This window comes from Carettochelys insculpta, chromosome 4 (assembly GCF_033958435.1).
Source record: "Carettochelys insculpta isolate YL-2023 chromosome 4, ASM3395843v1, whole genome shotgun sequence".
Lineage (NCBI taxonomy): Eukaryota > Metazoa > Chordata > Testudines > Carettochelyidae > Carettochelys > Carettochelys insculpta.
The window spans coordinates 4,370,808-4,442,119 of NC_134140.1; the positions used below are offsets into that span (position 1 = coordinate 4,370,808).

The window sequence follows — 71,312 nt, forward strand, 5'->3', positions numbered from 1 at the left end:
ATATATATACATACATACATACATATATATATATATATATATATATATATATATATATATATATATATATATGTATTCAATTATCCAAACTTATAATACTGAACGGGCGTAAAAAGCTGATCCAGCTTCCAATAAACGCCAGAAAAAGAGTAACACTGACTTTACAGGAAGCTGGATCAGGCTCTGAAACAGCAGCAAAGCTGGGAGTATCATGGTGCTCCTTTGGATGCTCGACTTCGAGAATGGCCTGCGTGACTGAACTGAATGTTCAGGTTGGTGTCAGAATTAGTTATATAACCTTGGCTCGTAGAGGCCCTTAACGTTTGTGGGATTCTTTATGGACATGGTCAATGTTATCTTTTTTGAACGTTGAAAGTAGCTAAAATGTCTTAGATAATCATGTATAATTCAAGTGAAGCTTGTGAGAGCTTAGTACTCCGTCAACATATGGTCCCGGCCCCAAGAAGTCTGCAGTCTTACTCCAACAGCCCATGCAGGCTACTGTGAGTTATGCCCATGCCAGACCACAGTACCTCTTTGTGCTCCAGACTTGTGACTTTTTACTGAAAAGCCAGTGGCCGCATCACATTCGATCAATGGCAATCCTTTCCATTTTTAAATAAATTTAGTCCTGGGGAAAGGTACCAGGGTAACAGTCCTGGCGACCAAAGTTCTCCTTTTATCCTCAGAGCAGGCTTTTGGAGTTAGGATGAAAATAAGAAGTCTCTCCCACTGAAGATCAGAAATAGAAATCAGTTCTGACAAATATAAAGAGCATTTTTAATTGATGCTGCTTGGACAGAGCCTATGTTATTGTACTCCAGCTCTCAGAATGACTATCACAATCTATGCTGCCTAGTGCCACATAAGAGCTCTTTGTCACTTGAGCTAGATTAAGCCATAACGGAAGAGACTGCTCAAAATGAAGCCTGGGTCCATATCTAAATCTCCCCAGAGTCTAGGTTTGTCCAGATCAGAGTTATGCTTTAATCAATCTCTACAATGATCATATTAAGAACAAAGCATCAGAGAATTTCCCTCTCCTCCCCATTCCCTGTTTTTACTCCCCAATATCTCCCAGTAGTTCTGCACAGAGATCATATCTATTCCTTACATCGAGCCCCACCGCTGTAGAAGTCACCTCCGATATCTCAAAGTGTGCTAATTTATGGATGGTTGGTGGCAGGAGGATCAAATGAGCAAGAGAAATAAAACCAGGAAGGTGGGACACATCACACAGAGTATCTTAAGCTTAGTCCAAAAAGTGACTCAAAATGGGGCCCATTCAGCACAGCAAAGGGAAATTTAAAAATATTTTTCTAATGCTGTAACTGTGGAACAATCTCCCCAGAGAAGTGATAGAAGATCTGTCAGTTGGGTCATTTAAAATAGAACTGGACACAGCAGTAGAGAGCTGATGCAAGGAGCTATTCTGCAGTTTGCCAAATAAAGGAGGAGTTGGAACAGATGAGATGTGATTTCACAGGTCTCTTCCTCCTCTAATAGCTTCAACTCTGTATCTGTGCTCAATCTGCCTTCCAGTCATAACAAATATCTCTGCAGGGACAATACACCTACGAGAGGATCTGGCCTTGTGCATCTTTAATAGAATCATTAGAATAGTTCTGACTGCAAAAATGTTATTACTGATGTCATCAGTTGCTTCTCCATACTTCAGTCAAGGATCTATTAGAAATGTAGCTCAGATCACAGCTGAAGTAAATTCTTCAGGGCAGCATTTGTCCATCTCTTTGCTCTATTGTGGTACACTGTGTGGGGCTGGGGCCTCTATAGCAGCACAGATAATGAATAGCAAATTTCAGATCTCCAGTGCATTTGCAGGACTGTCAGAAAAAAATCATCCTTTGAATTTGTTAAATTTGGTAATCTTGCTGAGAAATCATGGAAAGAAAATAAGAATGCAACCTCATTAGGACATTATTTTTTAAAATTACTCTTCTGCAGAGGTGGGAAAAGTACCCAAAAAGTTACTTGAGAAAAAGTACAACTGCTTGGGAGAAGGGGGGTGGGAATGTATGTAAGTACAAATCGCTGGTGTCCCACTAGAAAATTACTTGAGTAAAAGTACACACGCAAACACCTATACATCATATCTTTATTACACAAGTGAAAGCAGCTGCACTTTTCCTCAAGTCACTTTTTGGGTACTTTTTCCACCTCTGCTATTCAGATTATAATTATAGTTTGAAAACACTAAAATACACATTAATTGCTTTTAAAAAGGAATCAAAAACAAGCTCCTCCAACCACATTCCTTTTCAGAGCCATTCAAAAGTTTATCGATTTTAGGCCATATCAAACCTGCAACGCATAGCTTTCCAATAAGCATGAAAGGTGCCATAAATGAAAATTTGACATGTCAGATTCTGACCAATCATCTAACATAGATGTACATTTTCTTTTCCGGCTTGAATCAATAGGAACATCTATATTTTTGAAAGTGGGAGGGAAGAACCTCCAAAGAAATCAAAATTTTAGCATAAATCCATTTGCTACTCAATTGGTGTTCCTTATTTTTTTCTGCCTTGTTTGGCAATTCTCAGAATCGGGGACTGGACATTTATATGGGTATCAGAAATATTCAGTGTGGCAGGGTGGGGCCGGGGGCGTGGGGAATACAAGAGTCAAAACAGGGTAGGTTTGGTGCTGGCAATTAGCTAGAATGGGAGCAGCTGAGGTGTAGTTTGCCCTAAATCAATTAGGGCCAGCTGATCCCGTTCAAGGCTACCTTTATAAACCCTTTCCCTAGGAGGCCAAGTAGAGAGTGTGAGAGGTGATTGTGGAGAGTGTTGGAGTAGAGATTGATTTGGAGGAACAGCGGAGGCAGAAAAGCCTCAACAACAAGGGACTGGGCTGCCCCCAGTCCAGGGTACTCTGCGACTCTGCTAGAGACTGAGGAGAACTGACTGGGGAGAACTGGTCGGCTGGTGGAGCTGATCAAGGAAGGGGACTCGTTGCTGCTGCTGCTGCTGCTGCTGCTACCTGAAGGAGGCGCCAGGGAGGATTGTCCAGGGAAGTGGCCCAGGAAGAAGAGCTGCAGGGACAAGGGTTAAGGGAGTCAGAAGCCACACAGAACCCCTGGGGTGGACCCTGGAATGAGTGGGTGGGGACTAGGTTCTCCACAGACCACCCTCTGCCCCAGTGAGGGTAATGGGGTTCCTATGGTGGGGCCAGTAGACTGAACAGAGGGCCTGCGGCCTAGGAACCAGACTGACCATATCACATCCGTCGTAATTAATTATAACAAAACAGTAGAAGGGATAGCAGGCTCATTGAATAGTGGGTTACACAAGATGAAGAATAAGCACTCCACGCTTCATAGGACTATGCAGGGGGTTGTGCCTGAGTCCAAACAAAAATAATCCAAAATTGACTGCTGAGATTTTTTTAAAATAATTCATGGGAAAAAATTGTAAGTTCAATAAAACTTACCTAAAACTTTGAACCTAACTGACCCATCATTGTCCCTTTAAATTTACTCAGTGCAATCACCCCTTATTAGGAATGTTGTGAATAGGACCAAAACCTAACGTCTACTCTTGACTTGTAAATTGAAGCCATACCTCCGCCAGAACAAGGGGAAGCAAACCTGCTCCTGCAGCCCATTTCATTTCATAAGCCAGGTCTCTCTAGGGACCGTGTTCGGAAAATACCCCTTCTACATTCACGCACACACAAAAAACCTTTAAAAAGAAACTTTCCAGGAGTTCAGCTAAAGTTAAATCAAAGTGAGTAATGTGAAACTCGGCGCTGGAGCAGAATGGAAAGTACACTTAGTATGAATGCCCTGCCCTGCCGTAAGGAACTCCCCATGAGGCCAACCTATAAAGCTTTGTGCTTCTGTTGAAGTGAGGTTAGCCACATCATCTCTCTCTAGGGGTGGTGCAGCTTTTCAATAAAGCCATAAATAAAGAATAAATAAAATGAAGAGGGGGGAAAGAAATCCCCGGGAGAAAAGACCGAAAAGAAATGACCTTCCCCTCTATTAAGTAGGTGACAGACGGGTATTATAAACACATCATGGGTTGGAAGGGAAAAAGTGCAAGGAGGTGACACACTGGCCCCTTCAACTTGGGTAGAGTCAGGGAGTTGGCTCTAGCTATGAGAGAGCAAAAGCCTAGGATGGTTTTCTTGGCAACCGGCATCGTAGACGTGTCAGGTTCCCCACTGGCAGGATGCTTCCCTCATAAGACTCCTTTGCTTAGAAAATCAGTGGGGACTCACAGCACCAAAGGAAGGGAATAGAACCTTGGATTATCTGGCCAAACTTAAGGGGCACAGTCTTGGGACACATGGTCATATTTTCCAGTGAACCATAAATGGCTGTATTAATTCTTCAGTGCTCTTTCCCTTGAATGAGCTTGTAGCAAAGGGTTTTCAGACCAGCCTTTGTCTAGAGGTCTCTTCATAGGCAAAAGCAAGGTCAAAATCCCTTCTGGGGAAGCAATTTATTTTAATAAAATAGTCGCTCTCTCTCTCTCTCTCACACTCACACACACACTTTCTATTGCATCCAACATCTAGGCTCAAGATGTCATTGATACTTACCACGAGCCATTCCACCACTGGACTTCGCTGATGCTAAACACAATGCTCCAAGAGTAGGCGGCAATCTATGGAGGGTGCAAGACTGACCGCTTTGAAAACTTGACAGGGCTCCAATGCAGCCATTGAGAGACAAGTGGGAGCTGGTCATTGAGGGGACATTGAGGGCTGCTGTGTGATCATGCCCCTACTGCCTGAGCACGCAGTGCCTTGAGAGAGGACTGGCTAGGGCATGGGGTGAGGCAGGCGCATCCAAACAGAATTTTCAGGAGACTTATAAGGGCTTGTGATGCCAGAGCTGTGACTGAGCAAGGACCAGCAGCTGCCTGGAGCAGCCCAAGCCTAGAGCTTGGCCCTAACCCCAGAGAGTAGCAGAGGGCGCTTAAGGCCAGAGCAGATGAGGTACAGGGGAACTGGGAGAAAGGGATAGAAGCAAAAGGTGCAAACTATCAGCTAAGGGCTCCACATTGGCTGGGGCTTTGCAGGGTGGAGCCCCAGGAGGTTGGAGGGGGCCAGGGTGAAGAGAACAGGGGGCTGGGCTGTAGCTAAAAGCAGAGGAACTCTTCCCCCCACACCTGGGTTTATTATTGGTTTTCAATCCTGCTGGAAAAGTATAACTAGTGGGGTTCCTCAGGGGTCTGTTTTAGGACTGGTTCTGTTCAATATCTTCATTAACGATTTAGATATTGGCATAGAAAGTACACTTATTAAGTTTGCAGATGATACCAAGCTCAGAGGGGTTGCAACTTCTTTGGGGGATAGGGTCATAACTCAAAAGGATCTGGATAAACTGGAGAAATGGGCTGAGGTAAACAGGATGAAGTTTAATAAGGACAAATGCAAAGTGCTCCACTTAGGAAGGAACAATCAGTGTCACACACACAGAATGGGAAAGGACTGCCTGGCTACGTCTACACGTGCATGCTACATCGAAATAGCTAATTTCGAAGTAGCAACATCGAAATAGCCTATTTCGATGAATAACGTCTACACGTCCTCCAGGGCCGGCAACGTCGATGTTCAACTTCGACGTTGCTCAGCCCAACATCGAAATAGGCACAGCGAGGGAACGTCTACACGCCAAAGTAGCACACATCGAAATAAGGGAGCCAGGCACAGCTGCAGACAGGGTCACGGGGCGGACTCAACAGCAAGTCGCTCCCTTAAAGGGCCCCTCCCAGACACACTTTCATTAAACAGTGCAAGATACACAGAGCCAACAACTAGTTGCAGACCCTGTATATGCAGCACGGACCCCCAGCTGCAGCAGCAGCAGCCAGAAGCCCTGGGCTAAGGGCTGCTGCACACGGTGACCACAGAGCCCCGCAAGGGCTGGAGAGAGAGTATCTCTCAACCCCCCAGCTGATGGCCGCCATGGAGGACCCCGCTATTTCGATGTTGCGGGACGCAGATCGTCTAAACGTCCCTACTTTGATGTTGAACGTCGAAGTAGGGCGCTATTCCCATCCTCTCATGGGGTTAGCGACTTCGACGTCTCGCCGCCTAACGTCGATTTCAACTTCGAAATAGCGCCCAACACGTGTAGCCGCGACGGGCGCTATTTCGAAGTTACTGCCGCTACTTCGAAGTAGCGTGCACGTGTAGACGCAGCTCCTAGGAATGAGTACAGCAGAAAGGGATCTGGGGGTTACAGTGGACCACAAGCTAAATATGAGTCAACAGTGTGATGCTGTTGCAAAAAAAGCAAACATGATTCTAGGATGCATTAACAGGTGTGTTGTGAACAAAACACAAGAAATCATTCTCCCGCTGTACTCTGCGCTGGTTAGGCCTCAGCTGGAGTATTGTGTCCAGTTCTGGGCACCGCAGTTCAAGAAAGGTGTGGAGAAATTAGAGAGGGTCCAGAAAAGACCAGCAAGAACGATGAAAGGTCTAGAGAATGTGACCTATGAAGAAAGGCTGAAAGAATTGAGCTTGTTTAGTTTGGAAAAGAGAAGATTGAGGGGGGACATGATAGCAGTTTTCAAGTATCTAAAAGGGTGTCATAAGGCAGAGGGAGGGAACTTGTTCTTCCTTGCCTCTGAGGATAGAACAAGAGGCAATGGACTTAAATTGCAGCAGGGGAGGTTCAGGTTGGACATTAGGAAAAAGTTCCTAACTGTCAGGGTGATCGAACACTGGAAAGAATTGCCAAGGGAGGTGGTAGAATCTCCATCACTGGAGATATTTAAGAAGAGGTTAGATAGATGGCTTTCGGGGATGGTCTAGAAAGTGCTTGGTCCTGCCATTGGGGCAGGGGGCTGGACTCGATGGCCTCTCGAGGTCCCTTCCAGTCCTACTCTTCTATGATTCTATGATTCCCTCACAGCTTCCGCCTCCAACCTCTGGCTGAGACAGCAGCACCCTTCCTCCCACACTCACACCTGACTGGTGGCAGCAGCCTCAAGCACTCACCAAGCATCTCCTGTCTTTAGACAGGGCAGTGCTCGGGTGGAGCCCACCTGTCACTCAGCTCCCACTTATGGGGCGCTCTAGGCTGCAGCTCTGTGATCCTGGATGACCATTCATAGAATCCTAGGGCTGGAAGGGACCTCAGGAGGTCATCGAGTCCAGCCCCCTGCCCAAAGCAGGATCAACCCCCAACTAAGTCATCCCAGCCAGGACTATGTCAAGCCGGGACTTAAAAACCTCTAGGGATGGAGAATCCACCACCTCTCTAGGCACTCCAGTACTTCACCTCCAGGTGAAGCAGTTTTTCCTAATATCCAACCTACACCTCTCCCTCTATAACTGGCTCCTTGTTTTGCCATCTGTCACCACTGAGAACAGTTTCTCTCCATCCCTTTTAGAGCACCCCTTCAAGAAGCTGAAGGCTGCTATTCAATCACCCCTCACTCTTCTCTTCTGTAAACTAAATAAGCTGAAATCCCTCAGCCTCTCCTCAAAGGTCATGTGCTCCAGCCCTTTGATCATTTCTATTGCCCTCCGATGAACCTGCTCCAGCACAGCCACATCCTTTTTATACTGGGCAGGGGGTCCAAAACTGGACACAATATTCCAGATGTGGCCTCACCAGTGCCGAATAGAGGGGAAACAACAACTTCTCTAGATCTGCTCAAAATACTCTTCCTAATGTACACAATAAGCCATTACTCTTCTTGGCTACAAGGCCACACTGTTTACTCGTATCCAGCCTTTAACCACCTTAATCCCTAGGTCCCTTTCCACTGTACTGCTGTGTAGCCAGTTGGTCCCCAGCCTTTAAAAGTGCTTGGGATTCTTCTGTCCCAAGTGCAGAACTCTACACTTCTCCATGTTGAACATCATCAGGTTTCCTTTAGCCCAATCCTCAAATTTATCTAGGTCACTCTGGATCCTATCGCTCCCCTCCAACATATCTATCTCTCCCCATAGCTTAGTGTCAGCCGCAGACTTGCTGAGGGTGCAATCCAGGCCCTCAGCCAGGTCATTAATAAAGATGTTGAGCAACACCAGCCCCATCTGGGATCTCTCCTGATCTCCAAGATTCTTCAAAGATAGTGGCCAAAGGCTCAGCAATGACGTCTGCCAATTCCCTCAGTACCCTGGGGTGCATTAAATCCAGACCCACAGATTTGTGTACATCTAGTTTTTCTAGGTAGCTCTCAACTCATTCTTTCCCCTCAGAGGGCTGCCCTCCACCTTCCCATACTGCATTGTCTAGCACCGTAGTGTGAGAGCTGTCCTTGTCCATGAAGACTGAGGCAAAAAAGCATTGAATACTTCAGCTTTTCTTACATCATATGTCACTAGCTTACCTCCCTCATCCAATAACAGCCCCACACCTTCCCTCATAGCCCTCTTATTGTTAACATGCCTGTAGAAACCTTCCTTGTTATCCTCCACATCCCTTGCCAGCTGCAGCTCCAATTGTGCTTTTGCTTTCCTGGTAACTGCCCAGCATTCTCCAGCCATATATTTATACTCCTCCTAAGTCATCTGGCCATGTTTCCACTTCTTATATGCATTGTTCTGAGTTTAAGGTGACCAAGGATTTCCCTGTTAAGCCAAGCTGGTTACCTACCATATTTGCATTTCTTACTGTGCAGTGGGATGGTTTGTTCCTGTTCCTTCAGTAAGACTTCTTTAAAATACTGCCAGTTCTCCTGAACACTTTTCCCCTTCATCTTCATTTCCCAAGGGATCTTGCCAATCAGTTGTCTCAGGGAGTCAAAGTCTGCTCTTTTGAAATCAGGAGTCTGTATTTCACTGCTCACCTTTCTTTCATCAGGATCCTGAAATCTACTACCTCATTGTCACCGCAGCCCAGGTTGCCACCCCCTTCTATTTCTTCTCCTGGTTCTTTCCTGTTCATGAACAGCAAGTCAAGTTGTGCACAGAGCCAGGTCATTTCCATCAGCACTTGTACCAAGAAGTTATTTCCAACATTCTCCAGAAACTTCCTGGATTGGCTGTGTGCTGCCGTAGTGGTCTCCCAACAAATGTTCGGATGATTAAAATCTCCCATGACAACCAGGGCCTGAGATTTGGAAGCTTCTTTTTGCTGTCTAAAGAAATCCTCATCTACCTCACCTCCCTGATCTGGCAGTCTACAGCAGACGCCAACTACAACATCACCTCTGTTGCATCCGCCTCTAAGCTTAACCCAAAGACAGTCTACTGGCTTTTCTCCCTCCTTATACTGGAGCTCTGAGCTATCGTACTGCTCCTTCATACAGAGCACAACTCCTCCTCTTCTCCCCTGCCTGTCCTTCCTAAACAGTTTGTGCCCCTCCATGACCGTGCTCCAGTTGTGCAAATCATCCCACCAAGTCTCCATTATTCCAGCCACCTCGTACTATGACTGTGCCAGGGGCTCTAATTCTTCCTGTTTGTTTCCCAGGCTTCTTGCATTTGTGTACAAGCACCTTAGAGAAGTGGCTGATTGGCCCACTTCCACCTCTTCACCCAGGAATCCTACTTTGTTGCTCCCTACTCCTTCCCCAGGGCTTGTGTCACTGTCCCCTGACAAACATAGTTTAAAGCCCTCCTCACTAGACTTCTAAGCCTGCCTGCAAAGATGCTCTTTCCTCTCTTTGTTAGGTGGATTCCATCTCATTCTAGCAATTCTTGTTCATGAAACAGAATCCCATGATTGAAGAAGCCAAATCCTTCTCTGAGACACCACCTACAAAACCACGCATTTACCTTGGCGATTAAATGATCCCTACCTGGACCCTTTCCTTCCACACGGAGGATGGACGAGAATTCCACTTATGCTCCGTATTCCTTGATCTTTCTTCTGCAGTGATCTCGTCAAGGTCACCCTTGGCTGTATCATTAGTTCTTACATGGAGAAGTAGGAAGGAGCAATAGTCTGCAGGATTGGTGATTTTTGGAAGAGATTCTGCACCATCCCAGATTCTAGCTCCTGGCAAGCAGCAAACCTGCCAGGATTCTAGGTCTGGAGGGCAGATGGATGACTCCATCCCCCTTAGGAGAGAGTCCCCGACCACCACCATCCCTCTTCTTCTCTTAGGGGTGGTGGTCGTAGAACCCATATCCCTAGGGCTGCACATCCCATGCCTCACAATCCGTGGGGTCTTCTTCTGATCCATTTCCTGTGAGGTATCTGCCCCAGCTATCTCCACCATATCACCTGTGCAGAGTGGCTGAAAGCGGTTGCTTAACTCCACTGGAATTGAAGAGACCTGAACTGGTTTCCTTCTCCTGGAGGTAACACACGTCCAGTTCTCTTCCTTGTTTTGAGCAGCCTGCTGTTCATGCAGTACTAAATGGTGACCTCTATCCAGAAAGTCTTCATCTTCTCTGATGGACCTGAGGGTTGATCTTTGTGCCTCAAGTCCTCTGACCTTCTCTTCCAAAATGGCAACCAGCTTGCACTTGGGACATACAAAATTCTTTCTATCGTCCAGGAAGAAGACAAAGATAACACAACAGCAAACTTCTCAGTAGACGTGTCACCACCCATTTTTCCCCCTTTCCTCAGAGAGTTCCCCTAGATGTTTCTAGCGGCACCTTGAAGGTCACCAGAGAAACAAACCTATAAGAAAGGGACAACTGGTATCGGGCTCCCCACAAGGCGCACTCCCAGGCAAACTCCCTGTTTGCTGCTCACAGCGTTCACTGTGGCTGCCTTCTTATAAGGCTGCTGGCTGGCTAGCCCCAGCTCAAAGCCTTGTTTCCAATCTAATCAGCCCTTGAAGGCCCACCTAGAACAAAGCACTCCCAATTCACACCTTGCAAACTTATGAAACTGCCATACATGCTTTCAAACTGCCCCTCTTTGCAAAACAAATGCTCAGACACACAGACAGATATTCAGGCCACCAGCTCACAGTGCAGCCCCACAAAAGCCAGGCTCACCTGAGCTCTTCGTGGCTGTTTTCCCAGGCAAACTCCCCATTAGCTGCTCCGGTTCACTGCTGGTTCCAATCCTAGTGCCCAGCCTTCACCCAGGGCCTTCTGGGGAGTGCAGATTGGCACCATGGGGCATGCACACTGGCAGTATCTCTATGGATAAGGGTGGCGCAAGGATAGACAGTTGGAAGAAGGGTGAGAGAAAGCCAGCTAGAGAGGGAGAGGCAGACACTTGCGGGGGGAGAGCCAGGGGAGGGCAGGGGTTGGGGGGGGCGGGCTGAGGCAGATGGATGGGGGAAGGAGAGTCTGCCTCACAGTGCAGGATGTGGAAGTACCACGGTAAGTTCTAAAATTTCTGGACGTTGTGGAAGAAGTTGAGGTCAGTTTCAGTGTGGAGGGGAACATCCCTGTCATAAGCAAATACGCATTTCATTATATAAACTGTAAGACAATAAATGAAGGAACAAAACTGTAGTCCATACCTCCAGGATGGGGTACTTCATCTGGGAGTGTACTGAAAACACTTGGCGATCATGTTGGATAATCATGTGTAGAACTGCATGGGTATGAAATTTCTACCTGCATCCCCAAAAATGATCTGCCAATATCTGTATCCCCATCCGTAGATGGGGACACCAGCAAGGCATCTGCATTCACATCCGTGGCTGTGGCTACCCCTGGATATAAAATGTGTGTCTGCAAATGTGCAGAGCTCTAGATAAAAGTGTGTATCCGCGACTGTATCTACACCTATGGGCCATGGGTAGCTGCATTCAAATCCACAGAAGCGCACACCAGCGGATATAAAGATATCGCTGGATTTTCAGGGCTCTGTGAAGCTGAGCTCCCAGTAAGCAGGAGCGTCAAAAGAGCTACAGCAATCCTTGACTATATAAATGGAAATGTTGAGTAGAAATGGGAAAATTGTTACTTTTGTGTTGGTCAGTGGTATGACTGTGAGACTACTGTCTCAGATGATGGTGTCCACAGTTCAAGAGGAGTGTTGATAAATTCAAAGAAAACAAACCACAAGAACAATTAAAGGATTAGACAACCTGCTTTCTAATGGCAGATCTGATGCTCAATCTATTTAGTTTAACAAAGAGAAAGTTAAGGAGTGAGTTGCTATTAGTTCATAAGGACCAACCTAGGGTACAAAAATTGATATTTGAGGACTTCTCAAGCTGGCAGAGAAAGGTGTACCATTATCCCATGGCTGGTGGATGAAGCAAAACCAATGCTGACTGAAAAAGGTGTACATTTTTAACATTGAATGAATTTACATTTTTAACATTGGATGAATTCATGAAAGGTCACAGCGGAGCCCCATTACTGGAAGATTTTAAAACTAAGTTTGGATATTTTTTCTTGAAGATCTATTCTAGTTCAAACAGGAATTAAACCAGGTAAGATCTATGCCCTGTGTTGTGTAGATCAGCCTAGGAGACAACCATCACTTCTAAAGCTAGAAGGGGCTACTATGAAAATCTGGCAGAGATGCCAAAGGATGGGTCAGTGGAAACTGAATTGTTTTTTCCTCCCTAGCAGCACTCCCTCTAGGTAGCAGACTGAGACTTGGCATATAGCTACACTTAAAACTCATCTCAGCAGCATACCTGTACTTTAGTGTACACCCGACTACAGAGACAGGAGAATCATAGAACAACAAGAAATCTTGTGGCACCTTATAGACTAATACATATTTTGGAGCATAAGCTTTCGTGGGCAAAGACCCGCTTCATCAGATGCATGAGTTGAGGGGGTGGTTTCAGGGGGGTATTTAAAGAGTGGGGCCCCAGAAAAAGGGAGGGCCAGAGCTGACAAGGTCTATTCAGCAAGGCGGAAATGGCCCATTATCAATAGTAGGTATCAAAAGAGGAAAAAACAAGTCGGATCAGACAGGGAGATAGGAGCCATTGTCAGAGTCTACTTAGACCCCATTAGACTCTGACCATGGCTCATATCCCCCTGTCTGATCTGACTTGTTTTTTTCCTCTTTTGTTACCTATTATTGATACTGGGCCTTTTCCACCTTGCTGAATAGACCTTGTCAGCTCTGTTGCTCCCTCATACTGGGACCCCACTCTTTAAATACCCACTTGAAACCACCCCCCCGCAACTCATGCATCTGATGAAGCAAGTCTTTGCCCATGAAAGCTTATGCTCCAAAATATCTGTTAGTCTACAAGGTGCCACAAGACTTCTTGTTGTTCTCGAGGCTACAGACTAACACAGCGACCTCTCTGATACCTGTCGCCATGCAAGGAGAATCATAGTAAATCCACTTACCCAAGAAGCAGTAGCTAGGTCAAGAAAAAATTCTTCTGTCAACCTAGTATTGTCTATACCGGGGTTTGGAGCAGCTTGGCTATGTTACTCAGTGTGGATTTTTCACACCTCTGAGTGAGAGATGGATCCATCTAATTTTCTAATGCAGACTAGCCCTTAATGGTGAAGGGTGGGGATGGAAATATTTGCATGAGACAGAGCTTTGTGTGTGCAGTGTGCAGCGGCTTTCAGTAAAGCAAATAGGATGTTAGGAATTATTAAAAAAGTGATAGAAAATAAGATGAAGAATATCTTACTTCCCCTATATAAAACTATGGTACGCCCACATCTTGAGTACTGCGTGCACATGTGGTCTCCTCACCTCAAAAAAGATATATTGGCGTTAGAAAAAGTTCAGAAAAGGGCAACTAAAATGATTAAGGGTTTGGAACGGGTCCCATATGAGGAGAGGCTAGAGAGACTGGGACTTTTCAGTCTAGAAAAGAGGAGATTGAGGGGCGATATGATAGAGGTATATAAAATCATGAATGGTGTGGAGAAAGTGAATATTGAAAAGTTATTTATTTGTTCCCATAATATAAGAACTAGAGGACACCAAATGAAATTGATGGGTAGTAGGTTCAAAACTAATAAAAGAAAATTTTTCTTCACACAGCGCACAGTCAACCTGTGGAACTCCTTGCTGGAGGAGGCTGTGAAGGCCGGCACTCAAACAAAGTTTAAAATAGAGCTTGATAAATTTTTGGAGGTTAGGTCCATAACTGGCTATTAGCCAAGGGTAAAGTATGGTGCCCCTCGCCTTCAGTCAAGGGCTGGAGACAGATGGCAGGAGACAAATCGCTTGATCATTGTCTTCGGTTCACCTCCTCTGGGGCACCTGGCACTGGCCACTGTCAGCAGACGGGATACTGGGCTGGATGGACCTTTGGTCTGACCCAGTATGGCCGTTCTTATGTTATGTTCTTTGCCCTAGTGTGGAGCTCCACTGAGGCGCAGTGCTAGTACAAGGGGCTAATCACACGAATCTGTTAGTAACAGAGGTTGCTTCCCAGTGTAGTAATGCAGGAATTGAATTGACAGACTAGACCAGACCCATGAGTAGAGCCCTGCACAGGTACAAAATTTGCATCTGCACCTGCAAAAATGAGCCGGGGCTACCCACATTGACATGTCCGGGATGTGGATACCCATGAATATAAAGTGGATATCCCCATATTTGCAGGGTTCTGGATAAAAAAATTTGTAACCCCAGATATATCTGCAAAAATGAGCTGTGGATATTGGCAGATTTGCAGGGTTCTCCTCAAGAGCATGTAGTGTGATATCCAACCGTGCCTTGTGCTAGATGTATCACAAATGTACCAAAAAAAAAAGTTGGGGGGGACAATTTTGGGACAACCAAAATCCTAAATATTGAGGGCACGGTAAAGTCCCAGAATGACTCCCAGTCATTTTCTAAAACTTCCCAAAGAAGCATCTAGAAGAACTGCAATAAATAAAGAATGTCTGGAGATTCAACTCTTTTATTATGGAAGTCTATAAAATAACCACATTGATTATTTTTTAAGATCACAAAATGCACAACATCCATTTTAATATGTGACACATAATATTATATACACATTAAAAACCACGACTGAAACACATGTTCACACACGGCACCAATTTCATAACCAAAAAAACCCCCACAAGTGCTTTTTTAACGATTAAAAACAACTGCAATAAAACATATTAATATTTCTCCAAGTTTACAATAAAGAGAAAAAATTCATATCTTACTAAATAACAAATATTTAACAGCAAAACTTTTATACTAAATATCTATTTTGAATTATAACAAAAATAGTACTTATAATAGTTTATAAAGACAGACCAAAAAATTTGTGTATAAAATAATAATATAGTGAATTGGACTGTGCTAGGAAAAAAAATTCTGAGATTCAAAGTGCTTTATTCTGCAAACCCACTGCAGCAACTTTTTTTAGTCAAGTTATATTAGTTAGGAATGGTAAATCGAAAGCATTATCTATTTATGTCTAGATAAAATACACACACACGCACGCACACATATATATAATAGATAGATGTCTGCATCTTACATTGTCTCTCTCCGGTCATTTAGTCATTCAAAAGCATGTTTGGTTTTATTTTGTAATGAAATTTTAAAAATTAAACCCTTCATTGATCTCCTGTGTGCCCACTGCCCTTCTAAACATATCTCAGAAAACATTTTGCTAATGATTATTTGATGGGGTTTGACCTCAAGCCAGTTGAAGTCAATGCTAAAGCTTTCCCTCCCCACCTTGTTTCTCTCATTCTTCCTCTCACTTCTCCTCCTCCTTCCCTTGTCCTCTGTGTCCCCACCAAATAATGTTTTTCAGAAAGACTGTGGAGTTGCAGGTGGCTTTTAGACACAGCTTGAAAACAGAAATTATCCAGGCCTGAAAACTGGGTAAGACATATAAAAGGTCAGTGGTTCTCAAGCTTTCATTATCCTGTGGACCAGCTCCTTTCCCAGCTCCCTCTTCTCCATGATTCTCAAAATGTATAATTCTGTGGATCACCAAGAAATCATCGAAGATTAGGGTTGGAAGAGCCCTCAGGAGGTCATCTGGTCCTGAGGGTCAGGATGGAGATTCCACCACCTCCCTAAGCAGCCCATCCCCGTGCTTCACCACCCTCCTAGTGAAGTAGTTTTTCCTAATATCCAACTTAGACCTCCCCCACTGCAACTTGAGACCACTGAGAAATACGTGGAGACCCACAGATTGACATGTTTCTAGGTGGGACAGGGAATGCCAGAAATCTCACAAGAAAACCAGGTCTTGTGAATTTTCCATAGAAAGGTGGGCCTGGGGAATGTGAAGGTCCAAACTGGTATTAGAGACTTTCTGAGTATGGGTCAATGGCCTGAGCCACACAGAGCTAGAGAGGATGTAGATCTGTGTTTTGATTCACACAGCCACTGAGATAATGGGCCAGCTGCCAAATCCGAATCTGGATCTGAACTTCAGAGTTCAAAGGATACAGAGTCTTGGATCAAGCCAGTCACTGTTAAAACCTTCAGTGAGACAGGCACAGAAGAGATTATAGAGCAGCAAGCCTGAGAAACGACCACGTTAACCTAAATCTCCCGAGTCACATGCGCTCCCAGAAGCAGAGCTCATGTGTGTTTGCCAGTTTATGCACTTCTACGTGATTTTTGGCAGCAAGATTTAAAGTGAAGACTTCAGTGCCTCCTTCTCCAGGGAACTGCCAAAGTCTACTGATCCTGGAAGGATGAATGACTGGCAAGGCCCTTCCAGAGCTTTCACCCAACACTACCTTAGAGCCTACCACTGACTCATCCCAGTTTCAAAAGCCAAGCCTGCAAACCCGGCACAAGCCCGGTGGGAAGCTGCCACCCTTCCTTCCTTCAGATTTCATCTCCTCTTGATTTATCCTGACAAAAAGAGAGAAAAACAAGCTGCCTACCTACAACCCTTTCACTGACACTCAGGTAAAGAGAGTCCTCCACTCTGGTTCTTGTGTTTTCCCCTTACTGCCCGATGAACTGTATGAGATGCCCCTTTTACAGCAAATGTATCTGAGAGGGGTGAGCACACTGAAAGGTCTGTTTCGAGTCAGTGCTTGCAGCTCAGATGAACAGCATGCCTGTCTTGGACGATTGTGAGAGAGGTTTCTCTTCCCTGAGACTGCCAGTCATTGACCATGGCTGCCACAAAGTAGCAGCAGTACATGGGGGTTTGACTTGTGCCAGCTGCCAAACCTATGCCCTGTCACTAGTTAAGCAAAAGGAGATGCTGCTCCTGACTGAGGACAAAGGGCTTTCAGAAATGCTCATCACCCACCACCAGGGTTCCCTCTAATTTTTCCCATGCCTGTGCAGAATAAAATTTATGTGCACAAGGCATGGGGTGGATGTGCACCATCAGTAGAAACACATAACGCTGGCTTGTGGGCATTCTGGTCACCAGCTGGGCGGCATTTGAACCTCTCCTGGCTGGGTGGGTGGCTGGGTGTGGGAAATGGCCCAAGCACCCATCTTACAGGCAGCACTGCCCACCACACCAGCAGAAACAGAGTTTGGGCACGCTCAGCATCTCTGAAAAAAATCAGGCTGGTAACTTTTTAAATTCAAGATGGGTCTGAACCAAAACTCCAGATGCCCAAGTGCTGAGAATCCCAACGCTCCAATACCGACCTCAGTTTATTCCAGAGGAATACCCCCATTTCAAGTTTGACTAGGCAGCATGCATGGTTCCCAGTGTCTGTAATAAGGGGCTGCATTGAGGGCAGCTTACGTGCTGTGACAACGTTCGTGAAGAAGAGCTTCTAATTTCAGTTGGATGTCGCAGGGGGAAGAGTTAGCTCGGAGGGAGGCTTCCACTCTTCTCCAGCTCTTTAATGCAAGCACCTTGGTGGGCAGGGGAAAGTGGCAGCTGTGGATGTGACTACCCATTCATTTTTTTGGAGGGTCAGCTCTGCAGCTGTTTCACGAACAGAACGGCATGCTCTGAGACACATTACTTAGCAGCACCTCCCTACAGTTTATAAAGTATCTGTGGTTCAGTGTTCAGTGCACACACCGAGGGGCCTGAGAGATCCAGAGAGAAGGCAAAAACAACACAGCTCACTGCAAAACTCTGGGTTGGGAGGGACCAGACAGGGTGAGGGTGGAGGGAATGAACAGTTAAACAAATGCCATGTAGCAGCAGCAGGCAACAAATGTACACATTGGAAACTCCGGTTCTGCCCTCTGACGTGAGATCAGCCACCAGGGAAGCAAAGAGATTCCCATCAGAGGGCAGAATTTGTCCATTACTTTGTCCCACGGTAGGATCAAATGGCTTTGTTGTTCACAAAGCACCAGCAGAATAGAACGCCATGTCCAGCTGACCCTGCCACTTTTAGCGGCCCAGTGGTCTTTGCAGCAGCACCAGTGGCCATGCCGGAAGCCATACTGGTGCCAGGTTCAGTTTGTGTGCAGTTACCCAGAATGCACATCCCAGCATTTGCAGGCAGAGGATGCTGTCACCGGAACATGGAGTTCTTTTCCCCATATGCTGTGAGAGACAAATCAGAATTGCAAAGCGCTTAGAAGGGATCAGGAGCAGGGGGACTTGTTCATCGTTCTCTCCAAAAAAAAGCAAAAAAAACAAACACTTATCGCCAACTAATTTAACACTGTTCAAAAAGATCAAAGGCCACCAGAGGTAGCTGTCTGCCATCAGATCTTGCCATATGCCTCCTGGATTGATTCCAACAAGGTGCGTGGAGCAGCCAGACCTCTGATCGCTAGCTAATTTCAAAAGCCTTTTCCTGCAGCAGGAATCCTCTGCCCTCCTCCTTGCAGCAGAAAGTTTTATATGTGTGTATATATATATATATATATATACACACACACACACACACACACACATATATATATGTGTGTATATATATATACATATATATATATATATAATATTGACTGTATGTTCGGGCAGTCCCAGCTCTACTAGTGTTTGAAATTTTTCTTCTTTAAGACAAAAAGAAAAAGAAAAACAGCTAATCCCCTTGTACTTTCCCCACAGAAATAACAATCGTTTTGGCAGCTTAGCTGTGGGAGAAAGTCTCAAACAAGAGGTTCTGCAAGGTTAGTGTTGTGGAGAAGTTTCTTTTCCTGTTTTCTCCATTTCTTCTGCCCCTTTTCCCACCCCACTCCACCCCACCCACCACTGGCCCTCTCCTGGTGATGGAAAAGTCAGCTTACACCGTTGCCCCCAGCATGGCTTCTGTCTCCGTCAGGATCTCGTTTTGGTTGGAATCCAGTCCGAAGAATTTGACCTTGAGTCCATCAACAGGGTGGACCACAGGGACCAGAGTGATTCTAGGGAAAGTCCTGGTGGCTAGTTCGAACCGGCTCGTGCTGGCCAGCTCGATGGCTAGCGCCTTCAGGAAAAGCTTGGCCAGGTGCTTGCCAAGACAGGTCCGTACACCCCCACCAAAGGGGAGGTAGTGGAACCTGCCATCTTTGTCTTCGGTGCGGTCTTGCCCGAAGCGGTCAGGGTCAAAGACGTCCACGTCCTTGAATACGGGGGCAGTGTCGTGTGTATCCCGGATGCTGTACATGACGCTCCAGCCTTTGGGGATCTGAAAGCCCTGCAAAAAAAAAGGGCAAGGGGCGAAAGAAACGAGAATGTGTCAATGCTAACACGGCCGTCTACAGAATGAGACCACCTGATCTGGTTGAAACCACTGCACAGGTGAGCTGAGACATTGCTGACACTAACGATTGAGGCTTTTGCTTGAGATCGCTGATCATGGACAGAATACAGCAAAGGCTTAACAGGAAAACAACCTGCCACATGATTAGCATAGGACTGGCATGCTCTCGCTCTGGCCTGGCGAGTCAGCAGAAGAAACGAGAATTTCTGCTCTAAGCTGCCCTAAGCTGGTGGGGACAACAGATGAGGGGAAAGACCTGAGTGTATTAGTCAATCACAAGATGACTATGAGCCACAAACCAGATGCAGCTGTAAACAAAACACCTCTACCAAAGGTGATCCTAGGCTCTGTCAGGCCAGGTGTTTATGCCACTGTACGTGACTCTGACTCTGATAAAACACCACCTAAAACATGATGCACGGGTCTGGTCACCCATCTTCAAGAAAGAGGAGTTTGAACTGGAACAGACAAAGGAGCCAAAGGCATGGCCAGGCCCTTGGGCAAGGTAGAGCATAGGGGGCAGCTCCACACTCCCAGAAGGGGTGGGACCTCAGACAGGAGGGGTGGAGGTGGGGCGGCCAGCCCTCAGCACCGCTCAGAGGGCACTGCGTCACCTCCACCACCACCATCCGCTCTCAGAGCTGTCCAAAGCATGCTCTGCAGTGCTCCAACAGTGATTTAAAGGGCCCAGGGCTCCAGCCGGCGCTGCTTCCGCTAACAGTAGCGGTGGCACCCCGGAGCCCCTGGCCATTTCGAAATGCCAGACACCGTGTCTACTGCCCCTTTTGCCCCCGTAGGAGCAGGTGCAGAGAAGAATACTCGGGTGACCACGGAGAGGAAGCAAAAAGAGCCAGGCCTATTTAGCTTAGTGGAAAGGGAACTGGACAGCTCTGTACGGATATCATCAGGATAAACACCAGGGAGAGTGAGGAACTACTTCAAATAAAAGGACAAGGATGGCACAAGAGCAAATTAATATAAACTGGCCAGGAATAAACTGAGGCTGGCCATGCAAAGAAGGTTTCTAACAGCCAGGAGGGAGATTCTGGAACAGCCTCACAACCAGGACAGAATGAGAGGGGTGCAAAGAATTGAACTGGTTTTATGACGGAACTTGAGAAATTTACGAGCAGGGTGATGTGACAGGGTGATCTGCGATAGCAGGGACTGGACTCAGTAACCTGCCAGGTCCCTTCCGGTCAGTCCTACGTTTCTTCCGAGTCAGTGCTCAGCCAGTGCCCCTACTTGGAATGCTGTCCCACTGGAGGTGCAGTCTGGCATTTCTGCTGAAACGTAAATCCAAGCCCTATGGCTCGTGGTCATGCCCAGCGCTGGCCAAGCTCCAGTGCCCGAAGGATACTCAGGAAAAGTACCCTGCTCCCTAACTCCCAGCTACACACACGCGCACGCCCCTCATACACACACATGCACGTTTGAAAATGGATTTGGCACGGTTTGCCTGCTATGCTACACTTGTGTAACACAAGCCTGTGTGGTTACAAAGCTGCCAGGGTCCACCCCAGAGGGGACTATATTCCTGCAGGCAGTGCAAAGATTTCGACCTGCATTTCTAGAAGTACTCTGAGGCCCCTTTCTGGGGAGAGGATGCGAGATAAAGGTCGGGGCTTCTGGGCTGCTGTACTCACATCCAGTTCAAAGGTCTGCAGCACCGTCCTGTATCCTCCAGAGATGGGGGTGAAGAGACGTAGCACCTCCTTGATCACGCACTCCAGGTAGTGGAGGCTGCTGATGGTGTCCAGCCGGAGGGAGCCTTCACAGATGCAGCCATTATGGAGGATCCCCTTGCTGCGGAGCTCTTCGCGAAGCTTCTCCAGGACGCCGGGATGTTTCAGAAGCTGCATGATCAGTGAGGTGCTGGCGCTGGCTGTGGTAGCGTAAGCGGCAAAGATCAACTCCAAGGTGCCGTCCTGGAGGCCAAAAGGAACCCTGGGTTACAGACTGAGGTCACAGCCTCAGGTACCAGCCCCACACATCACGCTGCTGCATTCATGCAGGTGCACGGGCTAAAATGGGATAATGCCTCAGCCGTCCACTGGCAGAAGCTAGACTCGGGCGCCAAGTCACAGCTGGAAGGAGTTTAGTTCAGCCTCAGCCTGGGGCCCAAAAGATATTCACAACATAAAATTTGGCACAATAGGAAAGGTCTCCACACGGCCGCTATGCGGAAGCATGTCAACAGGGAAACCCCTTGGAACTGCAGGCAGATGCGGCAGAGCAAGACTGCATGGTGCTGGCAGCGCTGTGGGAGAACTGACCGGAGGACGCTCATAAGAACATAAGAACACAAGAATGGCCATACTGGGTCAGACCAAAGGTCCATCCAGCCCAGTATCCCGTCTGCCGACAGTGGCCAATGCCAGGTGCCCCAGAGAAGGAGAACAGAAGACAATGATCAAGTGATTTATCTCCTGCCATCCATCTCCTGCCCATGTACTGAAGGCTAGGGCACCATACTTTACCCCTGGCTAATAGCCATTTATGGACCTAACCTGCAAAAATTTATCGAGCTCTTTTTTAAACCCTAATAGAGTCCTGACCTTCACAGCCTCCTCGGGCAAGGAGTTCCACAGGTTGACTGTGCGCTGTGTGAAGAAAAATTTCCTTTTATTAGTTTTGAACCTACTACCCATCAATTTCATTTGGTGTCCCCTAGTTCTTGTATTATGGGAAAAGGTAAATAATTTTTCTATATTCACTTTCCCCACACCATTCATGATTTTATATACCTCTATCATATCGCCCCTCAATCGCCTCTTTTCCAGACTGAAAAGTCCCAGTCTCTCTAGCCTCTCCCCATATGGGACCCGTTCCAAGCCCCTAATCATCTTAGTCGCCCTTTTCTGAACCTTTTCTAATGCCAATATATCTTTTTTGAGGTGAGGAGACCACATCTGCACGCAGTACTCGAGACGTGGGCGTACCATAGTTTTATATAGGGGAAGTATGATATCTTTTGTCTTATTATCGATCCCTTTTTTAATAATTCCTAACATCCTATTTGCTTTACTAACTGCCGCTGCACACTGCGTGGATGTCTTCAGAGAAGACTGTACGCTCTGGAGGCTGAGTGTACAGCACCTAGCACAGTGGGACCCTGACCCCTGACGGAAACCTCCGGGTGCTACAACAGTCCCATTAAACCACAACAAAACTGGCCCTCGCCGTGCCTGGCTCGGCCTCTCTCGTTCATGGACGTTACAATTCATCCTCCCCAGAGAAAGGCTACACAAGGGAAAATACCCCACAGTCACAAGCGGGCCCCTGGGAGCTTCGGTGGGATCACAAGCTGGGGGCAGCAGCGGCTGGATGCCCAGCCTGGGCCATTAGTGTGGCAGCCAAGCTGAGAGAACAAGGCAGCCAGCAACAGCCTGGGGTGCATCATTTTTTCCTTCCCCATCACATAGCGCAATTGGCTTGGCCGTGTTTCCAATTCGGTGGTCGAACACTGTCCCTTCTCCTGCAAACTGCCCTCCCAGCTCGCGAACGGGCCTTTCCCCTCTCCTGCCAAGACAGGACGACGCAGGAGCAGCACGTTCGCCAGTCGCTCGGGCCAAGGCTCCTGCTCAAGCCGCTTACGCTTTCAGGGTACTCTCTCCTAGCCTCTGACTGCAGTGGGAGGGAGACGTTCCCTCTCTGCTCTGGCAGTGACTTGGGCCAGCCCAGCCTTCCCAGAGCTGGAACATCGCACGGCCCAGCTTGGAAAAGAAAAGCAACTCTCAGGGTTCCTCCCCGAGCACACAGGCAGCCCCTCCTCATGAAGAACTCAGCAGCCAAGGGGCAGAGGGGATCCCCTTGGCACCTAACGTACCCCCAGAGAGAAAGAAACAGTGTCCCCCGGGTGTATCTTCACACACACAGAGGGCCTGCTCCTCAACACCAGGGTAAGCTCAAACTTTGAAGCTACCTCTGATTTACACCACGAATAAGCCTACACCACTTCTGCACAGTGACACCGCCCTGGAAAGTAGCCTGGATCTTGGAAGGCTCAGTCCCTCCTGAGACTGCTACCCAGGGCCTGGGATGAATTTATGCTAGTGTCTGCAGCCTTAAATCCTCTGATTTTTTGTGAAGCATTCTCATCTGCATACAGCCAGACAGTGGGTGGATGGCTCTGAGGTGTCCAACCAACAGCCATCCCTAAAGCTGTCCTGGCCAGCATTGTGTGACTTCAAGTTCTTTCTTGCGTGCTCATTACTCATCCTCATATTCACTGGTTTAGCATTCAAGCCAATAGAAATAAATGGCCATGTTCTGGGGGCTAAAAGCAGGGTAGAAGGAGCTGGTGGCCCATGACATTGCTTATGGACCCTGGGAAGCCATTAACAGAGTGTAAGGTGAAGCTAGCGGTCTATGCACAAGTTTAGGTATTAATAACTCACAAGTTCTTGGGTCAGACACAGATTCTCCTCCCGCTGCCAGGCCTCAGTTTCCCTGCCTTTTCAACTGAGGCTTGTAACCCTGACCAACCTCACAGCAGCGTCATGAGGACCAGTTAAAGGTCATTAAATGCGTGAAAACAGAAAGTGCTGCTTTGTAATAGTAATATCCCCCAGACATGCTCTTCCCCTAAGCCAGAGACAGGATCAACAAATACATGTGGCTCTTAGGGAAAAGGACAGGCTGCTAGCACTGGGTTTGATTCACGCCGAGTCCAGGAGGGTGCTATGCCAACTCACACGTTGCTTTGCCAATACGTCCTTGTTGTTCTAGTCTCTGGGCCTCCCACATCACTCTGCCGATGCTCCTCAATCCAGCCCGGCAGCACCCTGCATTAAACCAGCCCCGAGCCTTCCCAGCTCTGCTGCTGCATTTCACTCTGTGCCAGTCTGCCCCTCGCTGGTCCCAGTCTGTTCTGTTCTTGAGCAGAATCTGCCTGCTTCTCACATGGGGTCGGGGAGATGGACACAGCTGTGGGGAATTGGGGAGGGGGAAGGCGGAAACCCATTGACGTAAGGGAGGAATTGAACTAAGCCCACAGAGACCCAAGACTGACCTTCCTCAGGGGATGCAGAAAAGCCTGTTCCTACCTTCAGCTCCTGCATGGTCAGCTCTTTGCCATGCTCCTTGCCGCTTTCTATTAGGATGTCCAGGGCATCAGAGTAGTCCTTGCCCTGCGTGTTCTGCAGCTTCTCCCGAATGGCTTTCTCCAGCCCCTTCTGCAAAGTCTCCCGAGCTCGGATTCCCTGCAAAACAGCAAACAACCGGTACCGGTCCATGAAACAGACACCTTGCAGCCAGGGTGTCACAAAGCCTCCTCCCCTCTGGGGCTGGCCCAAACACCAAATGAGTGTTTAACTGTCCCCCAGTTGCTCAGCCACCAGAGAGAGAAATACAGATGGACAAAGAGACAGAAACCCTTTCCTAGCAAAAAATCTGGGAATGGCTGTGATACTCATCCGGGTCATTCCAAACTCCTGGGCCGTGTCAGCACTAGAGATCAGACTACTGGCAACTGGCCCAGTAAGTTAGAACCAATGCAAGCACAAGCAGCTTGTCGTCCCATGTGAGCCAGTCCACACTGGTCCAAAACTTGCTGCAGGTATGTCTCTGTTCTGCACTAGAATTGTGTTGTAAAGCCTTCCGGGGACCGAGGGCCAGCATGGCTCCAGAAGCAACGTCCTCTAAAGGCCAGTGATGCGTTGCAACGCAGCAAGAGGAGTATTTTACAACCAACTGCGCTGTTAACACAAGTGACCGATGCACTTGAGCAAGCAGGAACGAATTCATGGAAGCCCTGTGGCCTATGCTATGTGGGTCAGATTAGATTTATCCCTTGTATCCACAGTATTACCATCAAGGAGCTGGATGTGTTGAAAGGCCTGTGTTTGGCAGAGGGAGACCCTATGGCTGACAAGTACGAGGCACTTACATACCCAGTTCAAACCACTTGTATGCATGGACGCAGATGTTTTACAAATATGCTGGAAGGAGCAAACAGCTCTTAAAACAGTATCAGAGAGGTCGCCGTGTTAGTCAGTATCTTCGAGAACAAGAAGTCCTGTGGCATCTTATAGACTAACAGATATTTTGGAGCATCAGCTTTTGTGGGCAAAGACCCTCTTCATCAGATGACAAAGAGGGTCTTTGCCCCCGAGAGCTTATGCTCCAAAATATTTGTTAGTCTTAAAACAGTAAAATTCTCTATTGCAGACCAGCTTAGGTTGATGAAATCCTTGTCCTACCCCCCACCATCCCATGCCCTGAATGCACCACATGACACATTAGTTAGCTATTTGGGGAATGCTTTAGAGAGGCTTAAAAAAATACTGGAACTACTGCCTGTAACCCTCCTTGCCCATATTGCAGGCCTTAGTTACCATGAGTCCAATGAGATATCAGACATCAACATCACTAAGTATAGAAAGCTTGCTGCTTTTGCCGGCCTGAGGGGGAAGGCAGAAGGAGGAAATGTTTCTAGGGCGGGTTAATTTGTTTGTATTTTTTATGGACAGCTGTTGGAATTTGCTCAGGGAGTTGAAAGGCTAGAAAGCAACTGTCCCTTTGACATGAGTGGAATAACTTCAGATTTCATATCATAGAATCATAGAACACTAGGACCGGAAGGGGCCTCGAGAGGCCATCGAGTCCAGTCCCCTGCCCCGACGGCAGGACCGACCACTATCTACACCATCCCTGATAGACATCTATCTAATCTGTTCTTAAATATCTCCAGCGAGGGAGATTCCACAACTTCCCTTGGCAACTTATTCCAGTACTTGACCACCCTGACAGTTAGGAACTTTTTTCTAATGTGCAACCTAAACTTCCCTTGCTGCAGCTTAAGTCCATTGCCCCTTGTTCTCTCCTCAGAGGCCAAGAAGAACAAGTTTTCTCCCTCCTCTTTATGACACCCTTTAAGATATCTGAAAACCGCTATCATGTCCCCCCTCAATCTTCTCTTTTCCAAGCTAAACAAGCCCAATTCTTTCAGCCTTTCTTCATAAGTCATGTTCTCCAGACCTTTTATCATTCTAGTTGCTCTTCTCTGGACCTTCTCTAATTTCTCCACATCTTTCTTGAATTGGGGTGCCCAGAACTGGACACAATATTCCAGCTGAGGCCTAACCAACGCAGAATAGAGTGGAAGAATGATTTCTCGTGTCTTGCTCACAACATACCTGCTAATGCATCCCAGAATCATGTTTGCTTTTTTTGCAACAGCATCACACTGTTGACTCATATTTAACTTGTGATCTACTAGAACCCCTAGATCCCTTTCTGCTGTACTCCTTCCTAGACAGTCTTTTCCCATTCTGTATGTGTGAAACAGATTATTCCTTCCTAAGTGCAGCACCTTACATTTATCTTTATTAAACTTCATCCTGTTTACTTCAGACCATTTCTCCAATTTATCTAGATCATTCTGAATTATGACCCTATCCTCCAAGGTAGTTGCAACCCCTCCCAGCTTGGTATCATCTGCAAACTTAATAAGCGTACTTTCTATGCCAATATCCAAATCATTAATGAAGATATTGAACAGAACTGGTCCCAAAACAGACCCCTGCGGAACCCCACTTGTTACGGAGAGCAAAGGCCACAAACAGGAGATCCACAGTTATCCCCAGTATATGCTCCCCTTTCTCTCCCCACTCCATATCCTGCAAATTCTCAGAAACATCTCAAAGGAATTATCCACTTCTCTCACCAAGAACGAAATCAAATTCCCAAACTAGCACTCTCATTAAAACCATCTTGTAATGACACTGAGCTCTTGTCTAGTGTTTTTCTGCAGATGATCTGAAAAAAAAAAGTGCTAGAATCTTGTAGAGACCAGCAAGAAAACATGAGGATAGGAGCTCAGGCTGTGGTCCACTGGATCTCAATTCTTTCTCATTCAAGGCCAGAAATTTTTGGTTCCTTCCAGCTCCGTCATCTAAGTGCAGCCTTCCTCTCTGCACTATCCGAGCCCCTCTCAGTCATTAATAGATTTTATTCTTTACACCCATGCATGACAGACAACTATCATACCCAATTTACAGATGAGGAACTGAGGCATCGTAGGTCAAGTGACTTGCCCAAGGTCATGTAGGAAGCCTGTGGTGGGGACAGCAATTCAACCCAGGTCTTCCGAATCCCAGCTCAGTGTCAGATCCTCTAGCCCATCCTTCCAAACTACGCTCAGGGTGTCTAGCTCGATGCCATGACCATAAGTGGTGTCAGAGGAGCTTCTTACCCTCCTGTAGCCACTAAAGGGCAGGTCCACTGGCAGAGAGAAGACGTTCTCCACAAACTGCTGATAGACCTCAAAGAGCCGGGTGAGCTCCTCATCAGAGATGCAGAAGCCCAACAGAACACGGATGGCCATGCGGAAAGTGAGCTTCTGTGCCTCATAATAGACATTGATGGGCTCTGGATTGCTGCTCCACATCCGGAGTGTATCCTGGATCACTACCTGGATCTTCGGGAGGTAACTCTCCAGGGCTTCATGGCTGAAGATTTTGGAGAATACCTGCAATACAAATCACACAGAGATATGAACCCGAGCTCTTCCAGCCCTCCCTAAGAGCCAGGTACTGCTTATGGTACAATAGCTAAGTGTCTGAACAGACATGCAGTAGTAAAAGCTCCCTGCCCCAACACGCTCACTGTCTACAGGAAGGATGGGAGAGAAAATGACATCCCCACTGAGCAGCTCAGCAGCACAGAAGACAACCCTGTCCCATTCCAGAACTCCTAAAAGACCTTCCAATGATAAATCAGCAGATGGGCAACTCTATGACCATCAACTGCTCTGACAAGCCCCCATGCTCATGAGTGACCCTACATAAAAAAGCAGCCTGTGAGCAACCCTGCCAGACCGAACCAGCAAGATCGTTCTTTAAACTCTGCAGTGAAGTCAGCAGGCAGCCCCAGCTCACCCTTCTTCTATAGGGCCTGTAGGTTGTGCAAGGTCCCCAGCAATGCAAGGAATGTTTTTTGCTCTCCCTCCCTTCCATCCACTATAATCCCAGTTGGATAACTCCACAGCAGTTGCTTTCATTCTGATCCCCAGCTGCCCCCAGCCCCGTATCCCAGAGTGCAGGGCTGGAAAAGCGCTGTTTGTTTATTTTGTATTAACTCTCACCCATGCTGCCATGCTCCGGGCCTCCAGCAACCGAGAAAACAAAATCCAATCAAGCCCCAGTGGAGGGAAGCGTGCGCCAAGGTAAAGGTCAGGCGAGACGGCACAACCTCCCAGCTGATGCCGAGAAGCTGAGAGGGCTTGCGGGGAGGGAGGGAGGGGTGGCCCCCGTTTTATCAAATTAAACGAAGAAGAAGTCCAGCCAATGCCCCTCCAAGAACACAACCTTTAAAGCTGTAAATGTGAAAATTTCCCCCGCAGTCAGCACTGGAAGGGAAAGGTAACATTTTCCTGGCCGTGACCCTGCATTGCTAATGCACGGCGTCGCTCGCTGGAGTTTGTTTGGTGAAATAACACCCCTGGCCCTTTAAAGCCTGGCCCTGGAGACTCAACAATAGCTGGTTCATAAAGTGCTCCAGTCCTTACACGTACTGACCTTCACGCAGCGCCGGGCCACAGGAGGGGCTTTTCCGTAGCGAGGGGTGGGAGGAGCAGGGAAAGTAATGAAAGAAGAGCCCACGGGGCAAGCACGCTTTGTGGCTGTTAATCAAAAATATTATGCAGCCAAGAGCCAGCGGGGGGAGGAGGTAAGGCAGGAGGCGGGGGGTGGGGGAGAGAATGAGCTGAAAAGGGTAAAAGAAACGGATTGATCTTGTCCCACTTTCTGGACCGCGGAGCCTGCCTGGCTCATGGCAGTTTGGCTGATTCTATTTTTAAGCCCTGGAAGAGATGTGTGTGGGTGGGTAAGACACATTTCTGAAAACCAGAGCTAGTAAACCTGGCAACACACCAGTGCTGCCAAGCCCAGCCACCATCCCCCATTCCCAGCTCCCCAGAAGGCCCGGCCTGCACCCAATGAAGCCCAGGCTAACAGCCACCTGGGCCAGGGCAAGCCGGGAGGAGAAAGAAAGAAACAAGCGTAGGCTGGTTCCAGTAGCTGGGAAATAGACATTTCCCCGGCGGCTGTGACCAGGACACCAGGCTTGGGTACGGTGCCAGGTGCAGAAACGTTGGCAACGCTTAGTGATTGTTGGCACCCAGAGTTCAAGAGCTACTGCAGAGTGGAAACCTCCACCACTGTAAGACAGGAGGGAAAGAGCGGTGTGTTTCTGCCTTCCCCAGCTGGTGCCGCCGGCAGAGTGCTAGAGCTGCCAGAGGAACCTCCAGGCAAAGCAACCAGGAACAAGGGTGGCCTGACAGCTACTGAATGACTCAAACACACCCCACCCCATAACCCCAGCTCCTCTTGAAAGAAGCTCAGGCAACCCTGGCTCTGTGTGATGTGTGGAGAGAGATTAGGTTTGGTAAAGCAGGATGTGGCCCAGCAGCACAGGCAGGGGGTGTCAGGAACTCCTGAACCCACCTCTCCAGCTGGTGCTGACAAGCAGCTCCCACAGAATCAGCGCCTGAGCTTTGGCCCTCATTCCGACACTGATGCTTTATAAAGGTGGACAAAACTTTGAACCTTCCCGGTGCCTCAGTTTCCCCCACCTGAAACACAGGCCTGTTACCACATTGAATGAGCAAGGTTCACACGTCAGATTGGGAGACCTGGCTTCAAATCCCTGCTCCAGCACAGACTTCTTGTGTGACCTTGGGCAAGTCACTTAATTTCTCTGTGCCTCAGTTCCCCAGCTGTACAATGGAGAAAAATGACGCATCCTGTCTACCGCCCTGGTTCTCCTGTTTGATCTAGTTAGATTTTAAGCTCTTCAAAACCAGGACTGTCTCTAACCCTGTTTCTGTGCAGCACCCAGTACCATGGACCCTCATCTCAGCTGGGGCTTCTTGTTGCTATCAGTGCGCAAGAAATAAAACACAACAGCAGGTGTTCTACTGCATTCCACTGCCCTATCCTGGATGGAATCAGGAGGGCTGAGCTGTATGCCATCGCCCCCTTACTGCTGTGGATGTGTGCTTCTCCCGTGGACAGCATGTGCTTTGGAAAAGCAGCACCCACCTCCGCCCCTGGAGCCCTCGTGAAGCTGCAAGTAGCTGCAGTTGTGGAGCATGGGGACAACAGCGGCCACAGGAGTGAGGGGGGCTGATAACCCTTTGAAGGCGAAGGGTTCCAAAGACAGGACAACTGCTGAAGACAGCTGTTTGTGCAGCTGCCTCTGTCCTACAGCAACCAAAAGTCCTTTTCAAACCCCTGAAGGGATCACATCCATTTCACCGGCCCCGAAGGGCTGGCGAGCAAGGCGGAATGACACTGCTATGAGTCGGTCCCATGTTCCGTTGGTCAGTGGCCTATGTAAAATAAAATGGGGCACAGCACAAATACAAAAATCCTGCCTCTGGGTAGCATTGCTAGCCACCCTGTCCACCAGACCAATGGATTATAGGCAGCTCCTCTCACCCCGACAAGGCAGGTTCAGGACACATTGGTGGGATCGTGAGTGAGCAAAGCTCCTTCGACCATTGTCCATGGCGCACCTATTCTCTTGCATGCACACCCTGGTCAGACACAGTCACGGCAGCTCACAAAGCAGCCGGTATGCTAGGTGTTCACTGCAGTCCCTGTGTTGGATGTCTACATAAGGATCAAGCCAGGCAGAACTGGATACCAGGTGGCATTCTCTTTCTCTTCCTATTGTACATCAGCCGGTGCAGGGGAGCGCACTCACAGAACTGAAACCACATTGGGCGCTAGGGGAGATATGTCTGCAGGAACATAGGGACAGACTGGCTTAGCCCCAAGGCCCCCCAACTAGCCTAACATCCTGTCTCTGACAGTGACCAGAGGAAGGTGCAAGAAGTCTGGGGAGAGGCAGCTGTGGGACCATCTCCCCACGGCAGAGCACCAAGTACCTGGAGAAAACAGACTGCCAGCATCACTGAGCCCAGAGAACTTGTGCAAATTCCTGGGTCCCTAAAACTGACTTGTGCCAGAGTGTGCCAAGAGCTAAAGTTCACCCTCCTTCCAAGCAAATGCCCAACCACCCATCATCTGCCAACGGAGCAGGGGTGGGAGTTAGCCTACGGATCCAGCTGCCTACCCCAGTGCTCAGAACAATGGTCCGTAACCGGGAGCCCATTGTTCTCTTCTTCCTTATATCGCCTCTTTGTGTCTCAACGGCTAGAGCCAGGGTAAACCCACTGGGCCTTGTCTAGCCCAGCTTGCTGCCAGCTAGGGTTTGCCTCTTGTTGGACAAGATGGCCCCTACTCCGCACTTTCCAAGCTGGCCAATGTGTTCTGTACATTCCCCTCCACTGGCCTGGTCTGGACCCTGCTTCCACCTCGGCCGGATTTCTCCAATGCAATGTTGCTGCTTTCCAGTGGCAAGGAGAGTTCAGTCCCATACACATCCCTCCCTCACAAATACATCCCTTCCTGCTTCTAGGCTAAAATCCCTGCGCCCTCTAGTGAACATTTGCCGAACAAATCATTGTGTTAGTCTTTAAAGTGCTACATTTCTGCTGCTTTGTTTTGTTGGAGTACAGACTAAAACGGCGACCTCTCTGTTACTATTTGCCAAACACTTATGGTCTTCTAGGCTAGGCAGTCAGGAAGGAAGGGAAAGAAAGGAAGAGGAGGTAAAGGAGCGTTAGTGTTGCTGTTTCTCAGCTGAATTAACAGCAGAAGCTTCCCATCAGCAAGAACCTATTAAATTGCAGAATGGTCTCCCAAGGAAAGGGGAGAAACACTCTTTGCAGAGTCATTTAAAGCCAGACGAGACAAGCCCCGGAGGCATGTGCTGTTCAGGAACAGCCCTGCACTGCAGGAGAAACCCAGCTTGCAGACCTGATCTTTAACATCCGCTGGCTGAGATGACAGGCAGGTAATTCCACACTCAGCCAGGTCTTGCCCCTTTCTGCACCTAGGGCGATCAGATAACAAGTGTGAAGAAGCAGGACAGGAGGTAGGGGCAGACAGCTGTCTATCTAAGACAAAGTCCTAAATACCAAGACAGTCCCTATAAAATCAGGACATCCGGTCACCTTTCCCCCCTTTCATCAGGAGGTACCTCACTGGGTTTAGAACCAGATTTATTCCCCTTCTTTGCACTCCTCAAGGAAATTACTTGACCCTCCACACTCTCAAGGGTCCATTACAGGGATCAGAGAGCCCACCGTCCAGAATGTGAACTAGGCAACCCCATCTGAAAACTTCCAAGTATGCCTCTTCTTGCAACAAGAACAGGATATTTAAGGATTTGTGGTTTTCCTAAGGCAGAAAATTCTTGCCCAGTGTCTCAGCTCCCTGGAACCACCGAGAGCTCCAGCTACGTGTGACAATGTGAGCAGTTCCTCTTCCCTGCCTGATGGGAACCCCCGCAGACCTTTTGCATTTCAGTTATTCCTTGGGACATGTGATAGGAGAAGAGATTTAAGCAACATCCCTATAAATGCCTTTGGCTTCTACCCATGGTGTTGTCATGGCCAGTTGTCCTCTTGCAAAGAGCTTTAGTTTAAGGAATGTTAGGTATGTGCACAGTTCCTTTGCCAGCCTGTGCTGAGAACGAAACCCTCCGTTAACCCACCTCTCATCACACCACCTGTGCCAATGGGCCTCAACCCTGGCCCCTAGGAATGGGAAAGCAGCTCGAGCTTGTGGTCCATTCAGTTCTTGTCCTTTGTGCTGCAGACACCAGCCAGAGGATCCAGCTAGTGCTGACGCTGATGGTGAGTTTGACACCTATCCAGCAGGAGCCAGATTGCGACCCACAAGACTGGTTTGACTTCGGTCCCTGCTCAGGCATCCAGCAGTCACTACAACCCATGTGGGCTTCAAAGCAGCTCCACCCCAGCTCCAGAGTCTGAGTATGAACAGGAAACATTTAATCACACTGAATTAAATTAGCAATGTGATCTGCTGTGCAGGGCACCCCTTACCTCATCACCAATACCACATCGGCATAGAGGTACCTTGATACCCTGTTCTTATGCAATGGAGACAGTATTGCTGTCTTCTAGCCCCAGGGGGAAACAGCAGACCTCCCCCAGCTGCTCAACCCCAGAGCAGAGGGACCAAATACCGTTCTTGAACTGCCTTTGGAACAGAATAGGCCTTCTATCTGCACATCGAAACCAGACCTCTGGAACATGGTTCTCCCATGGCTGGTGACCTGGTGTTGCCAAGATATGACCTGAATGCACCAGACTCCCACCTGCCATGGTTGGAGCGGGTGCCAGCTAGGACAGGTTCATATTCCCTGCCTCTCCGAAGCTGCTGTTCCAGCCTTTGAAAATGAACAAGTCGAAGGCTTGTCAACATAACACTCTTTGCTGAGCTCCAAAAGCCACTTTGGCTGCAGTGGCTGTGTTTCAGTGACTTTAATTATCTCTGCACAAGCCCAGGAAACACCAAAAAGTTTCTAAACCATGGAACAAAAGGTTTATTCATCTCAGGCAAGAGCCAGACAGGCTCCAACCCTGCTTTCCCAATTGTAGCCACGTTATAGCATATGTCCTTCTTCCCTCAAAGCCTCAGTTCTTGGTCATAGCTAAAGTCAGGATACCCAACTTGATGGCTCAATTGCCATGCAAATCTTATGTACCCATATCTGCAGCTCCAGTTGCATGGCAAACGAGCAGGAGTGATTATGGAGCTGCAAGCTCAAATGGAAGGGAAAACAAAGTAAGATGCTGCCAGGTGCTGAGCTGTCACAGATAAGGCCACCAGGCCAAAGGTGTCCAAAAGAAACCTTTCCTCTGGCTGCTTTTACACCTGGTAATGTATACAAATGGGCTTCTTCACTTCACACACCCAGGCTGCGTCTACACGTGCACGCTACTTCGAAGTAGCGGCACCAACTTCGAAATAGCACCCGTCACGTCTACACGCGTCGGGCGCTATTTCGAAGTTAACTTCGACGTTAGGTGGCGAGACGTCGAAGCCGCTAACCTCATGAGGAGATAGGAATAGCGCCCTACTTCGACGTTCAACGTCAAAGTAGGGACAGTGTAGACGATCCGCGTCCCGCAACGTCGAAATTGCCGGGTCCTCCATGGCGGCCATCAGCTGGGGGGTTGAGAGATGCTCTCTCTCCAGCCCCTGTGGGGCTCTATGGTCACTGTGGGCAGCAGCCCTTAGCCCAGGGCTTCTGGCTGCTTCTGCGGCAGCTGGGGATCTATGCTGCAGGCACAGGGTCTGCAACCAGTTGTCAGCTCTGTGTATCTTGTGTTGTTTAGTGCAACTGTGTCTGGGAGGGGCCCTTTAAGGGAGCGGCTTGCTGTTGAGTCCGCCCTGTGACCCTGTCTGCAGCTGTGCCTGGCATCCCTATTTCGATGTGTGCTACTTTGACGTGTAGACGTTCCCTCGCTGCGCCTATTTCGATGTTGGGCTGAGCAACGTCGAAGTTGAACATCGACGTTGCCGGCCCTGGAGGACGTGTAGACGTTATTCATTGAAATAGCCTATTTCGATGTTGGCTGCACGTGTAGACGTAGCCCCACAGAGCAAAGATACTAGGTTGATCACTGCCTTTCCAGCATGTTAAAAGTCATTTGTGCTCTGCAAAAGATGACCATCAAGAGCCTTTGGTCGGAGTTTCATTGAATACATCTGATGCCATTCACCACAGCTTATGCAGGAGCAGACTATTCACCTTGTAGAACAGCCTTTCCAGCCCCTTCCACCCCGCCGCCCCATTCCATCTCGTTCAGTGGCATATTGTTATCAATTGGCAAATACATTGCTGGAGGGATTTATGGCCTTTTGAGAGATAATTGGTAAGGAGGAAGCTAAGAATCTGAACAATGAGTTTGTTCATCAAAGAACAGGATCCCCTGTACCGCAGGGCTGTGAAAATGCTGCCAGTGGGGAGTACAGTGCAAAAGTTTCTCCCAGGGAGAAACAGAGTTGTGAATCAGTTGCAGTAAGGACCCCCAGTGACAAGGTCAAAGCCAAGAAGGTGACTGCCAGCCTTAACTGACCATGGCTGAAAACTACAGATGGTTGGAAAAGTTTGGACAGAACAATTTTCCATTAGCAAGTGCAGCAGCAGCATCAGAACAGAAATGGTTTGCAGGGTCATGTTGGTTGGATTAAATTTTTGGCAAGAAAAATTCTAAAAGCGTCATTCAGTGTTTCAGTTCAATCTGGCTCCATGCGTGTTGTTTCCCTTTTGACATTATATTAAAATAAGAATTTTCATACTTAACGAGAACTAGAGCTATATATTACAGATCTACACGTTATGAAATAATTATAACGTTTCAATCCTGGTGCCACAAAACAGTTCAACATTAGCAAAACAAAATATTTTGAAAGCGGCAAGTGATTCTTATCTGATTTATTTTTTGTGGAAAATGGAAGGCGGGGCTGTTGTTACAATTTCAAATTTTAAAAATGTCAGAATTTCCCTTGGAGTGTAAATTTCTGATTTCCAGTCCACTCGCCTGAAAAATCACCGCTTCTATGTCTCTGAAGATGAAAGCTTTGCTCTGAAGCCCATTAAAACCAAACCATTAAAACCATGCCACTATTTCAATAAATTGTTGATCAGGCACTAACCACTCAGGGCACATTTTTCCAAGACTGAAATCTCCTGTGAAGCGCATAGCCAAGCCAGCATGTAGGGAGGGGTGCCCCAAACCCTACCAGTTCTGCAATCTGCTTTGTGGATATACACAAACCTCCAGGGCTGTCAATCTACCCTTTCCCCAGCGAGAAATACGACTGCGGCTAGAGCACTAACAAATCAAAGCCTTTCCCTAAGTCCAGTAAGTCAAAGTAATACCAGAGCCTTAACCTCACTCAGCAACATTGGTCCTATTTTAATCCCCTCTTGACCCTTCAATATAGCTCCTTGGTGGAGTCAGTGACCTGCACTGGTATGGGCTGCTGGTTGATACAGCTGCAGGGACACCTGTGGCCGGAAAAGCTAAATTAGCTCGTACGCCGATCCCCAGTCAAGAGCTGCTGCTCAGCTAACAAGGAGCCCGGGGCCCCCAGTCCAGACAGAATGTTTGATTTTTTTTTCCCTCTGGTGAGTTTCCAAGACTCCAGGCCGGGTTTGGAGTGTGAGAGAATCCCATTAAGTGTATTTGGAATGGCAGGGTAGGAAGGAAAACAGCCAGTGTCCCTCTGCCCGTTGCCCTTGTCGTACGTTAGGAAAATCCAAGCCTGAGAAAATAGGTGTTGTCTGGTGCAACCTGGCCCATGCTAAAGGTAAAATAAATGTGCGCGTATGAGTGCTGGGCACGGACAGATCAGCAGGGCCCACAGAGGAGGCTTTTTCCATCAGAGATGGGGACATCACCCCAACCCTGACTTCAGCTTGTTGTCAGAATTTTCCAGCATGAGGGGAGAACTCCCAATAGTTCTCCGTCCAACACATCCCTGGCAAGTGCTATATTCATCCTGGGACAAGGCCGCTAATGCTTCAACGCCATTTAGTCTCCACCAATCACTAACGTTTCTTCATTGTTGGTGGTAATCCCTCTGGACTTGGCACAGGTGTAAACGGCAGCACAACATTCCAGGCAGCAGCAAAGAAAGCAACTAGAAGTAACCGCATGTAATTAAGGACAGGAAAACAGAAGGACAATCACAAGAAAAACCGCCTGACAGCAAGATAGTGAGAAGTGGAGGATGGCATAGATGACTTCAAAATTCCTCTCCAATCTTTGTGGCTTGTATGTGATATCCTACCCTCCCTGCTCTGCTCTGTTGCTGTATGCTGATGAACCACTGCCATATTGCGCCCCAGAGATGGCTGTATTTTCAGGGTAGGGTAAAGCTCTATTTTACATTTCTAGATGTCGCAGAAGGCATCTGAAATCTTTAGACAATAGTAATCATAGAATCATAGAATGCTAGGACTGGAAGGGACCTTGAGAGGCCATTGAGTTCAGCCCCCTGCCCTCGTGGCAAGAACAAGTACTGGCTAGACCATCTCTGATAGACATTTATCTATCCTGTTCTTAAATATCTCCAGAGATGGAGATTCCACAACCTCCCTAGGCAATGTATTCCAGTTTCTGTCCACCCTGACAGTCAGGAACTTTTTGCTAATGCCCAACCTAAACCTCCCTTGCTGCAATATAAGTCCATTGCTTCTTGTTCTGTCCTCAGAGGCCAAGAAGAACAAGTTTTCTCCCTTCTCCTTATGACACCCGAAAACCGCTATTATATCCCCCCTCATCCTTTTCTTTTCCAAACTAAACAAGCCCAATTCTTTCAGCCTTCCTTCATAGGTCATGTTCTCTAGACCTTTGATCATTCTTGTTGCTCTTTTTTGGGCCCTCTCCAATTTCTCCACATCTTTCTTGAAATGTGGTGCCCAGAACGGGACAAAATCCAACTGAGGCCTCACCAGCGCAGAGTAAAGTGGAAGAATGACTTCTCGTGTCTTGCTCAAAACACACCTGTTAATACATCCCAGAATCATGTTTGCTCTTTTCATAATGATAATACCCAGCTCTTGTGTAACTCTTTTCATCAGCAGATCTCAATGTGCTTTACGAAGGAGGTCAATATGATTATTCCCATTTCACAGATGGGGAAATGGAGGAAGGAAGAGGAAAAGATGCTTGCCCAAGCTGGTCAAACTGGGCTGTGGTGGAAGAAGGCAAGATGGTTGTGCTGCTGGTGTGTGACCAAAGGGGTTGCACAGCAAAGCATCCTTAATGCTTGCAAGGCATTTCAGGCTGAAAGGTGTTATGAAAAATGCAGAATATTAAAGGAGGCAGCACCCATGCTGGTGTTCCTCTGCTGAATTACTCTCAAGTTTCTCTGAGTCAGATCTGGGCTATACTCAAGGAGCCTGGCCCCAGTGACCATCTCTCAGTTGGGCCGTGATCCTGCCCCCTTTGAAGTCATCAGAAGTTGTTTCACTGACTCCATGGGGCTTTGCAACAGACCATTTGCATGTGTGTTAAAAGTCAGTGGGCCAGATCCTTTAATGGTGCAAAGCGGTGAAGCTTCACTGATGCACCAGCAGAAAAGTGAATGGCACCACACTGCTTCACACCAACTCAGGATCTGGCCCCATTGACTACGGATGGCGGGGATGGCTGCCTTTCAGCCACCTGATTTATAATCCATGGCAACAAGGGAAAAAGGGTTCAATGGAAACGTAAAATATTTTAACACCCTGATCAGGGCTTTCATAATGCAAAAAGCTGCCTTCCTGCTTGCCTCCCTTTGCCCATGCCCACAGCAGCTGGTTTGTATTTGGTTGTAAATTTATGGCCCCTTTTGTATTTTCAATCCTCTCGCAAACTATATTAAAGCCTCAGACCTTTCTACTTGGTGCTAATAAGCTCAACACTTGTATGCCTTGGAGGCAGAACATTAACTGCTGTGTTAATGAATGCTGTAGTTTCGGACACTGGAGCCATGAGACAAAGCAGGCTACTTGTCTTATGCCACAGTATGCTTCCTCCAGAACTCCCATGATACGGAACTTCTACCCCTAAGAAGGGTGGGGAGTTGAGTCAGCTGTGTCTGTTTTTAGGATTGCCAGGCTGGGACAGACCAAAATGTGATGTAAACTAGGAGGCTGTTAGCAATGCTGAGTGTTTCACAAAGCGGTTTTACCTGTGACTCCATACAAACAGCGCAATGCACGTGCCTGTACAATACTATCCCACACAAGAGAAAAATTCTTCCTGACCCCAGTTGAATGATCTCTGTATGCCCTGAAGCATAAGAACTAAGATCTCTTGGCTTTTTTTTTTTCTGGTGAAGTTTGGCTGCAGAGACTATTATTATTCATAGAAGAGTGTAATTCATGATCCTTAACTTTCCTAAGCAATCATTCACATTTTATAAGACACAAACCCATTTCCCCTAAACCACACTCACCAGAAAACAGATTTCTCTCCTCTTCTGTTACAGGTAAGTATAGATATGAGGTCATGGCCTCCGACCCTTTGCCAGTCCTAAAATGCACGAGGACAGACCCTGCTCTAGCACACGCTGGAATAAATCCAGAACAACCACGATCGCTTCAGTGGAGTTGTGGGCTTGTAAGTATAAAATTCAACCCATAATATTAAACTACTCACATATATAATAACATCCTTTCTACATGGCATCTAGAATATATAAATTGGTTCTGTGTGGTTAGGAACCAGGGATGTGCCAATAGATTAAGGAAAAATGAGTGAACTGTGAGAAAAATGAGCAAGGAGCTGAAAGGACAGAGTTATTAGAAGCCTTGAAATGGTGATTGTGAGCAAGTGGGATGACCAAGATTGGGTAGGACATTAGAGGCAAGACTGAGCAAAAGGAAAAAGAAGAGGTTAAATATCCAGCAGATGTACTAAAAGCATGGAGCAGTGAAGTGGCAGGAGTTCCTATCAACCGAAGCACCGAGATGCCGGTTTTAAAGAGCAATCAGCCCCCCCATTATTTCAGTAGGAGAGACAGGTGCTCAGCTACCATGAAAAATCAGGGCCTTAAGCTGCTCCACAAATATACTGTACTGCAGAGCACAAGGCTGCCCAGGCAAAGAGTTGAACCCAGAGCAACGTGTCTTTGCCTACAATGCAGATGGCATATGGTTTTTGGGAAAGGGATGTCTCATTCCTCTTACTGTCAGTTCCTTAGAGCAGGGACTTGTTTTCTTCTGTGTTTGTCTAGTGCCTAGCACAATCGTGCCCTGGTCTGTGACTGGGGCTCCCACAGGCTACACTAATGCAAATAATAAACAGTAACTCTCCACCAGCCCCCAGCACCGCCTGGCTGGGAACACTAGCTCCTGTATTTGGGACAGCTGCCCCACTGGAGTATTTTCTGTGCCAGATCACACACCCTACCAGGAGTGAGCCTCGGCTCCAGGAGCTATTTTCATTCTTGTATGCTTGGTTTCAAGTGGCATGCTGTATATTGAGAAACTCCCTTGTGCCTGCGGTTGGTTCTCGTTTGGTGCATAAGCCCAAAGCTGGAAGTGATTTTTAAAAGCCAGCTAATGTTCCTCTCTGACTTCAGCATCACCCCTGTGATCCCATAGCAGTAATAACCACTAGGTACATATTGATCTGGGGCTTCCACTGCTTGCAAATATCCTTATCCCGTGGTTTCATCTTGGGCCAAGGATGAAGCCACCTTTGATGATCTCAGCAATAAACAGAGATGACTGCTGAAGTATGCAATCCCACCAAGGAGACTGCACGAAGCTCCTGTCTCACCTTTTCACCCAAGCCCCTGAGAGCTGTTTGGTTCTGGGGCAAAGCGGTTCTCTAGCTACAGACACACACTCCACTAACGACTGACAAGTTAATTTCCCAAAGGGGAGCTTTGAATTAACTTTAACAACCACCAGCAGAGGAGTTTTAATATGAAGGAGAGGGGAAAGTAGAGAGCTGCTATAACTACAGATTTTTTAATGTGACATAATAGCACCTTTCATCCGAGGGTCTCGGAGCCTTCTCTAATTGTTAAGGGATTAAAGCCTCAGGCACGGAGAAGTCAAGTGACTTATCTAAGGTCACAGGCTCCAGCAAAGTTGGGAATAGAACCTAGAGCCCCTGGTCTAAGAGTCCCTGACAAACTAAGGAACAGAAGTACTTAATCAGCATAGTTGTAAGACCCTGGTTCTAACTCCATCCACAGTAACTCTGCTTCACCAACAACATTTCCATTGGAACAGGCAAAACACTGAAGATTAATACAGCAGAGCACAATCATCCTTCATTTGGCTCTCCAGTGTGGATGGAGCAGAGGAGGAAACACATCTTCTATGGACAAGGCACAGGAGAAACCCTGCCACATGGCCCAAGCTGTTAAATTTGTCCTAAGTTTATGGCTTCCTCACATGCCCTGAAGCACATTCTTGCCAATGCTCCCTTCAACCTCAATAACAGGATGCGGAGAGTTAAAAAATAACAATAATGATAATAATTGCAAGACAAACAGCAGCTTCAGCTCCAGACTGCTTAATCCAAAGGAAACCTGAGACTGCGGGGCACCTGGCCTGATAGGACCTTGGGCTGGTCATCATCTTGTCTAGCCCAGCCAGCATACAGCCACACAGCCAAGAACAAAATGATCTTTGTTTTCTTATTATTTGAAACATGTTTGCCTGATCTCCAAGGGAGTAACTTACTTGGAACTGCCTCCCATCCCAGGGCAAGAACATGCTTGTGTGCATGGAAAAGAACAATGCAAGTGACTGCTAGGTAAATAGTAGGAGGGATGCAGGGTTACACACTTGGTTACACACCTAAGAGTGTGAAATGCACCAGCTGCTGACACTCAAGTAAACAATAATTAAGAGGAAACAAAGCAAAGGAACCAACCTAAGCTTTGAGAAAGGAAACCGATCCAGCAAGCTTCTCCTTTTGGAGCAACAGTGGCTATTGCCAAAAGAGAAGAACTAACAGTCACCACAGGAAAATACCTCAGTAGAAATGCTGAAGATCTAATAATGTCTCTCCTTCTCTCTTCCCCTCAACCCCCACTCCAGGCCTCTAATCCTTGAAGGCAGCTTGTATTTATTTACAACACCAGCCGGAATTCAAATGGAAAGTAAGTGGAGACTAGCTAAGGAAACAGTGTATAGAGTTTAGGGTCAGGTGACCCCAAAATGTTACTCAATTTCACTTCCATTCAGGTCAAAATCCTGTGCCATGAGAGGCACGTGGTCACGTCCTAACATCCTCAAGCTTTGGATCAGACATGGAACCAAACCATGGGCAAGGGTGGAGGGGGGAAGTTTAAATTGGGAACTTGGGGAGTGTGAATATGCTCCCCCTTTCCACACCCACGAAACTCAGCCTGCAGCTAGGTGATGTTATTCCCCCTTACTCAAAATAAAGTAACTGGCTTAATGTATCCAGAGAGAGAAAAGACATAGTTTGGAAAACTCTCCCTGCGATATGCTTATCATTCAAGTTCTGGTGTCAGCCCCTCAGTGTCCGGATGAGGTAGAAGTCGTTGGTAAACCTACAGTCAGGTGTGAAGACCTTTCAAGTGTATTCTCTTTCCATTACCTCATTCCCATAACTGACTCTCTCCCCCCAGTCCTCTATTTTCTTTTCCCGGGGTCTAAACTTCATGGTTTTATTAAAGCTTCCACCTACTGAGATTTCAACCAAAAGGTCATCAGCTCCCCCTTGTTTGTAATAAAGAAGAAGCATCTTTTCTTCCCGCAGGGAAACAAAAAAATATTTTGACAGACTTTGGAGTAATTGTTTGACTCTCCCCCCTTCCTCAATAGGAAATGTGAGGAGGTTGAAATTGCAGGGTTCAGCACAGCTCAGTTTCCTTCCTGCTGCTGTCCCAAAGTTAGCAGTGCTTTTTTCAGCAATGTTTTGTATAACAAGGCCTCCTCTCTTCTCCCTCAAACTTCTCGAGCTACACCTCCATCACAGAAGGAGCAGGGCCATCTCTCGTGTGCTGTGTCACACCCACATGCTGATAGCCCAGTGGGGCGCATTGTTATGTACATAAAAAAAACCAACAAGTCACATTTGTACACTGGATTCTAGTACAATAACTCAGTGGTTTCAGCAGTGGCCTCATAAATCCAGGGTTGTGAGCTCAGTCCTTGAGGAGGCCATTTAGAGTCCGGGGCAAACAGATTAAAAGAGAAAATCTGTCAGAGATGGTGCCTGGCCCTGCTATGAGGGTAGAGGACTGGACTCCATGTCCTCTTGAGGTCCTTTCCAGCTCTATGAGAGATGTATGTATTCAATCCTATGGAGGTTCTTATGCTGTGCTCATCACCAGAGTGTCCAAGAATCTTCCAGTAAATGCATTAAGAGATAGAAATAACATCTCTCACCTACTTCCCATGGGGAAAAGTTTTGGTAGGATTCCCCACCCCCAAACACCCATACACACAGTTTTGTGTGTATGTTAGAGAAAGCAAGGTCAATGAACCATTATGGGTCCTCAATATGCAACAGTGGCCTATACTTGTCCCCATTCAGCATACTGCCATATAACAGTTCTGGTTATAGTCTTATGTATTTTATCTCTCTTATTCTACTGAAAGAAAGCCCTGAGAAAGCCTACCCAATTTGCAGTGAGAATCAAAGGACAAAGGCGGGACCTGCTTGTCCCTCCCGAATCCATGCAACCCACAAAGCAAATCTGCACTACCTCAAGATCAGCTACCGTCTTGTATTAATGCAGTGCATCATGGGCCCAAAGGCCAGTGCTCATCTACTAAGGCCTGGATCCTGTCCTGGCGCTGTGTGGGCACCTGCGCACAGAAATTCTGCCTGCAAAAGACTCATTGCAGGATCGCTGACTTAGACTGCAAACCCTAAGGAGAGACAAATGCTGTGATCCTGACCTCTGTGACACCAGAGGGCAAGGGTTCCCTACCGCATATTTCTTAACAAGTATCCTGCTGCCTGTGCTTAGATCAGGTGTATTATTATGAGAGCGCTGTTGGCGTGTTTGGTGATGGACAGGAAAACAGGAGGTTGGGTATTGATCTCAGGTTAGCCTCGTGGTAAGCCTGTGAATCAGAACCGGAAAGACGAGCAGTGGACCCCCACTACATCTGATCTCAACCCATGGCCACAGAGCTCAGACCCGAGCCCTGTGAGGTCTCCTGCCTTCACTGCCAGGCCCAGCGCACCGCTGCAGCACCATGTAAAAACAGCAGCCCAGGTGAAAGTTAGAGATTGCTGGGAGGACGCTGGGAGGACACCGGGAGGACCCAGCCTATGCTGGTTGGAGAGGGGGACACACAGCCTCCCTCCCTGCGCGGGGACGGCCTCGCTCCGCGCCTTTGAAAAAGCAGCGTCCTGAAACACTAAGGCGGCTGCCTCCCCCTCGCGTTCCCAGCGCCCGGCAGAGCGCCCCTCCTCGGAACGCGGCCCTGGAGTTGCCCTTTTAAGAGGGGAGCGGATGGGCAGAACCCGGTCGGTTTCCAGGTTCCCGCGGCGCGAGCCCCACGTGCCCCAGGCTGCCGCGGGGAAGGGGAGCCCCGGGGGAGGGGGGAGGTGCACCTCTCCGTCCGCCCCATCGCCTACCCCTCCCCCCACGCAGGACAGCGGGGAAAGGCCCGGCAGAAGCCCAGCAGCGCTGACGAGCCCGAATCCGCCCCGCACCCCACCCCCCGGTCAGCCTCAGCAAGAACCTGGAGGTGCCGGGGTCCCTCCCCAGGCGGAGCTCAGCCGCAGCCCCCTCCGCAAGCCTGCTCAGAGCTCGCTCGGGAGCAGCTGCCCGGCGACGGCCCTGCCCCGGTGGGGGGGGTGGGTTGCAGCGCGGCGGCGGGAAGCGCGGCCCCGCCCGCTCGCTCTCACACGCCGCTTTCCATCGCCCTTTTAAATTCCTCAAAGGACTCGCGGGGCCCGCAGGCGGCGTTCGGAACTTCGAACGCTCGCCCTCTGCCGCGTTCCACGCTCCGAGCGCGGCGCTTCTGCTGGGGCGGGCGCCCCCGTGGGGATGGGGGTGGGGGGAAGCGGCCCAGCCCACAAGGAGCCAGGGTCACAAGGGGCTGGCCCAGGCCAGGAACCGGGGGTGTGGGGAGGCGGAGAGAAACCCTGCTGAGGGGGACCCAGTTACCGGGGGGCGGCAGCTCGGGGACTCGCCTGGTTGGAGCACCCCGGGATTTGCGGGTAGTGGACAGCATCAAACTCGCTGCCCCCCGGGGAGGTGGCTTCCCCCCTAGCACCTCCCTTCCCCCCACCTGCGCCCCATGGGGGGTCGGGGGGGCGGGTGAGGCCCTTACCTTCCTCTTGTGCCTGTGGATGTCCCCGATGGAGTTGGCCACCGTGTTGGGTCCCAGGAGCATCCTGGTGCTCCGGGGCCACTCCGTGCTCACCAGGTGGTGCTCTCCCATCAGGATCTTCCGCACGTTCTCGGCGCCCGTCACTCGGATTAAGGGGCGTCCCAGCAAGTGCGTCTTAAAGACGTTGCCATATTTCTCCCTCCGGGAGGACTGGAAGCAGGATCCCTAGGACAGAGCCGCAGGCTGTTAGCGAGCGGGGGGCGGGGAGGGGGGGTCCTGGGACCGACACGCGGACACGTGAGCCTGAGCGCAGCGAGGGGACCGGACACACGGTCACTTCCTGAGATCTCTGCGCCTTTTGTTTGAAGCCAATGGGGGTTAGTGCAGGGAGGGGGGCGTGGGGGGTCCTCTCCTTTCTCACCACGTGTCCTCAACTCCCCGCAGCCTCGCCTGCTCCAGCTGCAGATGGCAGGCTGGGAATGCCCCCAGGCGCTCCCTGGGATTTCCCAGCGCCTGGAAGAGGAGGAGGTGCGCTCTGTGCTAGGGCCCAGCCTGGAAAATGCCCCCGGCTCTCTGCGCCCGGTGATCTTCGAGCCACCCGCAATGGTGGGCAGAGCGGCCCTTTAACCCCAGGCAGGGGAAGTGGCCCCCAGACCATCCACGTCCTTCGCAGCCCTGAACGCCGCTGGCTGCTCCAGCCACGCTGGCCCCTGCCAGGAGGGGTTCCACGCGCGCTCGCCGGTTCCAACGAGCCCATTGCAAAGCGGGTTGGAAATGGGGGGGGGGCGGCTGGGGCGCGGATCCCTTCTCTGGAGAGAGGCGAGGGGTCAGCCACGGGGCAAGGGACCCTTTGGCCGTGGGTAACACCGAAGGGTCGGGCTGCATTGGGTGCCTGCGGTCATTAAGGTGCGTGCCACCGATACTGGTAAAATAACGGGGGGGACAGGCGGGGAGGCAGGCGGCAGGAATGACCGGATCTCCCCGGGGGGGTTGGGGAGCTACCTGAGATCAGCTGGAGGGGTACTCCCGGGCTGCCCCCCCCCAGAAGCTCAACTTCCCTGGAGACTCGGGCTCTCGCCTCCTCCTTTCCTTCGGTTACGCCCAGTGTAACTTCAGCCGCTGCCTCCCGCCAGGGAGCCCTGCTCCGACTCGACCTCAGAGACCCACCGCCGGGCCATGCTGCGCCCGGACAGCGCCAAGCACCGACGTTGCTTTAAATACCCAGCGCACGTAGAGCTGTTTCTCCTCCTCCTTTCCGTCTGAATCAATCCCCAACCCTTCCAGCGCGGGCTGACCGCCTGAGCTCAGGGTCTACCCCTTAGGGAACAATTCAGGAAACCCCAAGAGCGGGCTGCCCCCTTCCTAACCGGGCTGCCCCCTCCCCACGCACACAGCGGAGCTTTCACAGCATAGGAAGCTTTTGAACTTTTCCACGCCGGCTGAGTTCGTGTAAAGGGTGCCATTGTCTCGCGCCGAGCCTGCAGCAGGTCCCAGAGGTTTAATAGCTTTCCCACATGCTCGGAGGTGCTTTTGTCCTGGGAAAAGGGCCGGGGCGAGCAGGGCCCAAGGAGGCCAGAACAACTGAGCCCTCCCCCCACCCCCACCCCCCACCAGGAAAAGCACGTGAGAAACTTTCTACCAGGTTTGCAAAAGGCGCTTGCTTCCCCTTTAACCTCAATCGCTTGGAAGACAAAGTTGCCACCGGCGCTTAAGCCGCTGTAGCGACACACGCCGAAGCGCTGGTTAGTTTTGTGTGTGTGTGTGTGTGTGTGTGTGTGTGTTTCTTTTTTAAAACAAAAGCGCGGTTGTGAACGCGGCCTGTTTCGGTGGCCCAGCTTCTTGATCTGCGTCAATATAATTAAAGTGCTTTTTGTGGCATTAATAAAGAGTTATTTGTCCATTTTCCACGGCCCGCACAAAGACCGCCTTTATGTGATGGGACCTTCGAGTGGCGTCCAATTTATACACATTTTTGTATTTTTAGCCCTGGCCTCTGTTTGGACGGAGCCTGTGGAAAAGGAGAGCCCTTTCCTGGTCCCCCCATAAAAAATCTGATAAATTTCTTTTAAAAAGAAAGCCCCATTGAGAGCCGGCCGTTAACCCTTTCGCTGCCGCCAGCCGGCCGGGGGGCAGAGGTTCCTGCCTTTCCAGAGTTTGTTTTGACTCTTGTGAGAAGTTATGGCTGGAAAGGCGGCTCGCTGCTTGCACCAGGCTGGCTGGCTGGGGAGGGAAGGTGCCGCCGGCGGGCACGGACGGAAACACACACGCACACACACACGCACACACACACAACCCAGGCATCGGATGTGTTATTAGCTCCCAAATGTGCGCGAGGGGAGACCCAGAACGTGTCCAACGCCAGCCAATGAAATCTGGCCTCTGCTCGCTCGCGCATCCTTAAAATAATTCATTCGCTAATTTCCTGCGGGTTCCCCCCCTAAGCCGGCGGAGAGCTCTGCAACCCGAGCAGCGGCGGAAAGCAGCGCGGTCCCTGCCGCACGCAGCCCGGAGCGCGGATAGAGCGGCTCTCTGGGCCACACCTCGGGCTGGGTTATCCCGGGCGGAGGGCTCAGCAGCGGCCCCACCGCGGGGGAAAGTTGGTTCTGCCACCAGCACGCAGAGCTGCACCGTCACCTGCGGCTCCTTGGCGGTGAAGTCTGGGGGGACGGGGGGTCAAATTCCACGGGACTCTGCCCGGCTCCGGACCAGGCTAAACCCGGGTTAAGCTACCTATTACCGACAACCGTGGAGCGCGGTTACGCCGCTCCCAGATCTAATCTGACCTCCGGGAACACCTGTAACCCCCGCCCCGCCCCGCCCCCCGCTTCTCGGGGCTCGCTTTGGTGGCCCCCCCGTGCCCTTTCCGAAAAGAGCAGCCCTTACCTGGCCGGCTACTGCCAAGCTGCCCTGGCCTTAAAGGGGCAATGCACCCACTTGGCTAAGTTTCTCGCACACCGGGGCAAGCGGACTGCACAGGGACCCCAACCGCTGCCGAGAGTGGGGCCCACAAAACGACTGGGGGGATCGCCGGCGTCGGTTTTTCTGGGGAGACTCACCAAAGAGACCTGCTGCTTGACGTGTGCCCAGGGCGACCCACTATCAACAGATCACTTTTTTTTTCCTTTGCCTCCTCCATCAGTAAGTGGTCCCGATTCTTACACGCAAGATGCTGTTTCCACTTCCAATATGAGCCAGAGACACCCCCTCCCGCGTGCCCCCAACGGAGCCGGCGTTGTAGCAGGAAAGGCTCCAAAGGTGCCCGTCTGCTAGGCACAGAAAGCAAGTTGCCCTTCCTGGAGGGTCCCATTCAGCGCCCCGCTCTGCTTTGGAAACGACCCCTCCACCCCCACCCCCACCCCAAGCAGGCATAGAATAAAAAGCGCCCCCGCGACCTCCCCCCCAGCTCCCCACTTGCTGCGAGGATGCATGAGGCAACCCCACCCGCCACCCCGTGCAACCCAACTGTCCCAGCCCACCTTAACTGAAGGAAGGGGGAATCCTTACCTGGAGCAGCCAGTGGAACGTCTCGCCGATTAAGGGGAATCCCATAGACCCTTTAGGGATCGGGAGCTTGCAGCTTTTGTCCCGGGTGGCTGCCCAGCGCAGCTGCCACAGCTGTTGGGACACTGCCAGGAGCAGAGTCAGTGATACCAGACATGCAGCGAGAGTAGCCAGCGCAGAAACCAGATCAAAACTTTCGAAAAGCATATTTGGAAGAAGGAGGAGGAGGGAGGCGGGGGGAAACAGCCCGAGCCCTCTGCAACGCACCTCACACAGGCACAGAAAGGCAAATCAACAGTCACCCACTGGAGCGTTTCATAGAGGGGGAGTGAATAGCAGGGAAGGGGGAGGAGATCGGAATTTGGGGGGGTGGGGTAGGTAGGGAGGTGGCTGGTTCCCCCCCACCAGCAGCAAAATAAGATTCCCCCCCCCTGAAAACTTTTAAAGTAAACTTGTACCGAGCCTACAGCCAGAAAAGGGGGGAGGGGGGAAACACCCACAGATTCTGTGTGTGTGCGCGCAAATAAAAATTAAAAAAGGAAAAAAAAAAAAAGAAAAAGGAAAAAAGAAAAAGGAAAAAAAAACTCCTCTGCAGATGCTCTAGGTCTCTCTGCTGTCAGTGTCTATAGCTCGGGAAATACTTCAGCAAAGAGCAGGAGAGCGGGCGCAGGAACTAAATAGGCATCTCTATAAACAGAGCGCGCGCGCGCGAGAGAGCGCGAGGTGTGCAGCTACAGAGAGGCTGGTTACGGCAAGCCCCAGGCAGCTAGCCACTGGCTTGCTGTAAAGAGGGAGGGTGGGTTGTTAAATCCGCTCTCCATGTGAGTTGGAGTCAAAAAGCAAGTCAATGTGTGTGTTTATATAGAGGCAGGGAGCATTGGGCTCGCCGCCAGCTCCCCACTTCCCTGCACAGGGCTGCTTGGAGGCGGGGTGAACGTCTAGGCAGACCGGGCGCTGGAGCGTGCGAGGTTTGGCTCCGGTCCCAGACGAGAGACAGCCAGGGAGGGTTGTAGCAGGATCAAACTGAGTTTTTCGCTTTCCTGGCTGCTGGAATCCGCACCTACAACAAGGAGATACACAAACGCGCGCTAAGCCGTGCGGGGCATCGGCCCCCGCCCAGGGCTTCTGCGGCAACTCACACCTGGGCGGGGGGAGGGCGGGGGATTCACCCCCGTTTGCAGCCAGGGTGGCACTGATGAGTGGGGTTTTTTTTTTGAATGAGATTTGCTTTGCACGGTGGTTCCTTGACCCACACCCGGCAGCAGCCACGAGAGGCGCACCTAGCCGCCCTTCAGCTGATTCACACCAGCGTCTTTGCAGATCTGCCCCCACCCCCGGGAGACTTTGCAATTCCTGGACACAACATCCCAGGGTCCACCCGACCTCCCTTGCTCTGCAGCGGCGGTCCGCGCCCTGCCCTAAGGCAGAGGCCGACCCCCCTCCCCAAGGCTGCCTGAACGTCAGCTACCCCTCAGCCACTGCAACCCCGGGGGGTAGGAGGTGTCCGACTGTCTCCCTGGCCAGAACACCTAGTTAGCCGCCTCCCTCCCCAGCAGGGCTGCGACCCACGCAGGGATGCTCCTGCCTCCGTGGGGCAGCCTTGTTAAGCTGCAGAGCCACAGAAAACAAGCAGTCCCGTGGCACCCGAGAGACTAACCGGTTTATTTGTGAGATCTCCGGCTGCGGGGTGGGTAAGCCCCGCTTCTTCGGATTTTGCAGACTGTCCCCAGGAGAAGAGGCTAATGCGGGGCGGGGGGGGTGTCATTTATTCCCACCTCATTCCTGCTCCAGGATCTGGTGAAGAGGGTCTTAGCCACCAGAGCTCATCCCCGACTCAATAGGAAAGGGGTGCACGTGTTGGTCCGCAGCTGCAAAGCCAACAAGAAGTCCTGTGGCACCTAAAGGTGCCACAGGACTTGTTGTTGGCTTTGCAGCTGCGAAAGAAAAATCCTTAGTCTCTAAGGTGCTACAGGCCGGCTTGGCTGCGTTGCCCGGGTCTCCGGGGAGGTAAAGGCAGGCGGGCAGGTCATTCGCTTCAGGTTTTGCAGGAAAAGACAAAAGTTCATTGACGCCCCCCCTCCCTAAGACACCCTGTCCCCAGCTGCTTTGAGTTTGAGCCTGGCGGGTGACAGGGAACTCAGGGAGATCCTGAGCGGGGCCGGGTCGCAGCCTGGCCTGCTGATGTTTCCGTTTGCTCCCCGGGGGCCTGGCTTTCGTTTTCCGCCCTGGGAGCCGGTCTAGGTCTTTGCAACGCCTTGAGCCAGCAGCTCTGGTCTCCCGCGCTCGCCCCGCGGCAGCACGCGGGCCTCGGCTCACTCTTTGCCCTGCCGCGCCACCTGGTGGCCAGCCGGGGAAGCACAGCGCTCTGCGGAGCAGGTGACTGCCGCGAGCGAAAGGCGCAGCTTTGCATTCTGAGCTCAGCAGTGGGGTGGATGGAACTAGGACACCGGGAGGTCTTCTTTGGGCCCTCTCTTCCTGCTGGCCCCTTTGAGTTTCTCCTGGCCTTGAGCCTAGTCAGCAACGGCTAAAATAGCTCCGGCCTTAAACCCACCCTGGTTTCTGCAGACACCTGGAGAATTTTGTTGAGTTTTTCAAGGAGGCCTCCAGGGTGGGTGGCTGAGGGTAACATGAAGTTGTCCCCACACATCCCTGTCCTGTCAGACCTTTTCAGGACCACCTAGGCGCATTGAGGTGGCAGAACTAGAAGCAGGCTCCTAGGTACTATTCTGCTGCGCAGCTGAGCACCAGAGGACAGGGGGGTGGGTGACTGCATGTTTTCAGCAACCAACTTCTAAGCAGCTCTTGGGCGGTGTCTTTGCTACCCCAGACAGGAAGGAGGTGCTGCATGCAGAAATGAGCTCTGTGTTTGAATTTCCTGCTAACTAATTCACTCGCCCAGCTGCTGGGGAGCAACCTTCCTGCTGATCTTTTCCAGCCCTGTGAAGATTTTTTTCCCCCCCATCTGTAGGTGGAATAAATTTTATGTGCCCATGTGCCTCAGCAAGAGCAACAAGAACCTAGCTGGGGGTGCTGTGCTAATCAGCTGAGCAGCATTGAAATCTCTCCTGAGTGACATTACAGAGAACACAGTCGGGCAGCTTTCTGCAGGCAATGGGGGGCTGGGGGCAGTGAATTTGCTCACGTAGCTCATAGAGGCCCCTTCCCAGACAGCAGGTTCCCCAGCCTTGCTACTGGTAGCAGAAGCCGATGCTGGAAGGAGCAGCCCTTTGGTAGGTGGTGGAAGGACTGGATGGCCAGTGGTAGTTGGGCTGTGGCTCTGCCTTTCTCTGCAAGTTCCTCGGCCAAACACTTGCTGGGCAGGGGATAGGATGGTCTCCAGTGTCTATGACTAGGGGCTTTCTTCTCTTGCAATCACTGCACTAGCATCTTCCAGATAAGCCAGCTAGTGCACTCTCCACCAACCTGCAGAGTGATGCCTTCCCCGCCACAGGCCTTTACTGCACATAAATACCGGAGAGCAAAGAATCAGCAATTTGGCTCTAGTCCTGACTCCATCCTTTAGCCGTGGAGTGCCCAGGGCAAGTCACGCAAACTCTGTGCCTCGGTTTCTCCGACAACGGCACCAATAACACTTGCCTTGCAGAGGCTACTGTGTTCCAAGCAAAAGCAGGAGAGGCAGGAAGGTGAGAGCAGCTAGCTCCTGGCTTTTGTGGTGCCTGGCTGAAGTCCCTCCCTCTAGCACTGTGGGCTGAGCTGCCATTCTCTGTGGTTTGCTCTCCCTGAGATCCGGAAGGATTTCCGGTAGGAAATCATGGTGAGGGCCAGTGAGTCTGCAATGCTCCTTCCATTCCCCCTTCACGTATTTCGTACCATCTGGAGGGAGGGTTGGCAGAGGCAGTCAAAGACAGGGTTACTGGGAGGAAAAAGAAGACCCTGAGCATCCCCCTTAGGCCCCCCAGGATCTATAGGGTGAGGGGAATGGTGGCTGGTAGGCAGAACTCCAACCTAGGGTCACAGCTCCTTAGTTCTATTGTCCAACTGTCCTGCCTTTGCTGTGTAGCCTTGACCATGCTTGGTGACTCAGTTTCCCTGGCTCCAAGTCAGCCTTCTGCCTAGGGAAGAATTTCACCCTTTGTGACCTGACTTATCTACGATACACACAACCAGCTCCAACTGCACAGACTTGATCCACCTTTTCCCACGGGTCTTAAGCTCACAAAAGGGTTCTTCTACAACCCGTACAATTAAGCCATGCACATCCTAAGCCTGGAGCTCTCTGGGGCAACAACTATCATTTTGTTCTGCATTTGTGTGTCCCCAAGCCCATGAGGGCCTTTAGTCATGACTACTGCTAGGAGGCGCTAGTGCAGTGCATGTAATAAAATAGTAGCGAGGAGAAAGGTGGATAGCAGCCAAGTCACCTGCCCAGGCTTCACTAATAACTTAACCCACAGGTTTCCAAATCCTACACACCTTTAATGTAAATCCTTCTGGGGAAGTTCTCTGGCCTGTGTCATTCAGGAAGCCAGACTAGGCAATCACAATGGTCCCTTTCAGCACATGGAGCCAATGAAAGGTCAAGTCTGTCCCTTACCCCCTCATAGGGCTGTACTTCCAATACCTTGCAGGTCACTGTTTGGGTCCTTGGGATGGCCCAAGATTGCCTTCTTAAGGTGAGGGATTAAGGATCCCTTATGAGCTTGCCTTTCGGCCAGCGTCTCCCCGTCTTCCCAAACACACACACGCCTGCTTTGGTGGAATGGATTGGTCTCTGGTGGCCACTTAGCAGAAAATAACTGTGCATTTATTGACCTTATTACAATAGTTTAATGCATGGTGGGAAAGATTTTGTTACATCCCCCGTCTTCCACCCTATACGACCTGCCTCGCCACTGAATCTCAGCCAGTTCAGAATCCATGCCAGTGCCTCTCCCTCTTACTGACTGTGGGCCTGATCCCATCTGCACATCCATTCCTTCCCTGGGCCAGCCTGGTCCCTGTCACCCTTCTTATTCCCTATTGCCTGCACCCAGCTTCCCCTCCTGTTCTTTATCACATAGGCCCCGACAGCACTGGCTTCAGCAGCAAAGCAACATGAAGAGGGTATTTCATGTGAATGGAATTGGGTTTTACTTATAATGTGGCTTAGCAGCTGGGAGCATGGGGAATTCAGCACCAGGAGACAAGCTGAGTCCCTGGTGAATACTTCACTGAGCACAGTATTAGAACTGCTGGAGTGCTACTTGAAATTTCATTCTACCAGCCGCAGTCAGGTAAGACGCAATCAGAAGTGAGGCAGGCCCAGATCAGCTGAGCTGGCAATTTTAATTACCCTGATTTGCAGAAAGATATTCTGAAGTTGGAAGTCTCCCAGTCCCAGCTCAGGTGGCAGGGAAAGACCCTGGCAACCAACCACCATCTTCCACAACAAACCCCTCTCCTTCCTAACCCCCTAAAAAAAAACCCTTTCCTTAAATTCTGATTGTTAATATTTCTGAGCCTCCTAGAACAGCCATGTCAATTTCATGCATGCTGAGTTCCAAATATTCACATAAAGCTGTACAGTATTTGCAGTGCATCTGTTGTCCATGAATTTGGGCTCTCTGTTACATAGACATCACAGGTTTCCCATCCCATCTTGGGCCTTACCCCCAGCCTAGGGAAGGTATACCGGCAAGATAGATCAGCCACCTCTACTAGCCTCATGTAATTATAGTGGGGTGATTTCCACCCTGCAAAAACTTTCAAGTTTTTATTTTGTCCCTATTCTGAACGGGGGCGGGGAAACAATTTTGCTCACAAAAAAAAAAACTTTGCTTGGAGTGAACAGCAATATTTTGTTATGATACATTCAAACCACTTATGTCCATTTCAACCTATTTATGTAAAAATAAAAAGTTAAACATGAAGCAAAGTTACTTCCAAACATACAATCGGAAGGTTTCCATCTGTAAATGGTGAAAGCCGATGTTTCAACGTTTTTAATTTCTTCCATTTATGTGAAACAAAACTTTGATGAAATCCAAGTGATTTCACAAAAAACAAAACAAAACATAGGTTTAGTGGCAATGGCATTTTCCAATGCAAAACTGTTTTGACAGAAATTTGTCAGTGTGCTTGACATTGACTGATTTCAAGCAAACTCTCAAAGCGCTTTACAAGCATTCTTTAAATAAGCCTGACAAATCTATGGTGTGGTAAATAAATAGCATCCTCCAATACATACATACAGGCCAAACAGTACATAACTTTCAAAAAAAAAATTGGTCCTTTTTTTGTCAAAATGCCAGAGTCCCAATTTGGACTTTTTTTATGCAGAGCTACAGTTGATCAGATGAATATTTCTCTCGAAAACTTCAACCGGCTTCCAGATCATGCAGCAAGGCAGTTGAAGAGCCTGGCTCCCGGAGCCCTTCTCTAACCACTAGTCTGTGCTCTCTGCCACAGCTTTTCAAGTGTGGCATGTCCTGGAAATTCCTTTTGGGGAGTTACAACAACAGCTTCACAGCAACAGGGTGCTGGGGTGAAACAGCCGACTAGCAACAGCTCTGTGCATCAGTTTGTTATTAACAGTGCATACAACTAACTCCGTGTGCAACTGTATATTGGTGGCTCTAGCTGACACTGACAGTTAATTAGTACTATTTTCTTCCCAGCAGCACCTAACCCATTTGAGCCTAGGGCTTTATGGGGTCAGATCCTGTATGTACAGTCCTTAGAGCTTGCATTGTAAATAGACTGAACAGGCAAAGGCAGAGATGGGCAACTGAGGCACAAGAAGGGCAAGGCAATATGCCCATGGTCCCCCTAGTAGATCAGTGTCAGGGCCAGGAATAGCTCCCCAGTCTCTGGGTGCCAGTCTGGTGTGCCACCTGCTCCTGCCTGTCATGTGGTCCCTAGTTTTGCCTCTTCAGGTATTGACCTTGCTGTAGCTTGTGGGCACACATATGGGCCAGGCAGCGGGGACCAGCTCTGAATGGGAGCAAGGAACAAGGCCCCACTCCAGAGCATGCACAGTAAGGCAAATGACAGGGGCACAGCTGGACCTGTGTGTCATTGGATTCTCTGCACTGCTGTGTCCTAATCCCCTGCAGGACTGGGCTCCATCTCACCCCCATGCGAGTGGGTGGGCTGTGACGTTCATGGCTGTGCAGAGGGGGGCCCCAGGGGATGCACTCCCAGTGCTTGCAGGGCTCACTTCATGCCAGGCATGAATGCAGCCCTGCATTCCTCCTGGCACAGACAGCAGCTGAAAGGGGAGCAGGTACAATCACCTCCCACCCTCCCTATCTGGTTGCCCCACCGGGGAAAAGCTGTGCAGCTGTAAGAGAACCCATGTACATACACATGCATGCACGCGGGTGCATGCACACGCGCGCACACACACACACACACACACACACACATGCATTAAGCAGCTCAGCATCCACTCCTAAATAATCCCTCTCCCTAAAGAGCTTGGACTTTAAAAGCAACGCCCGCTGCTCCACCTATAGAGCGTCCCTGCCTTTCCTTCCCTCTCCGTGCTGGGTCACCCTGCCAGCTGTTCCTCCCCCTGAGCCAGTCTGCCTCCGGCTACCAGAATCTCGCCAGCGGAGACGTGTTCTCTGTTGCCCGTACATCACTCCCACCCATTTTGTACCTGTCTGTTCACTGCCCATCCCACTGGCAAGCTGGCTGCTGTGTTAATCTTTCCCAGGCTTCGGTCCCTCCTGACAGAGAGCTTGGGGCAAACAGAGAGGACCTTACTGTGGCAATACACCTCCTCCATTCGAAAATCCTGCAGGAGGGCGGGCAGGCAGCTCTGATGTTCCCCAAAGGGACTCCCCAGTTGTTGACAGGGTTGTCTGGGGAGGTTGTGGAATCTCCATCCCTGGAGATGAGCAGGTTAGACAGACATCTATTGGGGATGGTCTAGAGTCCTGCCATGAGGGCAGGGGACTGGACCCAACAACCTCCTCAAGGTCCCTTCCAGTTTAGCGTTCTATGATTCTATGAATTGGTTTTTCCACCAGGAGCAGGAGGTCGCTCCCTGAAGAAGGGGATTTGAACCCCAACCCTTGTGGCTCTCGGGGATGTATGGGAAGCTGTGCTCCCCTGCCACTCTGCCCCCTGCTCCCCTGTCAGCACAGCTCCTCTGCTGCCAGTATGGCTGTGCAAGAACAGCATTGTCCAGCCATATTTATTGGCGCCTGGGTTAAGGGCAAAAGGTGCGCGACCCCAGCTTTCTTCTCTCCCCTCACCTGTAGCCTCAAGGCCCCAAAAGAGTGGGAGGCAAGAGGCTGTGGTGAGGAAAGGTGCCTACACAGACAGAGTGAGAAGCACTCACAGGTCCGGGGGAACAATAAGACACCCTGTCACCTAGGTCACTTTTGCTCTAATCTTAACGGGTGTCAGAAGCATCAGGGCACCTTGCACCCCAGGTCCATCCAGCTGAGTATTCTGTCTCCAGCAACCACTACCACTGGCAGATGCCTCAGAGAAAGATTCCAAAAAACCCATGTATTGAGCAACTGTGGAACAACCTGCCCACCAGAGTTCCCTGTAAGCTGAGCACTTGGGCGTCCACCCAGGAGAGATTCAGGTGCTTCCCAGGTGATGAGCAGAACCCCCACAGCAGTAAGCCTGTGTTTCTATCGGTGGTGCACAACCACACTTGCACATAAAATTTATTCCACACAAGGATGGGGGAAAAAATAGAGAGAACCCTGCCATCCACAGAGAAAATTCCTTCCTGACCCCTGAGATTGCTGTGAAGCATGAGAGTTTATAGCCCCTTCCAAACTTTTGGTTTAAAACAATTCTGTTCAATGTAACTGGCTGTTCTTATTGCAGCCATACAATGGTCAGTCCCTTTTTGACCCCTTCTAAGCTCTCATGTTGGTCAGCATGGCTGAGTCCCACAGATCAATGATGTATTGTGTAAAAATAAATCTTGTGGTGTATATTTCTTTACTCAGTTTTAAATTTGCTGCAGCTTTTGATTGTTAACGCATGCACCTCAGTCCTGTATTAAACGTTAACAAGCAGCAGCATCCGATTTACCCTTCTCAAAATGTCACTCCCCTACTTACACTTCATGTTCCCTCTTTTAACTACGCCAACTTTCCTGCCATACTTTCCTGAGGTCAGCTAGGAACGTTTAGGCAGGTTTCACTCTATCCTAACAGCTCTATTTCCTTAGCACATGCCATGAACTGCTCTTGAAGAGTACTTGGACATTTCTCGCTGGGTTTACCTTTTGAAATGTAGTGTTTGCTTCTGAGATTATTTTGTACGTTATCATGCATTTCAGGCTCCTGACATCTTGTTAACATATTAACCTGTTTTGATTCTTATTTTAGCCACCTTATAAAAATAGTAAATACAGGCTACTATGGATTGGAAATACACAGCTACAGTTTTCTACTCTTGTATGACTATTACAGAAGCAGTCATCTTATACTTGATACTCAGCTACACACAAAAGCATAACATTTGTATTTGATTTAAAGTCAGTTTTCAGCAAAAATCTGAAACCTCTGGACATATATTTCCTTCTCCTTTCCTGCGTTCCTAACAGATTTTGTTCTGCTTCTCTTTTTATTTAGATTATTTGTTTTATATGTGCTAGGCTATAGATTTGTCGCCTTCAATGGTAAGGGTCATATATATTTCACATAGGTGAATCTCAAAGTATTTTACAGACTTAACCGTTTGAGTACGTTTATAATAAATGTGGAAACATTAATATAACCCCCACATCCAGCTCAGCCAGACAAACTGAATCTATTAAAGATCTGATTTAATTTAAATAAAATCTCCAATTTCTCTGTAATTTAAGCACCATCCTTGCTGAGTTTTTAATTGAAAAAACACAACCCTGCAATTTAATTTCCAGTTGGCTTTCTGGTCACTTTTATTTTTTAATCAAAATAATTCTAAAGTTTATGGGCCAGATTCTCAGCTAGCATACATTACTGTAACTCAGCTGACTTTGGCCAAGTTAAGCCTGCTGTAGATGTTCCTTAGTGACTTCAGTGGAGCCACATCCATTTTTGCCAGCTGAGGATCTGGCCCTGGATTATTAACAATCAGACACCTGACAGCCTGCAGTAGAATTTACAGGGCTCCGAGTTGCTCACTCCTGACATGAAAAGCTTTGACTGAAGCAATTCAGAAGAAGAGAAGGATAAAAAATGTGTAAAGAGCAACCGAATCTATTTCCCCAGCTCTGAAAACATCAGTCATTTGATGGCAGCAACATTTTTTCACGCTCTATAGGCTGGGATCTCAACTAGATAAAACATTTTAGAGTTCAACCAAACAAACTAACTTTCAACTTACCAAATACTTCAGAGTCCAGCACGCCTTGAACAATTTACTCTCCCCACACCACGCAAATCTGTACCTCCTACAGATTGTCCCCCCCTTGAAAGAAGCCAAGAGCATTTTATAGAATAGAGGGTGATGTGGTAACCGCCCACACCATGAGGTCTGAAAATGAGTATTCATAAGCATTTAAGAGCTGTGGCAAGGTAGGACCCACCCCCCACTTACCCACACCCGGCTGCCCCTCCCATCACTGCGCGCATTTCAGATCACAGATTAAACTTTTGTTTTTTTGCTGGCTGGTCTTTTTCTCTCCCCCCCCAACCCTGAAAACTTTTTTTTTAAATGGTCAATTGAGACTCTCAGATATCCTTGCCTTCCTCCCTTCTTCTCCACCACACCCCTTCTCCCGCAGTAACAGTTTCTGAAAAGACTCGGAAACCCGTATGTTTCTGCACAGAGTTTATCAAATTACATTTGGTGACAAAAGAGCTAAAGTGCGTTTTCTTGAAGGCTTGACAATTGGGGATCCATCAAGGAAATGAAAAGAGTGACAGAAAACCAAGGGCTTTTGTCAAAGGCAGAAACAGCCGCGGGAAAGGCAAGGATTTGGGGCCCTTGGCTTGGTTTGGCTTGATTTTTGTTGCGGTGGCCTTTGGTTTTCCTTTCCTTTCAGTGTCGCTCCTGCATGGCAATGCTCGAACTGGAGGTGGGGGAAGGAGGCAGATTGGGGGGGGCTTAAAAATTCATGGGCTCCTCTGCTTTTTAACAAGATGTCAGTGTTTAAAAGGCAAAGGAGGGGGAGGCCCTTTAGAAATGTGACGCTCCAGAGATAATGACGGATCGTTTTAAGATTGCCTGGGAACAGGTGATATTCCCCCCTCCTTGCCTTTGCTCTTTTTCTCCCGATCTGTCTTTTGTTCAGTGGGATCCCAACGAGAGAAAGGAGCCAGATCGTTGTGATATTCTCCTTTGTGTGTGCGTGTTCTCTTGAGACGAATGCAGCGTGGTAGAATTCCAAGCGCGGCTCGAGACAGTGACCAAAGAGCTGCAAAAATAGCCGCCAAAAGGGCAAGGCCTCCCAGGGGCTTGTTCTCTAACAACGGCAAAACCTGCCCTGACCGGCCACAGTCGGCATTGTGAGCCTTGGGCTGGGACTGGGGTGACTGCTGGAAGTTCAGCTGCCTGATTCTCTCTTACACTAAGGCCTCTTTAGATACAGGTGTGGGAGAGGTGCTAGAATACCATTTACATTCACTTAAAGGCAGCGGTGCTGGAGGGTAACTCAGAATCAGCGTTACCCAAAAGAGCCATAGCCTTGTGAATTGTTTCATTCCACCCCACCCCACGCACCCTTCCCCTCTGTGTATATAACATTCTCACAGCAAAATGACTTCCCCAGTATTCTGCAGGCACAGGCTCAAACCTGGGACCTCAGGTTCGTAATGCAGGAGCCTCTACAGTTTGCATTTAAAGCCAGCTGGCTCCCAGCACCTGCTATGTCTACACTACCCTGGATGATTGACCTGCTCAGGGTCAATTTTGTACATCTGGTAGGGATGCAAAAAATTGACCTCTCAGGGGTTGCAGTCGACCCCCGTATTCCTCACCAGATGCAAGGAATAAGGGAGGTTTATGGGAGAAACTGTCCCATCAACCTTCTTCAGTGAGGACAGCCAGGTAAGTCGCCTGCAGACACGTTGAGTCTAGCTATGCAAGTGCCCCAGCGAGAACTGCATATCTGCAATCAATTTATTTTCCGTAGTGTAGACATAGCCTAAGGCTGCAGAAGAGACTCATTCTTTCTCTGCATAAGTGGGCTAAGTGCCACTTCCTGGGACAATGACCCACACCAAAGTGTGTGGGTTACAAGTGCACTAGTGAGCTACGTATTTGCTCCCATCACTGCACGTAGCACCAGAGATGCAGTCACCACAAAGAGATGCTGCCTGTTATGCTCACTTTTCATCAGGGATGAAAGTAACTTAACATTTCTTAAAGGCACTGTCCTATTGCAACCCAGATCTCAGCCAGCTCTTTGACTAGCTCCCTGCTGGCTTTTGCCACAGCTCAGCCAGCTTTTACCAGAGCTGTGCACCAGGGCGCACTCGCTTACTTTCACCTCTGCTTTTCATCCGCGGATCTACTTGCTAATGTTCCTTGCTTGAATGGCATTCGTTCCCTGCAGCTTGGGATCTGCTCTCTATACAGGGCAGCTTTCGCGTCCAGACACTTTCACATTGCTGTTTCACTCTTGGGTAATTAGAAACATTTTGTACGCCTCGTTTCGACACAGGAGATGCTGAACACACAAACAGCTCAAGCTTCCTGCTGCTGCAGATGAGTAGGAAAAGAATAATCTCTTGTAGTCTTTAACCAAAAGATCAGGCGTAGCTACGTAGTCTTAATAATCTCAGGTACGTAGGGTTTTGAAAGAGAGTTCCCTTGGTTTGAGCTTTTGATGGGTGAATTTCCCCACACACACGCACTTCAAGATTTCTGTTGTGTGTGTTTTTTGGAGATTTCACCCTTTTTTTCAGTTTTTTATATTTTCCGTTTCTCTCTTTTAAAATGTCTCTCCGGGAATTATCTAGATACCTTAAAGGCTCAACCTTCCCTGAAAACCAAAAGTCTGAATTCTTCCTCTCCTAACCCCCTTCACTTTTATTCTGCTGCCACAGAAATCTTTCTCCCAAATATCAGCCCCTTTGCAAACCAGCTGGCCTGTCTTGCTGCCTCGATCTTCTGCAGACGGCAGATAATTGCTACAAAGACAGGGCTGCCTTCAAATTTTTGTAGCATTGCAAGGATGCAACCCCCTGTAGTTCTGCACGTTACATGGCCTTTTGTGACATTAAAAAGGCATGACAAGAAATATCTTATTCTGCTCTGGAGAGAAAATAAACAAAGTTGAGTTCCCCCATGTATCCCAAATGAAAATACCAACATAATCCAAGACCAGAATTTCAAGTTAAAATGGGTATGTGCATATATTTTAAAGGGATTATGGCTTGCTGCTGCTGCTGCTGCAGAAATTTAAATGTTGTATTATAGCCAAAGACAGTCCAGCCCCTTTAATATAAAAACACGGCTGACAGGACAATGCAGGACAAGGAGATGCAGTTGCAATAGAGTCTGAATCATTTAAGCTTTGCTCAGAAAGTCCTTTTTAAACTCAAATTTGCCTGGGTGCAAACACTGAGCACACTTGTCTGTTTGTTGTTTTGGACCTGGGATGTGCTGTTCATCTCAATGTGACCTTGCAGGGTTTTCACCATTTTCTCTAGCTATGGGAATGTCCTCTTCCTTTGCCCTCATGACAAGCTGGTAGAGAAGGCTGCAAACATGAATAGAAAAGGGAGCGTTGAAGACCACTGGCTTTTGCATTTCAGCCAAAAGGACAGCACGTGATTTTAAATTAACGGCAAACAAAGGCTGCCCAAAGCCATGCCTTTTAACCCACCAAAAGGGGGTTTCCTCTCCAAAATCAGGCTTTGTTTACTTATGAAATTCCTGTCCCAAACAAAAGGAAGTTCAATGTGTGAGTCCTTGTGTCCTTCAACACTGAAACGGAGCATTTGAATTACGCAGGAATCTCACAAGCTCCAAGACTGGAGCGAGGTCATTTGCAGGATCGAAAGGGGGCATGGGAGGGAAACCTTCTTGAGAATCCACATGAAGCTGTGGTAGTTGCATCTCAAAAGACACCCAAAAAATTTGCTCTTCATAAGTGTTTTTGTGAGCTGGGGAACAGAATCAGCTCCAGATGAGCTTGGACAGCTCAGCAAGAACCAGAGATGCGAGATGGGGGGAAGGTGACTTCACAATAGACAGGGAACTTGTCTTCCTCAATCCCATTTCATCTTCATCCCTGCTCCAAATGGGAAGGTACCCGACAATGCTTTGGCTGGGATCCCGCAACAGGCAGACGCCTGCGTCCTGCACTGTGGCTTGGGTTACTGCAGCCTCTGCTTTCTCCAGCCTGAGTCGGATGCGACTTGAAAGTCACTTCAGAGCACTGAACTCACAGCTGCGAGTGGTCCATCAACTGCAACGAGCCCGACACACCAGAGCGAGCCCCGCCTGCACCCGGCAGCAGGTCACTCCATCCACTCTTTAGCTCCTGCGTCACCTGAAGCATAGAATCACGGAACACTAGAACTATAAGGGACCTCAAGAGGTGATCGAGGCCCTCACAGCAGGTCCAAGCATCTTGTAGACCATCCCTGAGTAGTTCTGTGAGATTTAAGCCAGGCTCTGAAGTCAAGCACGTGCTTTGGTGCTTTGCTGAGTATGGATGTGGACCAGGAACTGAGGGCCTTATGTGATGGTGGGATTGGGACCCAAAGCAGGAACCTTTGGACTGAAGCCTCTGGGGCGAATAGGGTCAATGGAGCAGAATCACCCCATGAAAGAGGTTAGCCCTTGTTTTACAGCGTTGCAATGTTAAGTCCTCTTCTTTGTTCTGCACAGAGCTCCAGCTCTGGGGGTGAATTTCCAACACAGGTAACACACTTACCAGCCATAGCAATGAAAGACATCGATGAGTCAGAAGGGAACGAGGCACAACCCATAAAGCTAAGCCAACAAGCAGCCAGATGCACAATGCCCCCCACTGATCTCAGTCACCTCCCAAAAACAGGCTGGGGCTCCCTGCAGAGCTCCACGCTCAGTGCTGGTGGACAAAGCTGAGAAGGATTGATTTTTTTTTTTGCAAGGAAATAAATATTTATCGGGAAAATGAATAGGCTAGTGTCAAAAATGGCACTTTTTGTGAGAAATTTGTGGAGTTTTTTTTTTTTTAAATTCCTTTTTCTGACAAAAACCAAAAAAATGTTTTTTTAAAAACTTTCCTTTCTCCGTCTTCAATGCCAAATAGAGAAGTGCGTGTGCAGGGAGAGGTGTGCAGAGGTGTTAGATTGTGAAAAGAAGCGAGTGAGTAAACTCAGTGTTGTTCCATTCAGGGCTGGTGTAATGAAAATTAGTTCCAATTTTTGGGTACATTTTTGGTGCAATTCTTCACTATTTTTCAGCCAGAGCGAATCCTTAGTCTCTCACAGCCTGTTAGAGTGGGGTGGGGACTGGGGATGCCTGGCTCTGGGGCAGGGGGAGAGCATTGTTAGAGTGGGGGCTGTGGTGAATACAGAGGGATGACAACCACAAGCATGGCGATCCTTCAATTACTATTGGACGCCGGTGGCATAGAGATCTGCTCTCCCTGTGGCCCTAAGAGGAATGAGGACAGATGTCAAAACGGATCATGCCACGGGGGGTTAGCAATTAGCGTGTGGTCTCCAAAACTCATTCTGAGCAGATCCCACTGGCCGGGGCCAGCTTTCCTCTACCTCCTGCCAACTTCTCAGCCTCACAGAGCCTGATTGTCACGGGGTTGATGCTCATTTCCCCAGCCTAACACCTCTTGTAGATAATGGTCTTCAAACATGGCTCCTAATGCCTTGCTTTTCTGTGGCCCTGAGGATCTCAAAGCATTTTTGCAAGAGTTAAAAACAATAAGAAGTCCTGGGGCACCTTATAGACTAACAGATATTTTGGAGCATAAGCTTCGTGGGCAAAGACCCGCTTTGTCAGATTCATCTGTTAGTTTATAAGGTGCTCCACGACTTCTTGTTCTTTTTCGCAGATACCTCCTAACACGGCTACCTCTTTGCTACTTGCAAGAATGAATGCATTCAGCCCTCAGAACCTACCGTGTGGGAGACAGGGGAGTTAACCAAAAGCAGAACAATTACCGACCGATCACCCACATCCATTTGTGTGCAAGAGAGAGAAATGTATGGACTGGGGCCAGGTACAAAGCTAATGTTCGTAAAGGGCTTTTAGGTCCGTGGGTGAAATTTCACTGAGTATAAAATCTGGCCATGCAGCACGGAGCTGGGAGCTGCCAGGTTTTGGTGTGAAAATGTAGAGATTTACTGTTTCAGTCTATGGGGTGGCACCATCCTTTAGACCAGACATGTCACTGCTTATATTTAAGAGTGCAAGATGCCTACAAAAAATACCAAGCCACAGTCCATTCACATGAAGACAAAAACCACATTCACCTCCCTCAACTCTGCCTTCCTTCCTCCCAGTCCCGTTCTCGTTCACCTTACCTGCCTGCGTGAAAGGTGGCTCACCTGCACAGCTCAAGGGCTTGTGCTTGGCCCATGAGCTAGCAAACGACAGATAAATTAATTAGCTCTGAATGAGGATGGCTCTCAAAGGCCAGAGGCAGCTTCAATCCAAACAATTCAGCAATGCCGGCTGCTTTGCTTCGCAGGCTGACGCTTCAGACGGACTTTGGGTGTGACTGACTTTAGGTTGGCCAGACCCGGGCATGTCAGCATACAGCTTCACTTCTGGCTTTAGGAGACAGCCAATGAACTGGATCAGTTAAGTGCCGGGGGGGGGTGTTGTTGTTTGATCTCCTTTAGGGCTCCTGTTTTTGACCATTCGAAAAAGAGGACATCCCAGAGAGGGAGGATCTCAGTATCCATCCACTCCCAGTGTATTCACATACTCTACACTGTAACAATACTACAAGGTGAGTGGGTGTATACTGCTACAGACACATGCCCTCTCTGGGGCTCTCTCTTGTCTTATGGTAACCCTAATTAACAATCACCCCCCGGCCTCAACACCCACATGTACTTAACCCTGGTTGTTGGGAGGACGAGTACTGAACCCTAATATAATGGATAACCCAGGCAGGGGTATCTTTTACACAGGGCAGGTGATGTCCCCCCATCCTCAGGGCTGAGGAAGAATCCATTTGACTTCAGCAGGATTCAAAGAGGATTTGGCCGCTCTCCCGGAGTGCAGAGCCACCCAGCGTGATAACAGCTCATGCTGACGACCAGCGTGTTGGGAAGGAGATAAAGTGTATGTGGGAGGGAGTAAAGTACTAGAGGGCAGTTTAAGGTCTAAGGTGGGGGTGGATTTCGCCACACCTACCCACTGCAGCGTCGGCCCCCATCCACGGGCAGCTGGCCCTGGCCCCAGGTGGAGACATGGCTAATAACGGACTAGCTGGTTCAGAGCTCTGATCCACACCCACAGTTCCCGTATTTCCAAATAAAACCCCCCAGGGCAGGTTGCAATGCACAGCGTTGGCCCACCTTTTCCCATAGGAGAGAGCCCAGCAAAGCTGGAATAAAACCCCCCTGGACACAGGGCAGCTAGGTCTTTCCCACGGGGGATGAAAGGCAGCCAGCTCCCCCTGCCAGGCTCCCGGTGCTGACAGTTCCTCCCTGCCAGCAAAGTTTACAATTCTTGCCCAAGGGGCTGTTCGGCCCTGCCTGCATCCAGGGTCTGGTCCTGCTCTGTGGCCCACCACCAAATCCTGCCAATGCTCCTGCTGGCCCTCATGGGGTGGTTGTGGGGTGGCAGGCCTGGTGGTGGTGCGTGCTGGGCTGTCTCGGCTGTTGTACGGGGCCCAACCACCTGGAATGGGTGGGGTTTACACCGGCACAGGGTGACTAACACTGGGCTTGGCTCTGGGGCAGCTGTACCAGTTGCTAAGACACGCCCCTCCCCGCTGGCAAATGGCCAGGCTGGGGCACAGGTGAAAGTATTGCATCCTAGAGCACCCACAGGTAAGAAAGGGGCTGGCAGGGGCTGGGACACACCCTCCCTCCCACCCTCAGCCCCTTAACCCAAACAGCCCCAGCTCCTGCACACCCCAATCCCCTGCTCTGAACCCCTTGCACACCCCCACTCCCCACCTGTCCTGAGCTGATCCCCTCAAACTCCTACCCTGACTCCAGCAACCTCCACCCCAACCCCTGCCCTGACCCACCCCCCCGCCCCAGAACTACCACACACCCACTCTCCACCCCCTGCCCTGAGCCCCCCAGAACTACCGCACACCCCCTCTCCTCCCCCTGCCCTGAGCCCCCCGGAACTACCACACACCCACTCTCCACCCCCTGCCCTGAGCCCCCCGGAACTACCGCACACCCCCTCTCCACCCCCTGCCCTGAGCCCCCCGGAACTACCGCACACCCTCTCTCAGCCCCCTGCCCTGAGCCCCCGCACCCCTAAGCAGGGTGTTGTGACACAACAGCGCCTTTGAGAGGTGTAAGTTGCTTCCCCGCTCTTCAACAGCCAAAGTTTTTCCCTTAGCTCCACCCAGCCGCAATTCCTCAGAGGAGAACACCGCAGCCCGGAGCTGAGAGGAGGTCGGTGGGTTCACCAGAGGACATCTTCGGTGGGGTTATTTCTAAGGAGGTGGTGCCTGAGGACACCAGACAGGGCCCCGTTGTGCTCAGCGCTGTACGAACAGGCACACCAAATGGCAGGAGTCCGCAGAAGAGATGTCCACCTCTGCTCACAGCAGAGAGGACGGGTGGTGCAGGGCTCTTGGCCAGGGCTTGGGAGATGTGGGTTGAAAATGCCTGACTCCACCACATGCTGCCCGCAAGCCCTCCTCTGAAACAGGGACAGCAGCACTGTTGTGAGGACAGAGCCACTCAAGACTGCGAGGCGCTGAGATGCGGAGGTGGCGCGAGGGGAGATACAGCCTGTGTGAGAGCCTCATGTGGCAGTGGAATTAAATGCCTGGGTTGCTAGAGAGTTTGTTTTGGACTCTCATCCCCTCCCCCTGCCCTGCAGCCCCCTTGACTAGAAGGTTCTTGTTAAATGTTGCCATGGTCTGAGGTAAACAGGATGAAGTTTAATAAGGACAAATGCAAAGTGCTCCACTTGGGAAGGAACAATCAGTTTCACACATACAGAATGGGGAGAGACTGTCTAGGAATGACGACAGCAGAAAGGGATCTGGGGGTTACAGTGGACCACAAGCTAAATATGAGTCAACAGTGTGATGTTGTTGCAAAAAAAGCAAACATGATTCTGGGAGGCATTAACAGGTGTGTTGTGAACAAGACACGAGAAGTCATTCTCCCGCTCTACTCTGCACTGGTTCAGCCTCAGCTGGAGTATTGTGTCCAGTTCTGGGCACCACAGTTCAAGAAAGATGTGGAGAAATTAGAGAGGGTCCAGAAAAGAGCAACAAGAATGATTAAAGGTCTAGAGAATGTGATCTATGAAGAAAGGCTGAAAGAATTGGGCTTGTTTAGTTTGGAAAAGAGAAGATTGAGGGGAGACATGACAGCAGTTTTCAGGTATCTAAAAGGGTGTCATAAGGAGGAGGGAGAAAACTTGTTCTTTTTGGCCTTTGAGGATAGAACAAGAGGCAATGGACTTAAACTGAAGCAAGGAAGGTTTAGGTTGGACATTAGGAAAAAGTTCCTAATTGTCAGGGTGGGTCAAACAGTGGAATAAGTTGCCAAGGGAGGTTGTGGAATCTCCATCGCTGGAGATATTTAAGAACAGGTTAGATAGATGTCTATTAAGGATGGTTTAGACGGTACTTGGTCCTGCCATTGGGGCAGGGGGCTGGACTCGATGGCCTCTCGAAGTCCTTTCCAGTCCTAGTGTTCTATGATTCTATGATTAGTCTTCCTGTCTTTAAAGAACATGAGAAAATAAAGGCCTTCACCCCCCTTCGCTCACCTGAGGGAGCAGAGAAGCATTTAACTTCATTTCCTTCTGTTACCTAAGTTCAAAATTTCACACGCACAGCTCTGCCTTCCCTCTCCTCTGCTTTCCAAGGGCAGGCAAATGCTAAAATGGATTTCTCTCCTGTGTCTTCCTGTCATCCCAGTCGTGGGATTTATTGAATTATTTTTATCACGGTTCCTTGTTGGGGAGGGGGTGGTTTGGTTGGGGTTTTTTTGGCTTGCCCCCATTCCACTGCACCAGCCATGACCCATCCAAGAACATTTCTTTTTGGTCCTTTTTGCATTAAGCACCTGAGTTAAACAGTTCCTGCTCAAAATCCACTCCAATGTTTGGAATTAAACACAATGCAACATGGTGTTAGGGGAACCAGACAGATTTGACTTAAATGGGACGCATTCCCAACTGGTTTAAATCAGGAGAGCATAACGTCAGCAGGTGTAAACTGGCATGACTCCAGTGGAGTCAACCATCTGATAACCTGTCCCAGATTACCGTCCTGCCCTGGACTGCTTTACAAAAGGGTTCTGTGGCAGCTGGTGGCTCTGTCTCTGTGCATCCTGGAGCAGGGTGACATTTCGAAAGGAAAAGAGACGCAGGGATTTCAGTTAAAAATGGCCCCCTTTTTGAAAATACAGCAAAAGGTTGATTGATTTTTTTTTTTTTTTTGGTTTACCCCATTTGCAAAATGGTCACTGAAATGTCTCCTGTATCAAAACTTGATAGTGGTTTCAATAAAAAAAAAATTAAATGGATGAGTTTTGGAGCCAGAGAAACACCTTCCAATGTTTCAAGGATTCTAAGTGTGTCTTTGGCCCACCTCTAATGGATCCACCTTCAGGAACTGTAGCTCCATTGTGGCCGTGTCCTTTGGGGGTGGGGAAGATGGGAGAAAACAATGCTTGTACAATGCCTGGCACAATGGGTCCTGCTCTGTTCCTTGGTTCCCTGTCCTAGTTACAATTAAGTTAATAGGTAGCAGATTTAAAGCAAAAAAAATTAAGTATTTCTTCACAGAACGTGCTGGCAATCTGTGGAACTCCTCACCACAGGATGTCGTGAAAGCCAAGATTACTGTATAACAGGGCTCAAAGAAGAGCTAGATAAATTGATGGAGGACAGGTCCATCCACGTCTCTTAGCCAGGATGGGCAGGAATGGTGTCTCAGGCCTCTGTTTGTCAGAAGCTGGGAATGGGTGACAGGGGAGGAATGACTCGATGATTTCCTGTTCTGTTCATTCCCTCCGGGGCACCTGGCTTTTGCTACTGTTGGAAGACAGGAGACTGGGCTAGATGAACCTTTGGTCTGGCCCAATGTGGCTGCTCTTATGTTAATGAAACACAATGTGGGGCCCGCCATTCCAGCTGGCATTTATGGGTGAGGCTATCAGGCCTTTCCCCTGTGTATAGGGCAAGAGAGAAGGCGGCAGAAAATGGCTCCATATAACAAAACAATGAGTCCCTCCCCCCCACACTTCCAAATTATAGCTCAAGTCTCCCCCAAACATTTTCTACCCTGTTCCTGGGAGCAAGTAACTGAATCCTTCTGCTGCCCTTTGGAAGCCTGGTTTAGTATTTGTGCCTGACGCTGGCAGAGACAGCCCTGCTCTAAGAAGCAGGTAAGCAGGGCTGCTGACCGAGGCCTCATTCATATGGTAAAACACTCCGGCTGCCCTGATGAAGCCAGACCCGAGCTGAAAAGTAGTGAGTGGGAGGGGAGAGGAGTGTGGGTTTTTTTTCCCGATGGGTTTTTGATACACAGCTGAGACTAAGGCACAGAGGAGATTCTTTTAAGAATGATGGCACTAAAATAGCCCTCTCCATTACACAGACACTAATAGAGGCTCACTGCATTATTCCTATCAAAGTGCAATTTGCATTTACAAAGGACTCCTGGGAAATGATGGATGGGGAAGGAATGGAGAAAGCCTTGTAAAACTGAGCGTGCTCGCCTGAGAGTAAATTTCAAGTACAAGGCGTTTTTTCTTACACCTTCCCCTCAGCAGAAACTTGTGACGTCTGCTTAAATGAACATTCAGCTTCTAGCCTTTCACCCCAAGCCCATCAATAAAAGAAGGAGAAGGCTCCTCATTTATCTTCATTAGAACTCTGGCCAGCTCCTCTGCTCACAACAGCAAAGTAGCCAGGGATAGACCCGCTACTGTTCAACTCGCTGGCTTTCAGACCCACGCACTCACAGAACTGTGTTTGCAACTATTTACGGGCAGCAAACCTGCTTCTTGCATCACACCCACCTGCCCCGAAGAGCGGGAGAAAGAGAAATTTATGGGGCAAGAGTTCTTGCCCTGCTGCCTCCAGACCTATTTTTTTGAAAGCATTGAAACGAAAAGCAAACAAAGGGTTATGTGGATGAACCCACCATCCATCATATCTGCTTTATTGAAAGCCAGACTGTGAGGCGAGGCACCTTATTAATAACACCCATGTGGGGGACCATAAAACTTGCACAGGAGCAAGGCAGTAAATTGCATGTACAGCGTTTGGTAGGGGAGAGTGGAGAGGTTTTACCGCAGTAGATCTCAACCTTTCCAGACTGTTATACCGCATTCAGGAGTCTGAGTTGTCTCATGTACCCCCGAAAGTTTCATCTCTCTTTAAAACTACTTTTTTACAGAATGAGGCATAAAATACAAAAGTGTCACAACACACTATCACTGAAAAAGTACTGACTTTCTCGTTTGTACCATATAATTACTAAATAAATCAATTACCATAGAAATACCCTACTTGCCTGTCAGTATATAATATATAAAGCCGTAAAAACAAGTTATTGTTTGCTAGAAATTTTAGTTTGCACAGACTTGGCTTTTTATATAGCCTGTTGTAAAAAAAAGCAAATATCTAGAGCACCCACACCAATATCCCCTCCTAGACCCTGCACCCTCCTCCAGCACCCAAAGCCCATGCCCCAGGTCACAACCCTTTCCTTCATGCAAACT

General features: G+C 49.2%; 1 protein-coding gene across 2 annotated transcripts; it reads right to left on the bottom strand.

Annotated features, from left to right (window-relative positions):
- Positions 1–18,903: 18,903 nt before the first annotated feature.
- On the bottom strand, positions 18,904–49,294 carry CYP26B1 (cytochrome P450 family 26 subfamily B member 1). Of its 2 annotated transcripts, none has more exons than XM_074991647.1 (6): positions 48,562–49,294; positions 45,058–45,282; positions 27,584–27,859; positions 24,435–24,590; positions 21,033–21,314; positions 18,904–19,320 (listed from the first exon to the last, which is right to left on the bottom strand). In XM_074991647.1, exons 1-6 carry the CDS (start codon positions 48,763–48,765, stop codon positions 18,928–18,930), a joined length of 1,536 nt encoding a protein of 511 aa, XP_074847748.1. In that variant the 5' UTR covers positions 48,766–49,294; the 3' UTR covers positions 18,904–18,927. The 2 variants fall into 2 exon arrangements, with proteins under 2 accessions (XP_074847748.1, XP_074847749.1); XM_074991648.1 differs by lacking the exon at positions 48,562–49,294 and adding an exon at positions 46,060–46,146.
- Between the last annotated feature and the right edge of the window lie 22,018 nt (positions 49,295–71,312).

Bases quoted from the DNA above. Each gene is read 5' to 3' on its own strand.
- CYP26B1 (XM_074991647.1), bottom strand. From the start codon at position 48,765: ATGCTTTTCGAAAGTTTTGATCTGGTTTCTGCGCTGGCTACTCTCGCT. The intron at 27,860-45,057 runs GTAAGGGCCTCA...TTTGTATTGCAG, and splicing joins TCCACAGGCACAAGAGGAAG to GTATTCTCCAAAATCTTCAG. The intron at 24,591-27,583 runs GTAAGAAGCTCC...GCTGTTTTGCAG, and splicing joins CCTTTAGTGGCTACAGGAGG to GGAATCCGAGCTCGGGAGAC.